Source organism: Phyllobates terribilis, unplaced genomic scaffold (assembly GCF_046119375.1).
Source record: "Phyllobates terribilis strain yellow unplaced genomic scaffold, ASM4611937v1 Scaffold_3__8_contigs__length_932513732, whole genome shotgun sequence".
Lineage (NCBI taxonomy): Eukaryota > Metazoa > Chordata > Amphibia > Anura > Dendrobatidae > Phyllobates > Phyllobates terribilis.
The window spans coordinates 98,049,011-98,121,099 of record NW_027362763.1 but is presented as its reverse complement, the minus strand read 5'-3'; the positions used below and the strand labels follow the sequence as shown (position 1 = coordinate 98,121,099).

General features: G+C 46.9%; 1 protein-coding gene across 2 annotated transcripts; it reads right to left on the bottom strand.

The window, feature by feature from the left end:
* Window positions 1-31,697: 31,697 nt before the first annotated feature.
* LOC141258875 (WD repeat and coiled-coil-containing protein-like) lies at window positions 31,698-62,164 on the bottom strand. 2 transcript variants are annotated; one of them, XM_073674084.1, is made up of 5 exons: window positions 61,985-62,164; window positions 60,840-60,891; window positions 55,694-57,593; window positions 39,603-39,717; window positions 31,698-36,929 (listed from the first exon to the last, which is right to left on the bottom strand). In XM_073674084.1, exons 3-5 carry the CDS (start codon window positions 57,572-57,574, stop codon window positions 36,766-36,768), a joined length of 2,160 nt encoding a protein of 719 aa, XP_073530185.1. In that variant the 5' UTR covers window positions 57,575-57,593; window positions 60,840-60,891; window positions 61,985-62,164; the 3' UTR covers window positions 31,698-36,765. The 2 variants fall into 2 exon arrangements, with proteins under 2 accessions (XP_073530185.1, XP_073530186.1); XM_073674085.1 differs by lacking the exon at window positions 60,840-60,891 and having other exon boundaries at window positions 61,985-62,087.
* Between the last annotated feature and the right edge of the window lie 9,925 nt (window positions 62,165-72,089).

Sequence of the window (72,089 nt, the reverse complement as noted above, 5' to 3'; positions counted from 1 at the left end):
AGTAACTGACCCAACGTGGCAGGAGGACATGCAGAGCGAGGCCAGCAGCACACAGGGTGAGGGAGGCAGAGTACCCCAACAGGCAGGAAGAAGCAGTGTGGTGGCCGCACACAGAAGGCAGGCAACAGTTCCCCGTAACACCAACACGAGGGACGTTGCCAGTACAACCTGTAGGTCTTCCAGAGTCTGGAAATATTTAAAGACTCTGCTGATAACCCCAAAAAGGCCATTTGTACCACCTGCCATGCCAGCATCAGCAGGGGTGACAAAACTACCAGCCTGACCATCACCAGCATGATCAGGCACATGGCAGCAAAGCACCCGACTTTGTGGGGTGAACACCAGGGTCCATGACCAGTGTCAGCGGGTGTCACCACTGCTTCTTCAGCTGTTGTGCGTGCAATAGAACCCCCTTTAGTGTGTGCAAGGCAATCCCCTGTCCATACTGCATGCAAAGATGCCCCCTCCTCTCAGTCTTCACTTGTTATGGCAGTTTCTCAAGAAACAGCATCAACGTCCGCGTCCACGTCCCACCGTAGCGTTCAATTGTCCATATCCCAGACCTTTGAATAAAAGCGAAAATTCGCAGCCAACGCCCCACAGGCCACAGTTCTAAATTCGCACATTTCACGACTGCTTGCATTGGAAATGCTGCCTTTTAGGCTGGTGGAGACGGAATCCTTCCGCAACCTTATGGCGGTGGACGTCCCTCGGTACTCAGTCCCCAGCCGATACTATTTTGCCTGGTGTGCCATCCCCGCACTACACAAGCACGTGTCCCAAAACATCTGCCGTGCCCTCAACAACGCAGTTACTGGGAGAGTCCACCTGACAACGGACACGTGGACAAGTGCTTGTGGCCAGGGACGGTACATCTCCCTGACAGCACACTGGGTAAACATAGTGGAAGCCGGGACCCAGTCAGACCTTGGGACGGAACACATCCTCCCCACACCGAGGATTGCGGGCCCTATGTCAGTCAGAGTTGCCCCCACAGTGTACAGCTCCTGTGCATCATCCTCCTCCTCATGTTCAGCCTCCATCTCAGATATCACCACATCAGTTACAAGCTGGAAGCATGGCAGTACTCATAAGCTTAGGTGAGAAACCTCACACTGCTTGTGAGTTGTGGACAGCTGTGAAAGAGCAGGCAGATCTGTGGCTGAGACCACTGAACCTACATCCAGGCATGGTCATGTGTGACAATGGCCGTAACCTGGTGGCGGCTCTGAGGCGAGATCACACACGTACTATGCCTGGCTCATGTGCTTAACCTCGTGGTTCAGAGGTTTCTTAAATCGTACCCGAGTTGCCAGATCTGCTTGTCAAAGTACGCCGCCTGTCAGCTCATTTTCGCAAGTCGGCTACAGCTTCCGCCACCCTTGCTGTGTTGCAGCAGCGTTTGCAGCTTCCGTCACACCGACTGGTGTGTGATGTCCCCACACGTTGGAACTCTACCCTCCACATGTTGCAAAGGATTTGTGAGCAGAAGAGAGCAGTTGCGGAGTACCAGCTGCAACAAGGCCGTCGATATTCAGGTCAGACTCCACACATAAGACCTCAGGAGTGGACCTGGATGTCTGACATATGTACCATCTTGACAAACTTTAAGGAGTCCACCAAGATGGTGAGTGGCGATGATGCCATCATTAGCGTCGGCATTCCACTTGTCTGTCTTTTGCAACGCTCTCTGCAGAGAATTAAAGAGGAGGCACTGCAGCCAGAGTATGAAGAGATGGATCGAGGAGCCGCAGCGGTCGATTACACACAGTCCAGCCTCTTCTCATCCCAACTTGCATTGGGGGACAATGAGGGAGAGGAGGAGGAGGAGGAAGAACAGGAGCTTGTATCATGCGCTGTAGACGGTAGTACCTGTACAACTGTCATACCATCGGTTCAGCGTGGGAGGCCTGAGGACAGGGGGGGAGGAGGAGAAGGAGAGCATGGTCAGTCGTCATCTTGGTGAGGACACGGAAGTCTTGCCCGTTACCAGTCTGCACGCATGGCTGACTTTATGTTACGCTGCCTTAACCGTGACCCTCGCGTTGTCAAAATGTTGGGTGACAGTCATTGCTGGTTGGTGACACTTTTAGACCCCTGCTACAAGGAGAACTTTCACTCTCATATTCCGGACGTGGAGAGTTCTACAAAAATGGGGCAGTACCAGAAGGTCCTTGGTGCAGAACTGTTAAAAAAATTCCCATCTGAACACGCTAGCGGCAGAGGTCACAGTTCGTTGCCCAACCAAGGCGTACATGCGAGAGAGACGCAACTCCAATCCAGAAGAGGCAGGGGAATACTGTCAACGTTCTGGGACAGTTTTCTCAGACCCTCCCTTCGGACAGGGGGTACTCTCACAAGGAGTGGAAAGTTTCAAAAGATGGTGAGGGAGTACCTTGCCGACCGTACCAGCGTCCTCCGTGATTCCTCTGTGCCTTTTAATTATTGGGTATCCAAGCTGGATACTTGGAATGAACTCGCTCTGTACGCCTTGGAGGTCCTGGCCTGCCCTGCCGCTAGCGTGTTATCGGAGCGTGTTTTTAGTGCCGCTGGAGGAATTATAACTGATAAGCGCACTCGCCTGTCAACTGACAATGCTGACAAGCTGACCCTTATCAAAATGAACAAGGGCTGGATTGGGCCAGACTTCTCATCACCACCAAATGACAGCAGAGTAACATAAAGTCAAATCCACTGTGTTATTTTGGAAGTGTATTCACATGCACCACTTCACACCCACACATGGGTATACGCTTCCTCATTTCGGCTGTTTTATGTTCTTCTCCTTATCCTCAGCTTCCACCACCATGATATCACCAGGGTGACCGTGGTCCGTGTTGCCATTATTGAAAGTTCCTCCGTCCTTATTTTTGTCAGCTTTGGCTTGGAAGGCATAAAAAAAGACTGTGGGAGACCCACTCCCCAATAATGGGAATAATATTTTTAAGATGCTGTACTGTATGGCTCTTGTAAGGAGCATTAAAACCGTCTTGTTAAGCTACTGTGACCTCCACCACTTTTCCAAGGGGCATTAAAACCATCTTGTTAAGCTACTGCGACTTCCACGTCTCTTCCGAGGGGCATTAAAAGCGTCTTGTTAAGCTACTGGGACCTCCACGTCTCTTCCAAGGGGCATTAAAACCGTCTTGTTAAGCTACTGCGACCTCCACGTCTCTTCCGAGGGGCATTAAAACCGTCTTGTTAAGCTACTGGGACCTCCACGTCTCTTTCGAGGGGCATTAAAAGTGTCTTGTTAAACCACTCTGAACTCCACAGCTCTTCCAAAGGGCATTGAAATGTTGTTTTTAATTAACTCTAACCTCCATGACTCTTCGAACGGGCATTGCATTTCCTCCTAATTTTTGGCAGCTTTTGCTTGGAAGGCATAAGCAAAGACTATGGGAGACCCACTCCCCAATAATGGGAATAATGTTTGTAATATGCTGTACTGCATGGCTCTTGTAAGGGGCATTGCAAGTTCCTCCATCCTAATTTTTGGCAGCTTTTGCTTGGAAGGCATAAGCAAAGACTATGGGAGACCCACTCCCCAATAATGGGAATAATGTTTGTAATATGCTGTACTGCATGGCTCTTGTAAGGGGCATTGCAAGTTTCTCCGTCCTAATTTTTGGCAGCTTTTGCTTGGAAGGCATAAGCAAAGACTATGGGAGACCCACTCCCCAATAATGGGAATAATGTTTTTTAGATGCTGTACTGTATGGCTCTTGTAAGGGGCATTAAAACCGTCTTGTTAAGCTACTGCGACCTCCACCACTTTTCCAAGGGGCATTCAAACCGTCTTGTTAAGCTACTGTGACCTCCACCACTTTTCCAAGGGGTACTAAAACCGTCTTGTTAAGCTACTGCGACCTCCACCACTTTTCAAAGGGGTGCTAAAACCGTCTTGTTAAGCTACTGCGACCTACACGTCTCTTCCGAGGGGCATTAAAACCATTTTGTTAAGCTACTGTGACCTCCACCACTTTTCCAAGGGGCATTCAAACCATCTTGTTAAGCTACTGTGACCTCCACCACTTTTCCAAGGGGCATTAAAACCGTCTTGTTAAGTTACTGCGACCTCCACGACTCTTCCAACGGGCATTGCATTTCCTCCTAATTTTAGTCAGCTTTTGCTTTTCAATGCATAGGCGAACACTAAGGGAGACCCACTCCCCAATAATGGGTAGAAGGTTTTTAGTACGCTGTAATCCACGTCTGTTTCAAGGGGCATTGCAGTTCCTCATAATTTTTTGAAAGCCTTCCATTCACTGCTTAGGCCAACAGTGCACAGGAGACCCAGTTGCTATAAATGGAAAAAATGGTTTAGTTAAGGCCCTCTGACCTCCATGTCACTTCCAAGGGGCATTGGAGTGCCTCGAAATTTTTGGTAGGCATTGCACTCACTGTATGCCGTATAACTGTGTAGCCAAACCGCTCCTTTTGGTACAGAAACATATCCTACAAGACATGTGTGGTTGACTGGCCTGATATTGATGTGAATGGTCCCTGTTCCTCCTGCTCTTTCTCCTTTGCCACCACCTCATCCATCATTTATCACCTGAAGCTTTGTTTTAACGGGAGTCATAGAACTGGGATAGTAGCAGGAAAACATCCAGCAATCCTCGGAGGAGGTAGGATATGCGCCAAAATGCTGACCACCTCAGGCCTAGCCACTACTACATACATGCGCTTGCATTCCAAGAAAACAAAGCAGATGCTAACTTCTATCATCATCATCATGCTCCTCACCTTGGCACTCTCAACTCCCCTGACGGGACCATTTATGGACATCCGGCCGCCCCCAGGCGGCTGGGGACCGTGTGTGGACACTCGGCCGTGGGGCGGCTGGGGACCGAGTATGGACACCCGGCCGCCCCGTGGCGGCTGGGGACCGAGTGTGGACACCCGGGCCACCGGGCGGCTGGGGACTGAGTATGGACACCAGGTCGCCGAAGCAGCCATGAGGTATTGGCCAGCTTCGGCCTACTCCAAACTAAATGGCCCCATTTCAAGTGCAAGCTAGCAGTATGGCATTGCAGCCTGGGGGTGGGTGGGTGGCAGGCTGCACACTTACGCTTGCATTAAAAGAAAACAAAGCAGATGCTAACTTCTATCATCATCATCATGCTCCTCACCTTTGCACACTCAACTCCCCTGATGGAGAAGCCAGGGCCCACCGGATGAGTCTGGTTCTCTGGTAGGCTCGTCCAATGCTGCCCTAAAGCAGGCCAGGCTAAGAAAAGTGTGGGGGAAGGTGACAGGAGAAATAGGGGCTGGGGACCGAGTATGGACACCCGGCCGCCCCCTGGTGGCTGGGGACCAAGCGTGGACACCCGGCCGACGGGCGGCTGGGGACTGAGTATGGATACCTCGCTGCCGAAGCAGCCATGAGGTAGTGGCCAGCTTCGGCCTCCTCCAAACTAAAAGGCTCCATTTCAAGTGAAAGCTATCAGTATGATATTGCAGCCTGCAGGTGGGTGGGTGGTTGGCTGCATATTTGCGCTTGCATTGCAAGGAATGGGGGAGGTACAATTGAACACTGCTCTGGGACAAGGACTTGCACGGGGATAGTTGCAAGTCTGCATCTTCTGATGCGGCAAGGATCACTTCTGATGGGCACACTTTTAGGCAGTGACCTGGGAGTCAGAGATCCTTCCAGGGGTCTTCCCCATGCTGCTCCCATGTCTTTTCAGCACTGTATGCATGTGTCACATAGCACATGGTCAGATAAGGTTGTAAAATGTTAAAATTACATTTCCCGGTGAATGCATTTGTCACGGTTGAAAGCAATACAAAAGTGCAAAAACGCATGAAAAATACTAGTTGTGAACATAGCCCAAGGTGTGGAGGAGTATTTTTGTTTTTGGTTATTTATTTTACCTTATACACAAGTCTTTACCCTGGAAAGGAAATTCCTTAACATATTTCACAGGAAAGCAGTTTCAGTTTAGTTTTTGAAAGTTTTATTGTGAGCCCTTAAAAGTGGCTAAATACCTCTGACCACGTTGTTGACAGCAGTGACCTGGGGGTCAGAAATGCTTCCTGGGGCGATGCCCATGCTGCCCCCATGTCTTTTGAGCACTGTCACTATCGTTTTGGGCACTTTTTAGGCTTTCTACAGACTGCCGGGGGTGCCGCCGCAAAAATGCTCGGGTCTCCCATAGACTAACATTGGGCTCGTTGCTCGAGTCGAGCACCCGAGTATCACGGTGAGCTCGGCCCGAGCTTCGAGCACCCGAGCATTTTAGTGCTCGCTCAACACTAGTCCTCACATATCTGAAGCTGAGCCCATGCAGGTTGACAGCCTATTAAGACATGAAAGTGCAGAGAGAAAAGAACAAAGACTTCAGGACTTCTATTGTGGTAAGTCTGACAACTGTCCCATCAATTGTCCTTCTCCACTACATAAAACAGTGGCAATGGTAGCAGATCACAACTTTTCCAATGAACAATCAGTCTTGTCTGAACCAGTGCCTGCAGGGAATGCCGTTATCTATTCAATTTCTTCCATTGTACCCAACATTAAAATAAGGATTTTAATTGCTTAATTTCTATCAAGTTTCACCTTAATTCTCAATGGTTCCGTCAGTATTGTAACACATAGGGTGACTGGTAACACTACCATACCATAACTGTATAATGCCACCATACATAGACTGGATAACACTATCATACAATGACTGGATAACACCAACATACATAAACTCGATAACACAACCATACCATGACTAGATACCACCACCTTACAATGACTGGATAACACAAACATACCATGACTAGATAACACCATCAAACAGTGAGTAGATAAAACCACCATACCATAACTGGATAATACCACCATACAGAGACTGGATAACACTATCATACAATGACTGGATAACACCAACATACAGAGACTCGATAACACAACCATACCATAACTGGATAATACCACCACACAGAGACTGGATAACACCACCATACCATAACTGGATAATACTACCATACAGAGACTGGATAACACCACCATACCATAACTGTATAATACCACCATACAGAGACTGGATAACACCACCATGCCATGACTAGATAACACCACCTTACAGTGACTGGATAACACAACCAGGGTCGGACTGGGGCACGGGGACACCAGAGAATTCTCCGGTGGGCCCGGGTCCTCAGTGGGCTCCTGAGCAGGATGCACGGGGCCCTTGGTTAACATGGCCGCCGGTGCTCTGCACTGCAAGGGCCCGGAGGGTTAGGAGGGCCCTTGCAGTGCGGCTGATGAGGGCAATCTGGTCTGCTTCTCGGACCCTCAGGCTCTGGGGGGCCCATGGCCAGATTGCCCTCATCCTGTGCGGCGGGCAGGTAGCGATCCCTTCAGCTCCGCTGCCGACAGGAGGAAAATGGCAGCAGAGCTGGAGGGATCCGTCCTCACCTCTGCTTCCTGCCCAATGCTTCCTCCCTGACACAGGCTTGCGCTGCTTGGGGACATCATCATGCAGCGTGAGTCTGAGTCAGGGAGAAAGATGCCGGGCAGTAAGCAGAGGACTATGCTGCGGGGTAACATGCTGAGAGGTAAGTGTTTTTTTTTTAACTAATACACTGGACTGGAGATGGGGGAAATGGGGACAGCAATGGTGATGGAGAAGGTGGGGGGAGGTGAGGGAGAGCAATGGTGATGGTGGGGGAGATGAGGGAGAGCAATGGTGATGGTGGGAAAAGATGAGGTAGAGCAATGGTGATGGTGGGAGAAGATGAGGGAAAGCAATGGTGATGGTGGGGGAGATGAGGGAGAGCAATGGTGATGGTGGGAGAAGATGAGGTAGATCAATGGTGATGGTGGGGGGAGATGAAGGAGAGCAATGGTGATGGAGGAGGTGGGGGGTAGAAGAGGGAGAGCAATGGTGATGGAGGAGGTGGGGGGAGATGAGGGAGAGCAATGGTGATGAAGGAGGTGGGGGGAGATGAGAGAGAGCAATGGTGATGGTGGGGGGAGATGAGGGAGAGCAATGGTGATGGTGGGGGAGATGAGGGTGAGCAATGGTGATGGAGGAGGTGGGGGGAGAAGAGGGAGAGCAATGCTGATGGAGAAGGTGGGGGGAGATGAGGGAGAGCCATGGTGATGGAGGAGGTGGGGGGAGATGAGGGACAGCAATGGTGATGGAGGAGGTGAGGGGAGATGAGGGAGAGCAATGGTGATGGAGGAGGTGAGGGGAGGTGAGGAGAGATGAGGGAGAGCAATGGTGATGGAGGAGGTGGGGGGAGATGAGGGAGAGCAATGGTGATGGAGGAGGTGGGGGGAAAAGAGGGAGAGCAATGGTGCTATAGGAGGTGAGGGGAGATGAGGGAGAGCAATGGTGCTGGAGAAGGTGGGGAAAGAAGAGGGAGAGCAATGGTGCTGGAGGAGGTGGGAGGAGAAGAGGGAGAGCAATGGTGATGGAGGAGGTGGGGGGAAAGGGAGACCAATGGTGATGGAGGAGGTGGGGGAGAAGAGGGAGAGCAATGGTGAAGGAGGAGGTGGGGGGAGATGAGGGAGAGCAATGGTGATGGAGGAGGTGGAGGAAGTAGAGGGAGAGCAATGGTGAAGGAGGAGGTGGGGGAGATGAGGGAGAGCAATGGTGCTGGAGAAGGTGGGGAGAGATGAGGGAGAGCAATGGTGATGGAGTAGGTGGGGGAGATATGGCATGGAAATGGGGGGAGATATGGCATGGTGATGGAGGAGGTGGGAGGAGATATGACATGGCAATGGTGATGGAGGAGGTGGGGGGAGATATGGCATGGTGATGGAGAAGGTGGGGGAGATATGGCATGGGAATGATGATGGAGGAGGTGGGGGAAGTTATTGCATGACAATGGGGGAGGTGGGGGGAGATGTGCATGGCATGGTGATGGAGGAGGTGGGGGGAGATATGCATGGCATGGTGATGGAGGAGGTGGGGGGAGATAAGCATGGCATGGTGATGAAGGAGGTGGGGGGAGATATGCATGGCATGGTGATGGAGGAGGTGGGGGGAGATATGCATGGCATGGTGATGGAGGAGGTGGGGGGGAGATATGCATGGCATGGTGATGGAGGAGGTAGGGGGAGATATGCATGGCATGGTGATGGAGGAGGTGGGGGAGATGGCAATGATGATGGAGCAGGTGGGGGATATATGGCAATGATGATGGAGCAGGTGGGGGAGATATGGCAATGATGACGGAGGAGGTAGGGGGAGATATGGCATTGATGACGGAGGAGATAGGGGGAGATATAGCAATGATGATGGAGGAGGTGGTGGGGGAGATATGGCAATGATGATGGAGGAGGTGGGGGAGATATGGCAATGATGAAGGAGATATGACAATGATGGAGGAGGTGGGGGAGATATGACAATGTTGGAGAAGGTGAGTGAGAGCAATGATGGAGGAGGTAGGGGGAGAACAATGATGGGGACAGGGGAGAGCAATGATGGAGGTGGGGAGAGAAATGATGGGGAATTATTTGGACGCTATATGCTGTTAATATCTGGTCTGGTCACGGTGTAGTGGTATTTCTTCCTTGTATGTGGTATTATTTGTTAACTATGTGGTGGTCATATGTGGTCTGGTCATGGTGTGGCAGTATTTCTTCTTTGTATGTGGTACTATTTGTGTTGGTACAGTGGATTGTGTTGTGTATGGCGGTCATTTGCTGATATTAATTAGAAGAAGATTCTTTATTTCCATTAGTGATTAAATACTTGGAACAAGATGCACTTACAGGGGTTCTCCGGGGAAAACAAGTAATCACCTCTCCACAGGATAAGTGATAAATTATTGATTAGTGGGGGTCTGACTGCTGGGACACGCACCGATTGGTAGAATGTGGAGCTATTATCCACATTAGATTGGAGCTCATGTGCGACTTGATCACTGATCCATTCATTCCCTGCGTGGCTGTTCTTGTTTTTTTTCTGGAAGCCCCAAAGAGAATGAATGGAGCTGCGGTCAAAAGTCCCACCTGCTGCTGCATTTTAAAATGGGGATAAGTGTCCTGTCAGGGACAAAACTTCCCCATTCTTCCGATAGGTGCGTTTTCCAATGTCAGATCCAAAAGATCAATAAGGGATCACCGATCCTGTGGATCCCATGGATCAGTGATAACTTATTTTAACCAAAGAACCCCTTTAATGCAAACTACCGTAATTCTACATCCCAGTTATGGTGGTGCACAGTATATGTGCAGGAGCCACCTGTGATTTACAGCAGACGCTCCACTATAACGGGGATATCGGCTAACACTTATTTGCATATTGCTGTAGGGTGGGTCCTGAGGATCAATTCCTCCTGTGAGCCCCAGACACCCCAGTCGGACACTGAACACCACCATACCATAACTGGATAATACCACCATACAGAGACTGGATAACACTACCATACAATGACTGGTGTATGTTGACACCACATGTACCCCACAGAATTTAAAACATTGTGCGGTGAAGAAAGAATAATGACTTTTTTACCACTAAAATGTTGTTTTAGCTCCAAATTTTTAATTTTTATAAGCGCTAATAGGAAAATATACACAGTTTGTTATGCAATTTCTCCTGAGTGTGCCAATACCCTATATGTAATCAGTAAATACTTTTCAGGCACAGTGGAAAGCTCAGAAGGGAAGGCGCGCCATATTATAGTGTAGATTTAATTGTTATGGTTTGTGGGTGCCAAGACCCAATGGAAGAGCCCCTGAGGTTCCAGAGCAGCAGAACCCCCCCATAAGAGACCCTATTCTACAAACTACACCACTTAATGAATCCACCTAGGGGTGCAGTGATCATATTGACACCACAGGTGTGTCATAGAATTTTACACCATTGGGCAGTGAAGAAAAAATAATTACATTTTTATCACCAAAATTTAGTTTTAGCCGCAGATTTGACATTTTTACAAGATGAAATTGGTAAATGGCACCAAAATTTTCCATCTATATTGGGGGCAGCATGAACATTATGGGCTGCAATTTGCATGCTGAATAGGTGTTACTCATCTATCTCAGCTCAACTCCTTTATGCCTGTAGCCCTTTACAATGGTCCATGCCCGGTTTCTCAAGTTGCCTATGACATCATCACCCTAGGCCGAATCAGGCAGCTTTGTGTGTCTGACCTGGCGTGCTTCCATATGATGAACTGCCTGGGTCTATTTAAGGGCTTCTGAGTCACACATCTGGGCCTTGCTATTGAATCTGTGAGTGAATTCCAGTTTGGGTGAACAACAGCCTGGCGGCTACCTGTCCCCGGGTCTCCTGAACCTCTTCTATGTGTCCGCCTGCAGTTTTCAGGACGTTTTCATGGCTGTGTGCGGCTTCCTTGGTTGCTGACTTTCCTGTTACTCCAGAGTGTTATCTGCTGACTGCCTGTGGTTTCCGGCACTCATCCCCCTACCTATGGTTTCCAGTCCCTCTACTGACCAACCTGGTGTACTGATGCCCGTGGCCCATGTTCATACCTAGACTTTGGGCTTAGAGGATCCACTTTTTGTTCAGTTACCATATGCTTTGGAGTTTGCCACAATCCAGTTCTCTCTCTCTCTCTGCTGGAAATCATCTCGTCAGCAAACTCCTGTTTGTTTCTCTACTTTCTGCAACTATTTCTGGGCTCAGATCAGTTGATTAAGCCTTCATCTATTGTAATCATAAAAAAAAAACTCTTCTCTGACATTGTTCACACCACAAACCCTGCAACAAAAGTGTGAATTGTCACTACAAGCAAGTATTTTATTTGCCTGTTCTTCACTGCTGCCTTCATCTCTGCCAAGGACCCTCTGTCTGCTATTAACATATAACTCTGTTTTTAACTATTTGTTTGCTGCAAGTCCCAGACTGACTGTAACTCTACAATTCCTGTGTGTGTCTACATTCCTGGCTCTGTGTCTTCTGGTGTTTCCTGCTCTGCTTGTCTGGCTGCCATCCTGCATATCCTGCTGTCCAGGTCTTCACTGATCCAACACCCATTCGAGAAGCCCTGAAACTTTCCATCACCTTCAGTCCATATTGCTCACCCTGACCTATGGCTTAGAGAACCCACCTAACCAGGTGAGCCCATAACCATAGGACGTACTGCCCTATTTTTCCAGTATTTTTTTGACATATCTGTAAAAGAAATTCCAAAGAGAAACTCAGATGCAAATGTGGACCTAGAGGTTGAGGTCAACCAAGTTGGTTCACCGCTTGCAAATAGGACATCTAAGGCCTTACAGTTGCCTGGAGCTTCAATTTGTGCTGTTGTTTTCAGTAATGCAATAGACCTGGCCCACAGTAATTTTCCATAATTATGCCACTTGGATGGAACACAATGAAGATAATGAAAAACTGATTTGAACAAGGCATTATTCACTTAGTAATTGGGTGTTAAAAACATAGAGAAAATAAATTTTTAGAAAACATTCAGGTTAGCTAAATTCTCGTAGAGGTTTCCAGGACTGCAGTCAGATGTGAAACAGTAGTCAGCAAAGAGGTCCCTAATTCCAGCAGTTCCAGGTCTTCCTCACTCAATCTGAAACCTGAGGAACTACCGATGAAGTCAGATTGGATCTGTCAAAGCCTCAAAAATCCAGAAGTAATTGCGCAGGATTACAAATACCCTTATCATAAACAGGCAAATATCAAGATTCATCTGGATGGCCACCACATTCTCCATGTAGTTCAGTAAAGCAGTCGCACACAAATGCAGCCACCTTTGATTCAAATGTACAGGCCGGGAATTTGTTAAAACGAGGGTCCGGTAAGATTTGCATGTATCTGTAGAGTGGGAACCAGAATAGATATTACTGGTAGTGATGAGCGAGCATACTCGCAAGTACTCGGTACTCGCCCGAGCATCTCCGTACTCGAGATGCTCGGAGCTCGCTGAGTACTTGCGAGATGCTCGGGTCCCCTCCCTGCATGTTTGGCGCTCTTTAGAGCGCCAAACATGCAGGGATTGCCAGCCACTCACTGTAATGCCGCAGCCATGTTGATTGTGGCATTACAGTGATTGGCTGGCAGCACAGCGTCATCAGATCTATATCACACCTGGCACCGCCATGCTCGTCACAGTCACTCCGGATCAGACAGTGTAGGGAGAGGTGCTGCTGAGCTAGGGAGAGATTTGCTTGTTTATTAGGTAGTATAGGTAGAACAGAAGTATATTACACATCTCCATCTCAACAAACAGTCCTTCTGAGTACTAATCCATCTGCAGAGATATCAGGCAGGCAGGGTGTATAGGCAAGCTATATAGCAGACTGCAGTGCATATAGCACAAGAGGCTCCATTCCAGTTTTGTCTGCTGCTGCTGTTAGACATCTCTAGAAATAGGCCCAGGTTTCAGGGGCCAGGAATAATTTTTTTTTGTATCTTAATCCTGATTATTTGCTTAAAAAGCATTCCAAAGAACACCGTTTATCTGTGCCATTTGCTTGTTGGCACTGCAGAATACAGCCAGGTCCTTTCCATATTACAGCGCTAAAAATCCAGCTTTTTAAAACTGTGGTTTGTCCGTCACATGGATCATGCACAATTGCGCTGAAAATATTGCCATTTATGGCCCCCATTTAAATTTTGTTTCAGTGTGTCAGTGAACTGTTTGACACAAGGTCGGCACTGTTAAAAATAGTTACCTACAGGCCAGCTCTTTAAAACACGGATCACATATAATTGCGCTGAAAATATTGCCATTTCTGGGCCCAATTAAAATTTTGTTTCAGTGTGTCAGTGAAGTTAGTGTCACTGGATTGCTGTTAAAAATAGTTACCTACAGGCCAGGTATTTAAAACTGGTTTCTCCGTCACACGGATCACATATTCGTTTTCAGAAAATTCTGCCATTTCTGGCCTCCATTAAAAAAAAAATTCAGTGTCAGCGAAGTTTTTGACACTAGTTTGCTGTTCAAAATAGTTACCTACAGGCCAGGTATTTAAAACTGTGTTTTGTCTTTCACACAGATCACATATAACTTCGCTCAAAATTCAGCCATTTGTAGTGAGCGTGGAAGATATTGTACTCCATTTAAAATGGGCAAGGCACGTGATAAGGGACGGGGAACTGGATGTGATGGTGATGGTACATGCAGAGACCGAGGCCGTGGGCAAGCTGAAATTGTGCCACAACAAACACCCACATATTCTCACCCGACCTTCCTGTCCCAATTTCTAGGGGACTGCAGCACACCACTATTGAACCCAGAGCAGAGTCAAAAGGTTGTTGGTTGGATAGCGGATAATGCTTCCAGTCACTTTGCCACCACCACCACCCTGTCTTCCACACTGTCAAGTCTCATTAACCGTGAGTCTGGACTGCATATTCCTCACCCTGATACTCCTTCCTCTCACCATGCCGAGTGCCTGGAGACAACTGATCCCACACTTGGACACTCTGAAGAGCTGTTCACTTTTCCATTTATAGATTCTGGCCTCTCGCCGGGTCCACTTGAAGCGGAGCAAGAGGACATCGCATGTAGCGATGCCCAAATATTTGAGCCGCCACGGTCACACGAAGGTGACGGTGCTAAAGTGTCACAAGAGGTGGACAATGATGAGACACAATTGCCAGAAAGTCAGGAGATGGACCAGGGTGCGGAAGTGGAAGACGAGGTGGTGGATGATATAGTAACTGATCCAACCTGGCAGAAGGACATGCAGAGCGAGGATAGCAGCACACAGGGGGAGGGAGGGAGGCAGAGCACCCCAACAGGCAGGAAGAAGCAGTGTGGTGGCCGCAGACAGAAGGCAGACAACCATTCCCCGTAACTCCAACCTGAAGGAAGTTGCCAGTACAACTGTTAGGTCTTCCTGAGTCTGGTTGTTTTTTAAAGACTCTGGCGCTAACCAGGGCCGGCGTCAGCACCCGGCATACCCGGGTAAGTGCGGGGGCCCTGGACCATCAGGGGGGCCCACTCGTTATCGGGGCCCGGGCCGCTTCCCCGGCATCTGTGCAGGGCCGCCGGTGCTGTTCAAGCCCTGCTCTGCTACATGCAGCAGCAGTCAGTGTGCGGTCAGTGTGCTGCTGCTCCACCAATCAGGCCTAGTGCTGTCACTTTCCTTTAATTTTGCTTGTGTGTCGCCCCTGCTGCGTCATTACTACCAGACACAGCCGCACAGCGCACAGCGCGCGGCCATGTTTGGAAAGTGACAGCACTGGGCCTGATTGGTGGAGCAGCAGCACACTAACCGCACGCTGACTGCTGCTGCATGTAGCAGAGCAGGGCTTGAACAGCACGGGTGGCCCTGCACAGATGCCGGGGAAGCGGCGGCGCCCTGAGGATGAGTGGGCCCCCCTGATGGTCCAGGGCCATGTGACACGCCTGAGGCCCTGCACTGCCACGTGACTGAGGAGCTGGACGGGACACAGGCCAGGGGGCAGGTGAGCGAGCTTCCCCAATCCTCATATAAAAAATATTTCTAATGTGTGTGTGCATGTATGATGTGAATGTCTGTGTATGTCAGTGTGCAGGACTGTGTATATATATTTATGTCTGTTTTATATGTGTTTTTAAGGATGTGTTCAAATATGTATGTGTATGTATCTGTGCGTGTCTGCGTATTGTGTGTGTATATCTGTGTGCCATGTTTATGTGTGTATGTGTGTGTATGCGCATGTCTGCGTATTGTGTGTGCTTTTGTGTGTCTGCGTATTTGTGTGTGTGTCTGCGTATTGTGTGTGTGTGCGTATGTGTACCATGTTCATGTGTGTGTGTGTGTGTGTGTGTGTGTGTGACGCGCCCCCTGGGCCGTGGGGATACCCGGAGCCGGGCCTTGTAAATACTGGGGGTTGAAGTCACCATGGCGGTGACCCGGTCCGTGACCCAGGGAGGTCAAACCAGGGTAGTCTATGTGTATCTGGTTTAAATACACTGTGTGCAGAATTATTAGGCAAGTTGTATTTTAGAGGATTATTTTATTATTGATCAACAACTATGTTCTCAATCAACCCAAAAGACTCACAAATATCCAAGCTTAATATTTTTGGAAGTTGGAGTGGGTTTTTTTTTAGATTTGGCTATCTTAGGAGGATATCAGTTTGTGCAGATAACTATTACTGTGCAGAATTATTAGGCAACTTAATAAAATCCAAATATAATCCCATCTCACTTGTTTATTTTCACCGGGTAAACAAATATCAGTGCACACAATTTAGAACTAATCATTTTTGGTATGCAAAAACAAAAAAATTAGTGATCAATATAGGCACCTTTCTTTATGATGACACTCAACAGCCTTCCATCCATAGATTCTGTCAGTTGCTTGATCTGTTTTCGATCAACATTGCGTGCAGCAGCCACCACAGCCTCCCAGACACTGCTCCGAGAGGTGTACTGTTTTCCCTCCCTGTACATCTCACATTTTATGATGGACCACAAGTTCTCTATGGGGTTCAGATGAGGCGAACAAGGGGGCCATGTCATTATTTTTTCTTCTTTTAGACCTTTACTGGCCAGCCACGCTGTGGAGTAGTTGGATGCATGTGATGGAGCATTGTCCTGCATGAAAATCACGTTTTTCTTGAATGATACCGACTTCTTCCTGTACCACTGCTTGAAGAAGTTGTCTTCCAGAAACTGGCAGTAGGTCTGGGAGTTGAGCTTCACTCCATCCTCAACCCGAAAAGGTCCCACAAGTTCATCTTTGATGATACCAGCCCATACCAGAACCCCACCTCCACCTTGCTGGCGTCTGAGTCGGAGTGGAGCTCTCTGACCTTTACTAATCCAGCCTCTGGCCCATCCATCTGGCCCATCAAGAGTCACTCTCATTTCATCAGTCCATAAAACCTTTGAAAAATCAGTCTTAAGATATTTCTTGGCCCATTCTTGACGTTTTATTTTATGTTTCTTGTTCAAAGGTGGTCGTTTTTCAGCCTTCCTTACCTTGGCCATGTCCCTGAGTATCGCACACCTTGTGCTTTTTGATACTCCAGTAACGTTGCAGCTCTGAAATATGGCAAAACTGGTGGCGAATGGCATCTTAGCAGCTTCACGCTTGATTTTCCTCAATTCATGGGCAGTTATTTTGCGCCTTTTTTGGCCAACACGCTTCTTGCGACCATGTTGGCTATTTGCCATGAAACGCTTGATTGTTCGGTGATCAAGCTTCAAAAGTTTGGAAATTTCAAGACTGCTGCATCCCTCTGCAAGACATCTCACAATTTTGGACTTTTCAGAGCCCGTCAAATCTCTCTTCTGACCCATTTTGCCAAAGGAAAGGAAGTTGCCTAATAATTAAGCACACCTTATATAGGGTGTTGATGTCATTAGTCAACACCCCTCCTCATTACACAGATGCACATCACCAGATTTACTTAATTGGTAGTTGGCTATCAAGCCTATGCAGCTTGGAGTAGGACAACATGTATAAAAAGTATCATGTGATCTCTGAAATGACCACATCATTCACAAGCTGGAAGCACAGCAGCACTGCCTCGGCAAAGCGGCAACAGGCTGTGCTGAAACTAATCTGCTTAGGTGACAAACAGCACAATTATGGACAGCTCTGAAAGAGCAGGCAGATCTGTGGCTCACACCACTGAAGCTACAGCTAGGCATGGTCATGTGTGACAATGGCCGGAACCTGGTGGCGGCTCTGAGGCGAGCTCACACACGTACCATGCCTGGCCGCCTGTGTGCCCATTTTAGAAAGTCACCTACAGCTTCCGCCGCCCTTGCCGAGCTTCAGCAGCGTTTGCAACTTCCGGCTCACAGACTGGTGTGTGATGTCCCCACGCGTTGGAACTCTACGCTGCAGATGTTAGGAAGGATTTGTAAGCAGAAAAGGGCAGTTGTTGAGTACAAGCATCAACAAGGCAGTCGGTATTCAGTTCAGACTCCACACATAAGACCTCAGGAGTGGATATGGATGTCAGACATTTGTACCATCCTCCAAATCTTTGAGGACTCCACCAAGATGGTGAGCGGTAATGACGCCATAATTAGCATCACTATCCCCCTTCTCTGTCTTCTGAAACGCTCTCTGTTTACAATCAAAGAGGATGCATTGCAGGCGGAGCATAATGAGATGGAGCAAGGAACCATACAGGGTGATTACACACAGCCCAGCCTCATCTCATCCCAACGTGGATTGGGTGACAATGAGGAAGAGGAGGAAGAACAGGAGCTATTTTCATGCGCTATAGCCGGTACTACCTGCACAACTGTCATACCGTCTGTTCAGCGTGGATGAACAGAGAGGAGGAGGAGAGCATGGTCAGTCGTTCTCTTGGTGAGAACACGAAAGTCTCGCCTGTTAGCAGTCTGGCATGCATGGCTGAGTTTATGTTACGCTGCCTTTCCCATGACCCTTGCGTTCACAAAATTTTGTGTGATAGTCATTACTGGTTGGTGGCACTTCTAAACCCACTCTACAAGGAGAACTTTCTATCTCTTATTCCTGAGGCGGACAGGTCTACAAAAATGGGGCAGTACCAGAAGGCCCTTGTTGCGGAACTATTAAAAAAAATTCCCATCTGAATACGCTGGCGGCAGAGGTCACAGTTTGTTGGACAACCAAGGACTACAGGCGAGAGAGACATAACTCCAATCCAGCAGAGGCAGGGGAACACTGTCAAAGTTCTGGGAGTTTTCTCAGCCCCTCCCATCGCACAGGCTCTGAGGTGCGGGGTACTCTCACAAGGAGTGCAAAGTTTGGTAAGATGCTGAGGGAGTACCTTGCCGACGGTAACAACATCCTCCGTGATTCCTCTGTGCCTTATAATTATTGCTGGATATGTGGAATGAACTGTCTCTCTACACCTTGGAGGTCCTGGCCTGCCTTGCCACTAGGGTTTTGTCAGAGCGGGTTTTTAGTGCCGTTTTTTAGGCGCATCCGCCTGTCAACTGAAAATGCTGACAGGCTGACTCTTATAAAAATGAACAAGGGCTGTAATTGGGACAGACTTCTCAACACCACCGAATGATAGCAGCGTAACATAAACTCAAATCCAGTGTCTTTTCTTGGGAGGTGTATTCCCATGCACCTCTTCACACCCACACATGGGTATAGGCTTCCTGATTTTGGCTATTTGCTCTTTTTCTTCTCCTTCTCCTCATCCACCACCACCATATCACCAGGGTGACCGTGGTCCGTGATGCAACACCCACATAATTTTTTTAAACGGTGTTTATGATGCCAGTAAAAAAAAAAAAATGTATACAGTATGTTCATGTATACCCCCCAGGGGTAAATGTTTGTCAGACCATACACTTGTGCATGGGCATTGCAAGTATAGGAGACCCGCTCTTTTCTAATGGGAACATTTTTTTTCAGGAGGCCCTCCTCTACGTCTCTTCCAAGGTGCATTGTAGTAGGTCCAAATTTTTGGCAGCCCTTGCATTCACTGCATAGGCCAACACTATGGGAGACCCACTTCCTAATTATGGGAACATGGTTTTCAGGAGGCCCTCTAAGTCTCTTCAAAAGGGTATTGGGGTGCATCCAAATTTTTGGCAGCGCTGCCACTCACTGCATACATAATAACAGTATAGGAGACCCAATCTTTAGTAATGGGAACAACAAAGCATAGCCGGCTGATGGCTCTCAGAATAGTGAGGGCCGACTGCTGGCCCTTTAAGAATAGTAAAGGCTGCTTGATGGCCCTATAAGGTTGTAAAATGTTAAAATGACATTTCCCGGTGAATGCATTTGTCACGGGTGAAAGCAATTCAAAAGTGCAAAAGCCCATAAAAAACGCTACGTGTGAACATAGCCCAAGGTGTGGAGGAGCATTTTTGTTTTTGGTTATTTATTTTGCCTTATATACAAGTCATTACCCTGGAAAGGATGTTCCTTAACATATTTCCCAGGAAAATCCATTTTGGTTTTGTTTTTGTATGCTTTATTGGGAGTCCGTAAAAGTGGCATAATACTCTGACCATGTTGCTGACAGCAGTGATCTAGGAGTCAGAGATGCTTCCAGGGGTCTTCCCCATGCTGTTCCCATGTCATTTGAGCACTGTTCCCATCGATTTGGGCAATTTTTAGGCCCTCTGCAGACCGCCGGGGGGAGCCACCTGAAAAATGCTCGAGTTTCTCATAGACTTACATTGGGCTCGTTGCTCGGGTCGAGCACTTGAGTATTCCAATGTGCTCGACTCGAGCACTCAAGCATTTTAGTGCTCGCCCATCACTAATTACTGGTGGAACTTTTGAACTCAATTGTGACATTGTGGAGACCAAGCTTTGGAATGAGAACCAAATAAAAATTCTCTTTACTTAAAATAAGGAAAATCTCATTGTGACCAGAAGGTGGCCCCAGAAGAAGCTGTGTGAAACACAGCTTAGGCGTTTCTTCACCTATGTGTTGGTATCTGTCTTCATGTCTCTTGGTGTTATGTACTGTTTAGGTCCCATCTTAGATCATTTTTGTATTATGCCACTTTAGTTTTGCACGCTGACGTTCATGCCAGGTATTTGTAAGCCAAAACCAGGAGTGGGTGAAAAATGCAAAATTGGTGCACGTTTTTCAATTATACTTTTCCTCTGATTGATCCACTCCTAATTTTGACTTACAAATACTGAACGTGTCCTTAGCGTAAGACTCATCATTTTGGGTTTGGGACTGTATACTACAGAGGTGGGAAATATATCTATTTACTAGTAGAATTACCCGTCTTCAATCTATTTGGTTTAACTGCTGGCTCTTTGTGTTTGCTACTGATATGAAGTCAATATATCTGAATTATGCGCAAAAAAAATTACGACTCTCCAGTGAAGTCCCGAAAAGATTTAACTTACTGAATCCTAGTGTAAAACCCTCTGAAGGGCCTGATTTACCAACATGTCAAATTTGGTGCAGATTAACCAAGTCGTTTGGTGGTAAATAAATGTTGGTGTTGTTTTTTTTTTAGCAGATATCTTGAGAATAGCAGGCTCTACAGAGCTGAAAGTCGGTCTAAAACCGGGACCTATATTAAAGAATTGCAATGTATCTGTAAAAATTGGAGGCTATACGGATGTTCCATATAAGATCCAATTATTTTTGCGCACACAGAGTTGAATGGGTGAGGCTTATCCAACACACGAGTGCATGATGCAACTTTTTTACGCGCAAATTCGGTCTGCGTAAAAAGATCGCTCATCTGCACTGCCCCATTGACTAACATTGGTCTGAGTTGTGTCCGGAGGATGTCGTCTGTTTTTTTTCACGGATAGCACTTGGCCCGAAAATACGGTTGTGTGAACTTGGCCCAAGAGTCATTAATTAACTTAAAGCTGTCATAACTTCCTCCACTCCTCTAGATAACCTTTACTAATGCCCCCATCACATGTCCGTGTAAACCACATGGAGACATGTCCGTTTTCTACCGACAGCACAGATAACAGGGGACAATACAAGTCTATGGGTCCGTGTAAAACATGTACAGCACACAGATGGCATCAGTGTACAGTCAGTGTGCCATGTGTGTTGTACGTGTTTAACACTGCAAAGTATAGGAGAAGCTTTGAAATTTCTTTTTTTTTTGCCGTAGCCGAAAAACACTGATGGAACGCTGATCCAAAAACACTGATGGAACGCTGATCCAAAAACACTGATGGAACGCTGATCCAAAAACACTGATGGAACGCTGATCCAAAAACACTGATGGAACGCTGATCCAAAAACACTGATGGAACGCTGATCCAAAAACACTGATGGCACGCTCATTCAAAAAACACTGATGGCACGCTCATTCAAAAAACACTGATGGCACGCTGATCGAGAAACACTGATTGAAAAACAGATTAGGGTGTGTTCACATGAAATTTGATGGATATTTTGGAGCGAATCCGCTTCAAAATCCACTTCAGGGTATATGCACACGCCATCTTTAAGACACTGATGGACTAGACAAGGTTTTACTGAACGAAGCCACTTCAGGAAAAAAAAAAAAAGACTACCGGCTCCGTCAGCGGTTTTTGTGGGCAGCTTTTTTCTATGCTTTAAGCTATAACTAGTGAGTGACTTTCTGGCAGAAGCCTCCCTAAAAATGAACATGCAAAGTCTTTTAACTGCTTCACAGTTTCCGAATCCTGTAAGAAAAGGCGGATCATGTACACAGTAGAATCATCATGACATTGCTGTGCATTTTGTTCATTTGTTGCAGTTCTTTTTCAGGCAGGTTCCAGGTAGATTCCACCTGAAAAAGACATGGAGGGCACATACCCTCAGGGAGTATTCAAAGCAATTGTTTGGTGTGGACTTTATAGCAGAATCTGCTCCAAAATCTACATAGAAACTCAGAGTAAACCTAACCGAAAAGAGAATCCAAAGTCTGTCCTGAGGCCGTATGGGAGAGACATTAAAGGGAACCTGTCACCCTCCCCAGGGCCTACAAATCACCACGTCTTTATTGATCCCTTTATATACTTCCTAACAAGCCCCTTTCCATTCTTAAGATAGCGCACTAATGGGATCTCACCGGTCTCCTAACTCAAATCCAATAGTACAAAAAGAGAGAATGAAGAGGCCGATCCACAAAGAAAAGAAAGAGCAGAGAGTGTGATATCCTCCATGTACGTCCTCCTTTTAGTGAAAAAGGAATAAAAATAATGTAAAAAAATATTATGTACGGTGTTTGTGGTTACAGCATTGTGAAAAGGCTGCCATCTTCTCTGGAGAAAGACGGATTTTGGTAAGACCTTACCTGTAAAATCCTTTTCAGCGAAGGAAGGAAGGGAGACACAGATCCATTACTAGTGGGTAGGCGGAGCCCCATAGGATAGTCACCTCAGATTAGAAAAAGTGACGACCGGCCCCTCCAGCTTAGCCTCCTCCTACTCCCATGTTCTCCAGTCCGTACACAAGCTAAGGAAGAGCAGACAACACAAGCGGAACAACACATCCCCTTCCGAAAATTCAGAAATGCGAGAGAACAGGTTATGCATATAACAGAAAGAACACACAGTCCCAGGCACTACTCACTGGACCTGACAACTGCGATGAGCTGGCAATGCTGGAACAGAGCCCTAGCGCGCCGACCCCAGTCCCGATGACCGCCATCAGAGAGGAGTCGAGCCGCATCTGGAAAACAATAATACACTTCTGCCATGGGAGGGTGCTGTGTCTCCCTTCCTTCCTTCGCTGAAAAGGATTTTACAGGTAAGGTCTTACCAAAATCCGTCTTTCAGCAGCAGAAGGGAAGGAAGGGAGACACAGATCCATTACTACTGGGACGTCCCAAAGCAGTCCAGAACTCAAGGGTGGGAAACGGTGGCAGAATCGCCAACACCCCAACAACTTAGTCAAGCGCGCAACAAGCGCCAAAAACGAGATAAAGACATAACCTAAACCACCGACGCCTGCAGGACCCTGCGTCCCAAGGCTGCATCGGCGGAAGCACTCATGTCCACTTTATAAAATTTAGTAAAAGTGTGAACGGAGCGCCAGGTAGCCGCCCAGCAGAGCTGCGCTGCCGAGGCCCCCTGACGAAAAGCCCACGACGAACCAACAGCCCTCGTGGAATGTGCTCGAACCTTAACCGGACAAGGCTCGCCCTTGAGCCGGTACGCTTCCAGGATAGCCAAAAGTATCCACCGAGCTATAGTGTCCTTGGAGGCCCGCTGACCACGCCGACGACCAGCAGGAATCACAAAAAGAGAGTCCGACTTCCGAAACCCTTGCATGATTGAAAGATAGAACTTCAATGCCCATACCAAATCCAACGAGTGCAAGGCTCGCTCCTTTGGACTTTTCTGATTCGGACAGAGGGAGGGCAACACAATGTCCTGATTGACGTGGAAACGCGACACCACTTTAGGCAGAAAATCGCCCCAGGTAAGAAGCACCACACGATCCGAGTGGAACTCCAGAAAAGGGGGCGAGCAAGACAGTGCCGCCAACTCAGAAACCCTTCTCAAAGAGGTGACCGCCACCAGGAAGGCCACCTTCCAAGAAAGTAAGTAAAGCGTAGCTGAATCCATAGGCTCAAACGGCCCATGCTGAAGAGCCTCCAAGACTAGATTGAGCCGCCAAGGAGTCACAAACGCCCTCCGAGGCGGAAACTGACGTGCAACCCCGCGAAAAAACGAGCGCACATCCCTGCGCGAGGCAATAGCCTTCCGAAAAAGCACGGATAGTGCAGATACCTGACCCCGCAAGGCACCAACCACGAGACCCTTGGCCAAACCACATTGCAGAAAAGCCAATAAGTTGGGAATGGAAAAAACCCTCGGGTTCCATGACGATCCAGAACACCATGAATAGAAGGCCTCCCAAGTTCTGTGATAAATCCTAGTCGTAGCTGGACCTCTGGCCGCCCACAAGGTGGCAATGACCTCGGCCGAAAACCCACGACGGGTCAAGATCTCGGTCTCAAGTGCCACGCCGTCAAACGAAGCGACATCAGGTCCGGATGACGAATGGGCCCTTGGGTTAACAGGTCCGGGCAAAGAGGCAGTGGAAACGGAGGCGCCGCCAGAAGAGACACCAGCGTTGAATACCACGCCCTCCGCGGCCAATCCAGCGCCACCAAAATTGCCGGAATTCATTCGAGTTTGATCCGCCGGATGACCAGAGGAAGCAAGGATACTGGCGGAAACACGTAGATCAGCTCGAACTGGTCCCACGGGGCCACTAGAGCATCTACTGCCACAGCCTCCGGGTCCCTGTACCTGGACATGAATGTCGGAACCCTGGCGTTCAGCCTGGATGCCATCAAGTCCACTTGGGGAGTCCCCCAACAGGAGCACAGCAGTGTAAAAACTTCCGGATGAAGACTCCATTCTCCGGGATCCACCTGCTCGCGACTGAGGAAGTCCGCAGTGATATTCAGCACACTTGGGATGTGAATCGCGGAGATGGCTGGGACCCTGGACTTGGCCCATACCAGGATCCGAGAGACCTCCATCATGAGTCTGGAACTCCTCGTCCCGCCCTGATGGTTGATATACGCGACCGCTGTCGCATTGTCCGTTTGAATCCGGACCGGCAGACCGCTCAAGGGGACCGTCCAATGTCGGAGGCAGAGAAATATCGCTCTCAACTCCAGGATGTTGATCGGCAGAGACGACTCCTCTGACGACCAGACCCCCTGAACCCAGAGATCGTTCCAAACCCCCCCCCCCAGCCAGTCAGGCTGGCATCGGTGGTAATGACCGACCACCGTGGGAGGAGGAAGGATTTCCCCAGGGATAAAGCCTCCGGACGTAACTACCATCCAAGAAACTCTCGCACCCTGCGGGAGATACCGACACAGTGATCTAGCGAAGCCGGCGATCGGTTCCAACGGGTTAGAATAAGATTTTGGAGACCCCGGGAATGAAATTGTGCAAACGGTACCGCTTCCATTGCTGCCACCATCAGACCCAGAAGGCGCATACACTTCCGAAGGGACATCGCCATCACCGATCTCATATCCTGGACATGGTGACGAAGGTTCGCTTGTTTGTCCGGAGGCAGGGACACCACTGCTCGAACCGTGTCGAAAAGCATCCCCAAGAACAGGATTGACTGCGACGGCTCCAAAGACGACTTCTTCCAATTGACCAGCCACCCGAAGACCTCCAGGTGCTGAAGGGAGAGATTGCGAGCTGTCACCGCCTCCTCCGCTGTGGATGACACAATTAACAGGTCGTCCAGGTAGGGGAGAATCGTAACTCCTTGCCTTCGAAGGAGCGCTATGAGCGGCACCAGAATTTTTGTAAAAACCCTGGGCGCCGAGGCCAACCCGAATGGTAGGGTCACAAACTGGTAATGGGCCTGACCTATGGCGAAACGCAGGAAGCACTGGTGAGCCCTGCCGATAGGGACATGCAAATAGGCGTCGCGGATGTCGATCAACACCAAGAAATCGTACTGCGACAGGGCCGCCACGACAGAGCGAAGAGACTCCATACGGAATTTCCAGGTCCGGACATGAACATTCAATTCTTTGAGGTCCAGGATGGGGCGAAACTTGTCCTCCTTTTTGGGGACCACAAAAAGGTTGGAGTAAAACCCCCTTCCCTGGTCCTCCGGCGGAACCGGAACCACCACCCCCTGCTGCAGAAGAGTCGACCTCCCGCAGCAGTGCGGCAGCCAGCTTGGGCTCGGACGGGATGCGTGACTGACGAAATCTGTCCGGGGGTCGAGAATGAAACTCTATGAAATAGCCTGCCGACATAACCCGCGTCACCCAGGCATCCGATACGCTGGACGCCCAAATCGACCCGAATTGAAGCAGACGACCTCCCACCAGAGAGCCCTCGAGGGGGTTCCTGGCGTCAGTCCGCCTTAGCGGGCTGTTTGTCAACCTCCCGTTTGTCCTGACGGAAATGTAGTTTCCAGGGTGTACGGGATTTCTGGGTGGTCTTCTTTCCGGAAGACGAGGGACGACCCGATCTCCAAGAGGGCTGACCGAACCGTCCCCTGGGCCGAAAGGACCGACGACCACTACCGGCACTTGACTTGCCAGACGTAGAAGCCGCTGCTTTCCGCTGCGGCAAAGCCGAATCCTTGGCCTTGGCCATCAGCTCCGTGAGGTCCGAACCAAAAAGCTGACCGACCTTGTACGCCAGACTCAGCAAACCTTGTTTGGATACCGTGTCTCCAGTCCACTGTTTAAGCCACAGTGCTCTCCTGACTGAGACGGCCGAGGATTGAGCCCTGGACAGAACCGAAGTAGCATCCAGCACTGCGTCCCTGCCATATCGGGCCGCCTCTTCCAACAGCTGGAAGAGCCTTTCCACCTCAGACAGCGGAGTCCCATCTTGCCACGCCGTCCGCAGCTGATCCAACCACCGCAGAGAAGCCTCACTAGCCCACATGGCCCCCAAGGCCGCTCGGAATCCATGACCCGCGGCCTCGTAGATGGACTTCGCCGCTAACTCCGTCCTTCTATCTAGCGGGTCCTGTAGACTCGCCTTCCCTTTAACAGGAAGCAAAGAGGATTTGCACAGCTGAGACAATGGCACGTCCACTTCAGGAGAGGAGACCCAATTAGCGATAGTCTCCGTGGAGCAGGGATACAGGGCATCAAAAAACCGCATCCCCTGGAAGCGTTTATCCGGACACAGGCGTTCTTTCTCCACCGCCTCATTAAGTTCATCGTGCGCCGGCAGCGTCGAAGGAGCCCGACGCGACTCCTGATACAGCCAGGCCGACTTGCCAGGGCGCCTCGTCACCTCTTCAGACAGCTGTAACGCTTCCCGCATAGCCCCAATAAAAGCGTCCACGCGGCCCGAAAGCGAAGCAGAGCGACCCTGCCGATCGTCTTCATCAGAATCGGAGATCTCACCAGCAGAGTCTGTCGGTGATTCCGAAGCCTCTGACGCACTGCGCGGAGGAGACAGCGCCACCACAGGCCTGTGGCGCTTCTTGCCTCGTGACGTCGGTTGGGACTTAGCTGATACCCAATGACCCAGGAGGTCAGACAGACTGTCAATGGAGCGAGTGAGCGCTTCCATTTTAACATCACTGAGACCCCCGACCAGTGTCAAACCTGACGCCGTCGAAGACCCCGGCATATCAGATACGCGTGACCAATCCTTAAGTGGACCGGGAGAGAGGTCCGCGCCCCCTGGTCCCTGATCCGACATGCCCCCACACAGTTGCGAGCGTCGTGGATAAGGCGGTAACAACCCCTTACAATGGGTACGGGAACCGAGGATGTGGGATTCTGCTACCACAGCCTATTCCTACACACACAACCCCCAAACACTGAAGGGTTAAAGCTCCTCCTTAAAGGGAGAAGAGCTACCCCAGCCGCCTGCAGAGCAAAAGTTAACCTAACAGACTAGGGTCCAGAAAGGGTTAACTGCCCTGGTGAGGCCAGACCCCTCAGAAGGGGTTAATGCTGCTGACCACGCAATACGCCTTTGCCTTAGAAGGATAGCGGTGTGCGAGTCCCACCGCGGGGAAGTAGCAGCGCTGTATATAGCACACCCTGTCTGCCTTAAGAGGCCAGCAGTAAGGTGCTCTGCGCTGCAATAGTGTGAGAAAGGAATCTTCTGCCTTAAAAACAGAAGTGACTCACCAGCTGGCCGGGGTGACTGCTCTTCCTTACACAGTGCTCGGTGTCTGGTGTAGAGAGCGGGGAGCAGGGAGCAGGAGGTAGCACGAGGTAATGGCCGGAAGAAGAAGAGGGGGCTGGGACAGCTCCAGCGCGCGCTTTCCTGGCACTTCCTGTCTGAGCTATGATGACAGGCAGCAGAGAGGCGCGAAGCCACGCCCCCCGCCGCCGCTACCAACGGAGCCCGCGCTCCTCCGTCCCTGCTCCCCTGCCGATAACACAAACGCCTGCAGCGGAGATATCCTCCTGCAGGGACAAAACAAGCAGTCACCACTTGAAAACAGTAACAGCAGAAGCTGAAGCACTCAGACCACAGAGAGCACTTACCCAGCTGAGTGCCACAGGGACCCCCAGGGATGTGTGGCGCCGTGGCCCTTTGCTCCCCCCCCACGGCGGAGCGCGCAGGGACCCCACAGAAGCGGTGTGCGTCTCCGCCAGGGAGCGCCCTGTATCCCCCGGGGCCGGCAGGCTTCTGCGGGGACCTCCTTAGGGGGTACACAGATCTGCCAGGGGAGGGTCAGGGGTCCCAGCAGCGCCGAGACCCCCTGAGACCTCTAGACCACGGGAGGTCCAGGTCTCCGGAGTAAAATAAAAAAATTCTTCTGAGGAGCTGCAAAAGCAGCGACTATCCTCTGCGACCTCAAATTTTAGACTGAAGGACATGGGAGTAGGAGGAGCCTAAGCTGGAGGGGCCGGTCGCCACTTTTTCTAATCTGAGGTGAACTATCCTGTGGGGCTCCGCCTACCCACTAGCAATGGATCTGTGTCTCCCTTCCTTCCCTTCTGCTGCTGAAATACTGGGGACACTGCCTTATGGAGGCTGATGATCCAATGGTGTCGCCTGCTTTTTTTGTTTTCTTAAATGCATGTAGTTTGGGGGGGGGGGGGGAATTGTAAATGGGTTCCATTAAAAGTTTTACACAATTTGACTTTTACAGGCTCTTTGCTTTCCGGCATATTGCTATTGGAGAATGAATTAACTGTTTATCTGTCAGTGAGCTTGCTTTGACAGGGAGTTTGTAACTATTTTGCCATGTTTTTTTTAATACTCTGTGCTGATTTGTGACCACAGACCACACTGAAGTTATTCTGAACTTTGATGTGGTCATACACCAACAGACAGTTCAGAAAATGCCAGATAAGAGCTATAAACTCAAGAGTAAGCTCACTGACAGATTCTAGGTTAACTCGCTGTTTTTTTAATCCAGTGCTGATTTGTGACCACAGACCACATTGAAGTTATGCTGAACTTTGATGTGGTCATACACCTGCAGAGAGGAGCTCACAAAATGCCAGATAAGAGCTATAAACTCTCAGAGCAAGCTCACTGACAGATTGTAGGTTAGCTCATTCTGCAGTCACCAAAGTGCAGTCAGTGAAAGCCAAACTGTGCAAAGCTTTCAATGAAATACCAATTGCAAAATACATTTTAGCCCAAAATACTCCAATTCCCAAAAAGTTGGAATGCTATGTAAAATGCAAAGAAAACACGAACACAATTTGGTAGTTTCTTATAACTATGTTTTATTCACAACACAACATAGAACACAGATCAGAAGAAGTTGAATGTTGGACATTTTTCCATTTCATTTGAAAAACAAAGAATTCATTTAGAAATTGGTGGCAGCGACACATTTCAGAAAAGGTGGAACAGGGTTAACAGGAGGCTGAAAACGTAACTGGTGTTAATGAAAAACAGCTGGAGGGTTGAATTGCGACTAAGTCACATGACTTGAAAAAAAAAAGAGAACACAGAGAGGCAGAGTCTCTTAGAAGCAAAGAAGGTCAGAATTCAGCACTCTGAACAGCTGCATATAACAATTGTGAAGTAATTTCAGAAAAATGTTCCTCAATGTAAAATTGCAAATACATTGAATATCCCACCATCTACAGAACATAATATAAAACGATTCAGAGATTCTAGAAAAATCGATGTACACAAGAGACAAAGCTGAGGGTAAATATTGGGTGCTCGTGATTTAAGGACCTCAGGTGCCACTGCATTCAAGTAGGCAGGATTCAGTAATGCAAATCACTGCATGGGCTCAGGAATACTTCCAGAAATCTTTGGAATTCTTTATGGAAACCACGGACACCATGTTTTGCAGACTCAGGAGGAAAGGGACCACCCAGCTCGTTATCGAGGAGAGGGACCACCCAGCTCGTTATCGAGGAGAGGGACCACCCAGCTTGTTACCATCACAGAGTTCCTGCATCTCTGATGGTATGGGGCTGCATTATATGGAGGTTTTAGAGAAACATATGGTCCATCCAGACATCTATTTCAGGGAAGTTCTTCCATGTTTCAGCAGGGCAATGCTAAATCACATACTGCATCCATCACAGCAGCACAGCTTCACAGATGAAAAAGTTTAACCCCTTCAAGACATACAAATAAGTCACTTGTCGTGACTCCCCCTTTGATGCCCCATTCAAAATATAATAAAAAAAAAATAAAAAAAATACACAAATTTGGTATCGCTGCGTTCAGAAACGCCCAATCTATCAAAATATAAAATTAATTAATCCGATCGGTAAACAGCGCAACAAAAAAATAAAAAAAAAAAAATCGAAATTTCAGAATTGGGGGGTTTTGGTCGCCGCAACATTGCATTAAAATGCAGTCAAAAGATCGTATCTACCCCAAAACGGTATCAATAAAAATATCAGCTCGGAGCACAAATAAGAAAATCAGCCCTCACCCAGCCCCAGATCCTGTAAAATAGAGACACTACGAGTCTCGGAAAATGGCAACATATTTTTTTTTTTTTTTTTTTTTTACAAACTTTGGATTTTTTTTTTTTTTCACTTAAATAAAAAAGAACCTATACATGTTTGGTATCTACTAACTCGTAATGACCTGGAGGATCATAATGGCAGGTCAATCGTAGCATTTAGTGAACATGGTAAATAAACCCCCTCTCCCCCCCCCAAAAAAATGCACTTTTTTTGCAATTTCACCACACTTGGAATTTTTTTTCCCGTTTTCCAGTACATTAAGTTGGAAAATCAATAGTGTAGTTCAAAAGTACAACTCGTCCTGCAAAAAACAAGCCCTAACATGGCCATACTGGCGGAAAAATAAAAATTATGACTCTGGGAAGAAGGGGAGCAAAAGACAAGAGCGCAAAAACAGAAAATGGCCCTTGGGTTAAGGGATGAACCGTCCGCCTGCAGTCCAGAACTTTCACCAATAAAAAACATTTGGCGCATTATTAAAATTAAAAATCTGTCAAAGTCCCTGTGAGAATCCGACATCAGACAAGAATGGGACAACAAGAAGTCTCCCAAAACCCTCCCAATGTCTCTTCACTTCCCAGAAGTTTACAGACTGTTGTGAAAGGAAGAAGAGATGCTACACAATGGTGGACATTGCATCCTCAAACTTTTTTTAGATGTTTCTCTGCCATCAATTTCTAAATTAGTTAATTTTTTCAAAAATGTCTAATGTTCAACTTCTGATCCGTTTCCTATGTTCTAATGTGACTAAAATATGACTATAAGAGATTTCCAAATCATTGCATTCCGGTTTTCTTTACATTTTACACAGCTTCCCAACTTTTTGAAAAATGGGATTATACATACATTTAAGTAAAAAAATTAAAAAAAAACAACCCAAAAATGTCCATATCCTTTGATTGAAAACAGAAAATTATTTGCATCTCCATTATCAGTGTTGGTAAAACTTGGCACCATGTTATTTTTCCATCTTTTGCAGGGGTTATTGCACTGGCGTCAAGGGTAATAATGACAATATGGCATTAAGATTTGCCCCATTTTAGGGTATTTATTTCTTGGACAAGTTCAGGGGTGAGGAGATATGTTACAATGGAAGACAAGAAATACACAACTGTAAGAGCGTCAAACGACTGCTACATTCACTGACATTCTTATACACAGTTTCTGACCCAAGAATAAAGTTTACATTCGGGTTCTACTGCTGGACACGGACAGAACAGACAGGCAATGCAGATTTTCTTCCCTTCCCTCCAAGTAATAAACCTTAACAACCAGAAGTAGACATATTACTGTAGATGTGAGAGGCCCACCGGCAGTTTTGGTGCACCGAGTCCTCGACATATTACTGTAGATGTGAGAAGACCATCAGCCGTTTCGGTGCACAGAGTCCTCGACATATTACTGTAGATGTGAAAGGCCGACCGGCAGTTTTGGTGCACAGAGTTCTCGACATATTACTGTAGATGTGAGAAGCCCATCGGCCGTTTTGGTGCACAGAGTCCTCGATATATTACTGTAGATGTGAAAGGCCGACCAGCAGTTTTGGTGCACCGAGTCCTCGACATATTACTGTAGATGTGAGAAGCCCATCGGCCGTTTTGGTGCACCGAGTCCTCGACATATTACTGTAGATGTGAGAAGCCCATCGGCCGTTTTGGTGCACAGAGTCCTCGACATATTACTGTAGATGTGAAAGGCCGACCGGCAGTTTTGGTGCACCGAGTCCTCGACATATTACAGTAGATGTGAGAAGCCCATCGGCAGTTTTGGTGCACCAAGACCTCGACATATTACAGTAGATGTGAGAAGCCCATCGGCAGTTTTGGTGCACCAAGACCTCGACATATTACAGTAGATGTGAGAGGCCCACCGGCAGTTTTGGTGCACCAAGACCTCGACATAATACTGTAGACGTGGGAAGCCCATCGGCAGTTTTGGTGCACCAAGACCTAAACATATTACTGTAGATGTGAGACACCCATCGGCCGTTTTGGTGCACAGAGTCCTCGACATATTACAGTAGATGTGAAAAGCCCACCAGCAGTTTTGGTGCACCAAGACCTCGACATAATACTGTAGACGTGGGAAGCCCATCGGCAGTTTTGGTGCACAGAGTCCTCGCTTGATGATGTGAGTCCGTCTCCGCTTATGATCATCTTTCAGACTGGCTGGTAAATCTGTACTTCCGTATCCAGCATTACAATCAATGTCGTAATCCCAGTCCTGGCGGTGACTGCTGCTGATAAAACCTCTGCAGCTGAGTGACCATTAAGAGGACAAAAAGTTTGTCCATTACATTCAGCAAGATAACCCTCTCCTGGAAGAAAATACAACTCTCTCGCTAGTGCCACCTAGTAGTGGTGTCTTCTCAGTAAGTCACTGTCTTACGCTAGATGACACAAAGAAAAATTGTATTTCCTTCCAGGAGGGAGCTAATTTGCAATTTTTTTTCTGTGGAGCATGGTCATACTTCAATAATCTCCCTAAGGACAGCCAGATTTCCCTCATCAAACCCTGATGAGGGTCAAGCACCCCAGAATATGTCAGTAGCTGGCTTCTTTCCTTAGCCATGTTGCGAATCTCTATGAAGGGTCATTGACTTACACGGTAGCCACATCTAGAGATTTTTATTCCCGGTGAGCGCTTATTTGCATATTTTTCCTATGAAGCATTGAGACTAAAACTCCACCACCCCGAAGCTCATTTACATCCAGTAACTGTCGGTCAAAAGACTTTTTGGCAGGAAGAAGAAAAAAGAAGCCAAATACCAAAATTTGATTGTTTGAATGGAATTAGTGAGCAAAATTTTGCTATGTAATCTGAGAACACCATAATGTAGGGACTGAGACCCCAATTCCAGTGATGTGTTACTTACTAGACTGTGTTTTGCTGTTCCAATACAATCAGTGTTTTATCATCAGGAGATTATCACTACAGAACTAGGTGTTTCATGCCTTCTAGTCCAACCACGCCCCCAACACTCATTGGCAGCTGTGTATACTGCATAATGACAGAATGCAACCAATCAATGGTGTGGGCGGGGTTATACACAGCTCAGCATTGAGATGTGCAGCAGAGAAAACTGTGATTCTATCACAACTGCTGCACCCAGTAAACTAAGTGACACATAGCTGGAATCAGGGTCTCCGTTCCTATCTCATGCTGCTCTCAGATTACATAGCAAAACCCAGCTGCTACCCTTTATAAAGAAGAGGGAGAATTGAGAAACTGCCAGATCCTTCAGACACCGCAGATCTCAGTTGTGGGGGGAGCACTTTACAGAATAAGTCCAACCTGTTGGTTCTTCATGACATAAAACCCATAAAGTCCTCATACACCATTGCTGGTGGATCTACATGGCAGGACTATAGCACCTAATAAGGGAGATGAAGGTACCAGGGCCCCTGCAATCATCAAGTCCATTCATGCTTCCATCAAGGAACGTTATCAGGTTTGGACAATAGCCTCAACCTAAAAGCTGATCACTAGGTATAGGGCTGCTAAACCCCAATCATCTGATATCTACTGGGGAACCATTCAGCAAGTGCATAATTCCCATGCAGCGCCACCGCTGGTGAAATGAGGCATAACAAGTAACGATAATAGGTCATCCATGTAATGCACAATTTAGTCAGGTCCTCCAGAGCGAGAAATGATCTTTCTAGCTATTATCCTATACGGACAATAGTTGGGGACTCCAAATGTGTCTTCGACAACCCCTCCAATGCACGGCCATCCTATTACTGTCCATACTATTCTACGAGTCACGTTTCTGGACTATTCTGGAGGTCTACCTGTTCTAAAACCCGCAATTTTGTAGACTAACAATATACACAACACTGCACCCTACTAATCTATGTCGTCAGCAGAAAGGTCCTCGTTCCAAAAACATACATAGAGGGAGATGGGGTGGAAGAAGCAATGCCGGGATGAGATAAAGTCGACATTAATAAACATACATTTTATCTTGGGGCCGATGGGTGGTTTTATTGATGTATTTAAAGGGGTTGTCCACTACTTTAGCAATCAAGTCAATGTCTGATCGGTCGTGGTCCAACACCCGGCACCCCAACCAATCAGCTGTTATCGGTGTCCGCCGGCTAGAAATGCTGAATAGCAGGGGTGCTGGGTCCCGAATCCCCACCCATCAGCCAACTATCCGGCTATGTTAACATCCTGAACAACTCCTTTAAACCATTCTGCAGCCAGCAATAGATACGCAGGTAAATAAAGTAGCCTATAAAAAAAAAGCTAACCGTGCAAAATTATTTTTAGCCCCCATAACATGTAATTAAATAGTAGAAAAAAATAAATTCTAAAATTGTTCCCGAAGGTGTCCATATCCTTTAAGAATCTCATTCCTCTCATTGCCTATGGGTAGGTGACAAGATGACAGCGTTCATATGATTTACCCAAGTGACCTCCTCCCTGACTGCATCCTCCTCCCTGACTGCATCCTCCTCTGTGCAGGAGATTCCGGCTACCCATAAACCCAGAGGGGATAAAATTTTCACTTTTTTTCTCCTTTCCTCAATGTACATTAGGTTATAATATAAGAACGGCACAAAGAAAAGAAATCGGAACAGAATAGTCGAAAAATTAGCGCAACCCTGTTACAATTTTTTATACATCCCTTTGTTTCCTTTTCACTTTATTCCCCCACTTCCTCCCATTCTTTTCCTACCTGCCTTTTTCATTTTCCTATTCTCCCTTAAATTTTTTGTTAAAACCAATAAAAATATTGAAAAAAAATAAATAAATGAAGAAAAAGCGCATCAGCTGGACACTTCTGTGCCGCTGATCTTTGAGGGGAAAACCCATGGAATCGACATTAAAAAAAAAAAAAACCTTTAAAGTTTTTATCCTCAATAGATTTCAATCATTATATTATACAGCACTGTGAACGTACAATTGCTCATTTTGCCTTTCTACCCAGCTAATTCTCCTCTTTTCCATTAAGTCTGACATCACTAGATTAAACACAGCTGATTCCTTCTAAACTCTATGTAGAAAAAGGAGGTCAATTTTCTCTGCACGAGTCATGAGTCCCGGTAATAGTCCCGGGCAGGTGAAGGAAGGAGCAGCTGGGGCAGGTGTTGAAGAGGGGATGATAAATGCAGGGACAAGAGACTTCCTGTTTCTACATACAGCAGAGAAAAGAGGAGAATTAGCTGGGTAGAAAAGCAAAATGAGCAATTGTAAGCACACAGTGATGACTGCAATATATTAAGAAGGTTAAATACTTCTTTAATTTAAATTTCACCCTAACATTGACCAAAAAATACATTAGATCACTGACTAAAGGCGAGATCCGCCAACAGCAATCCGATATGTAAGGGTGACAAAGATATTTATACAAAAATCCAGGTAGTGAAAAATAATGGTTACCAGGGCCATGGAGTTTGACCGCAGCGTTGTGACGACAGGAAGCTGACAGAAAGCAGCCACGTTGTGTCATTTCCCATCTTAGTCTGTATTATTAATCAGAATAAAAAAAATAAATCAAATAAATTATATTTTTAGGTGTTGACTATCTACATCAACGCAAATAAAACGCACAACTGTCATCACACCCTTATTATATAGCACCGCCTGCCTGCGCCTACACGATGGCGGCCTCCGCTTTATACAGACCATCCCCCGCTTGTATCTAATATGCCGCACACACACTATAGATACGACCAGAGCCGGAACATGCATTAACAAAATATACATTCCTCATGCATGTCGACCAGGACTTCGACACCTGTCGACACGAATGCTGCAAATACTGACGGGCGCCGGTACAATCACCAGAGACACAATTCACTATGAGAATACAGAAGTCCCTCTTCCCATGCCAGCGTCTTCTCCTGAACGTCCATGCCTCCTTATGGACCTGATGCTGGGCGCCCTTGTTTGAGTGATGGGAGCCCCAGATTTAGGGCGTGTATTGCACAAAATACCAGGATATTCCCCTGACAGCACCGGAGATGGGTAAGGAATCCTTACAACAGTCTGATTGGAAATGATCGTTATGGAAAGAGAGTGAAGGAGCATCAACCCCAGTGCATACGGTAAAGCTGAAGAGCGAAATGGCTCCGCTGCGCATTATGTGATGCTACTGGGAGGCTCTGCTGGACAATAGCTAGCGGAGCTCATCGGGGATGCTGGTGGTCCCCTGGCGTCTCTGATGAACAGTTCCTGATTGGCTGAAAATGTTAAAGGGATAAAGCCTTCGTTATCCGCTGTCAGAGTAATCCAACAAGAGGAGCCTGGAAAGAAGAGACAGGGTTACAGAGTTAGGATTATAACGGAGTGTCAGATACAATATTCAGCGTTTATGACCAATACATGATACGCAAGGTACCGCCGGCCGGTTATGGAAGGAAGCATCAGCCAGCTAATGTGTATGAAGGTTTCTTGGCTTTACCCGGAGTATGCTCAATACCCATACTACTAGCCCAGCTCTGAAAAAAATCTTATCCTCCATGTACATAAGACACAATATGGAAGCAGCTATGCGATCTATTAACGCTATGACTTTCCGGGTATTCGGCATTTTGATGCAGTAACTGCGTCTACCGCTACACAGATACAGGGAGGTGAAGCATCAGTACCTGCACTGAACAGACCAAAGTGGCAGAAGTCAGGAACAGGAATAAATCACTTGACTGCCGCCCATCTTGCATGCTATGAGCATGTTGGATGCCAGTCTTCACTGATTACCAGCTTCAAGACCGCCCGTTGACTTTGAGGCTAAGTGTCCAAGATGCAGAAATGCTGCATATTTTTTCCGCATCTCCCTGGCAGGAAAAACGCATGCGGATTTTACATGCGTTTTTCCCACCAGGTAGAAGTGTTTGTCAAGCGTTCTTCACATGCATTTCTGCATGCGGGTTATCAAGCGCTTTTCCAAGCGATTTTAGCATCACTTGGAAAGTGCTTGACAACTTTGTCACACTATATAAAGCTAAGCAACCGGCATGGATTTATATAGTGTGACCAAGTAATAGTTAAAAAAAAAGAATAAAAATGGTAAAAAATAAGGATTATACTTACCTTCTGATGGCCCCCGGTCTTTTCTCCGTTGCGTCCGGTGTCTTTGGCGGCTGGCGGTGGTGTGAAAGGACCTTTCATGACGTCATTTAGTCATGTGACAGGCGATCGCGTGACCTGTCACATGACATCATGGAAGGTCCTTTTAGACCATCGCGAGCTGTACAAGAGACCAGACTATCGCTGAGGAGACCGGGGGACATCAGAAGGTAAGTATAATCTTTATTTTTTATTTTAAATTCTTTTTTTCACAGGTACCATAGTACCCGGGTCTGGATGAGAGTCTCCTCTTCTCCAGACTCAGGTACCATCCGTGCATTGAATCGCATAATATCCGCATGTGCCCATGTAGTCATACGGATATTAAGCGATTCAATGCAAGTCAATGGCGGCAATTACACTGCGTGTCCGCAAAAATAATGGACATGCTGCGTATTTTTCCGCAATGATAATCCACAGCGGAAACTTCCGCAGCATGTGCACAGCACATGCGGTTTATCATTGGGGACCATGGGGCACGTATTACCAAGAGTTTTTTAAGCGTTTTTTGCTGCGGAAATTCCACGCCAAAAACGCCTGAAAAACGCATAGTGGGCACGCAGCCTAAATGTTTGGACCGTCTGCAAAAATGTTTTAAAATGTTAGGATCGTGCAGCTACTGGAGCAGGAAGCCATTGTCAGACACAGCCGGACTCCCCATGGAAAAGGCGGAGATGGTTTATTACAATTTCTGCCTTCCTGATCGCTGTATGCACAGTGCTGAACAGGCACGACATATACAGATTATTAAGCATTAACAGCACTTCCTCCTCCGTCCTAGCGATTGTGTGAGCACTGCGTGCTGGAAGGAAGCAAGAGCTGCTAGGTCTTTGGAGACCCAGATCAACTCAGCAGTGCAGGCAGGAGGCTCAATTTTCCCTGTAACTAGGGCCCATATGCCGGCACCAGTTACAATGGAAATCAGAAATTAAAGGGGTTATCCACTACTATGACAACCCCTTCTCATTCCCCATGTTTGCCGCTGTTAAAATAAAAACACATATACTCACCTCCCATGCCGGCGCCGTTCTAGCGGTGTTGGCACTCGCGTTCTCAGTGCTCACGTGAGGTTGTTACATCCTGTGGGCCCTGCGCCAAATCGGCACCGGCGTCAGTGTCCTCATCTTCATATAAGAAATCGCGAGGAAGTGGGTGGCCAGCCGCAGCTCTCCCATGAGTGCCGACACCGCTGGAACGGCGCCGAGACGGGAGGCGAGTGTAGGTGTTTTTAACTTTAACGGAGGCAAACAAGGGGAATGAGAAGTGGTTGTCCGCGTGGTGGACAACCCCTTTAAAAACATATATATTTAAATGTTCTAATACCTTCCAAAAGGTCTTATATGGGGAGCACAATGTGCGAAACAAATGAAAGAGGAAATATAAAAAAAACAATTAAAAAAACAATGAGCAAATACCATTCTTTAAGTAAATAAGATGTAATGGTACATGTAAGTAACACTAGAGTTAGGGACCGTCCCGATGGGTTCACCTTGTCGTGGTGGGATGGTATTTATGCTTTCTTGATCAAAAAATAGTGTCAACTAAGCACCCTAGGTTATTACATACAGGGTATTTGCTCATTGTTTTTAATCCCAGTTTTGTCTTTTACTGGCCACAGTGTGAATGTGCACCTACACACTGCACTTATATCAACAGGTGTGACGGAACATTTGCCTTTTTGTTTTGCTTTTTAATGTAAAGAATAATTGTTACAAAATGAGGAACACATAACCCTATACATCAAGAAAAAAAATTTAAGAGCACTTAAAATGGTGTCTATGAAAAAAAAAACCCCGTCAGGGACGCCAAAGACCCCACTACTGATAACAGACGGCTGAATCCTAACTCACCCAGCAGCATTTCCACCAGTGACAGACAGAACAGCTCCTGGACGGTGCCGAGACGCAGCTTGTTATCACACAGCAAAACAGACTTCTTCACCGGTAGACTGTCCGAGTGATTCCTCTGCAGACAGGAGGAGAGAATTTATAGAGAATATTAAGACCGGCAGGTAAACTAATGTGAGGAAGGACAAAGCAAGAGGGAAAACCAGCAACGCAAGTATCTGACTGACCTATCATCTCAGACTCCCATTGTGCAAAGGCAGCAACAGCTGAACAGCATTCAGAGACATGTACCCAGCCGTACAGACCTCACAACCCTGTAGACTCATTCATCTGTGCAGAAATCATTGGGGAGGAGGAGGTGAGCTGTGACATCACCTATTGTGAATGGTGGATCCTGTGTTATCTACTGTATATAGAGGTGTTATCAGTCATTGTACAGGAGGAGGAGGAGGAGGTGAGCTGTGATATCACCTATTGTGAATGGTGGATCCTGTGTTATCTACTGTATATAGAGGTGTTATCAGTCATTGTACAGGAGAGGGAGGAGGTGAGCTGTGATATCACCTATTGTGAATGGTGGATCCTGTGTTATCTACTGTATATAGAGGTATTAGCCATCATTACAAATCTTCTTTGAGATAATAATAAGGCTGAAATGTCATCTTTATAGAACAGGAAGTAAAAGTCTAAGATGAGGCCTGCTGGCCAGAGTGAAGATTGCAAGATTTAAGGATTTTTTTTTTTTTATTAAATATATATCAAAAGGAATAAAAAAAGAAATTTAACATAAAAACCTGATTTAAACAATAGTTTTCTGACACATTTTCTTTAAGAAGCACAACCATACACCTAAGGTTAGGTATATATAGAAGTTTCTAAAAAGAAAAAAAATTATACATATATATAAAAAAAAAAAATTTGAAATAAAAAAGGAAATCTCCTAGGTGTTGCTTGGCCAAAACGCTGTAACCTACAGAGCACCTCCCCTCTGTATTTCTCTGACTCGTCATCGAGGTCCCATCGAGCTGCAACTGAACCTTTATCAGTGTCAGTGACATATTGGCCTGAGCGGCCAAATCCAATTACTGCAGGAACAGATCAATACTCGGCCGGGCGGCGCTGCGCCTTCTTTCCCTGTGATGGTGGGCACAGCTTCGTTACCCTCAGGTCTTCGAATGTCTCTGGTCGTTTCAGAGCTGGAGCGATAATTGGATGACTTCTGTCTAATATATGTGCTCAGCAGGGACAGAGCCGCGCACATCAAAAAGGAAGGGAAAAAATGTCGAGATTATATTAAAAGGACGCCTATAGCACAGACGGCAGCGGAGAACAACCCACAGTACCAGCCATATCTGCGACAATCCACCCCATTACTGGAAACAATATTAGGGCTGATAGACAAGCAAAACGTGCATTTTCTAGGACACAGAACTTAGTTCTATATCTGCCGATACCTCGCTGGGGTCCAGAGATCAGCATTTGGGAAGTTGTCACTTTTTAGCCACTAAAAACTTGCAGGGTCCCAAAATGCAGCACTTCTCGCATGGGCGAGCGACCAGCGCTGTGTGAAGGAGGCTGGCTGACTGCTCATTTCTCACAGCCCCTTTTTCTGTCCACAAAGTGTCACGGGTGTGTCGCCACGAAGATCCTCACGATTACACAGCCTGACTTCTCGCAGCTGACTTTTTGGTGCTTTGTGTTTTTCGGCAGTGAGGGAGTTAATTCTCTCTCTCTCTGTGCTAGACGAGGTCCAGCCTCGCCCAGCTGCAATCAATGCTGCTGTAGTGAGACTCCTTCAAATGCCTGCTGGTCTGTTAGGGAAGTGTCGGTGAAAGCATTTCATGCAGACTAACAGAGCGGATCGTGGTATTTGGAGTTTCAGAGCTAAGTGCATTTGGAGTGTTTTTTCCCTTCATCGCTTTATCATTTATCTCCTTTCCCGTTGGTGTTCCCTCTGTTGTAGTTGTGTAGTTTTTGTATGCAAGGTGGTTTTGGTTTTTCCCTTGTACTGTCTCGTTCGTCTAAGTACTGTGTGTGGGCATATTATTACTTGTCCCCTTTTGTTGTGATTGGGGTCCTTCTCAGGACTAGATTACTTAGGTGCAGGGATCCTCAGGAGGTAGGGGTTACGCTGGCGGCCTGGACCTCTGTACCTTTAACAGTACCTCCAGGTTGAGGGATTAGTCAGGGCCCCAGCTTAGGGTCAGCTTAGGCCCCCTACCTCCAGTATACAGAGACAGCGTGACATTTTCACCGACCACTTAGTTTTTCTCCAGCTACCATGGATCCAGTAGCCGGTCTAGCTCGGCAGTTGCAGAGTTTGTCCATGGAGCTGGCGGACGTTAGGTCCAAGATTTTGTATCCTCAGGAGCAAGCCGGACCAGAACCTAAAGTAGCTCTCCCTGACAGGTTCACTGAGGGGCGGGACAAGTTTTTTGTTTTCCGGGAGGCATGCAAGTTGTACTTTCGGCTGCGGCCTCGGTCATCGGGGAGTGAAGAACAAAGGGTGGGAATTGTCATCTCGCTCCTACAAGGGGACCCACAATCTTGGGCGTTCTCTCTTCCCCCGGGCTCCCCGGCTCTCCAGTCAGTGGATAGGTTTTTCGCTGCTCTGGGACTCGTATATGATGACCCAGATCGGATCTCCCTTGCTGAGTCTAAGTTACGTAGGATCCAGCAGGGAGATCGTCCGGCGGAGGAATTCTGTTCGGAGTTCCGTAGGTGGGCCACGGACACCCAGTGGAATGACCCGGCTCTTAGGAGCCAGTTTTGTCAAGGTTTATCCGACAAATTACAGGATGTGTTGGCACAGTATGACTCTCCCGCGTCACTGGAAGCCGCTATGGCCCTTGCTATTCGCGTTGACAGACGGCTTCGGGAGAGGTGCGGGATAACTCTACCCCCTGTGATGACTCCACCTCCTACAAGGTCCCCTCATATGGTGGTTCCCCTGGTCAGTCCAGAGGAGCCTATGCAATTAGGAGGGACATCATTTCGGTGGTGCGCCATAAGACAGAAAGGTGTTTCTTCTGCGGGAGAAAGGGACATTTTATTGGGGGGTGTCCATCCCGTCCCTTGCAGAGTGAAGAGTCATCGGAAAACTGTTGATCCCAGGTTGTGTGGTGGACGGCAATCTGGGAGTAGGTATTTCGTCCCTAGGTTCGTCTCAGTTTCTCGTACCGGCGGAGGTGGTGGTGGGTACGAGAACTGAGAGGATATCTGTTCTTCTGGATAGTGGGGCCGGGGCTAATCTGGTTGATGCTCGGTTTGCCCGGGTTCAAGGTATGCGATTGAGTGAGTTGGCTAAACCCATCCCCATATTCTCGATCGATGCCAGGCCTCTCGGTCAGGGAAGTTTTTTGCAAGCTGTGCATGACGTAAAACTTCAAGTGGGGGCGATACATAAAGAACTGTTGTCTTGCTACGTGTTGGAGGGTCTTCCCACTCCTATAGTGTTGGGCCTTCCTTGGTTAACTAAGCATAACCCGGTTATTAATTGGCAAACCAGAGAGATAAGCCAATGGAGTAAATTCTGTAATAAAAACTGCATGAACACGGTCATCGGTGCGGTTACTCCTTGGGTCTTACCTCCATTTCTGGCGGACTTTGAGGATGTATTCTCGGAGAAAGGGTGTCAGGAACTACCTCCTCATCGCGAGTATGACTGTTCTGTAAAACTGCTCCCTGAGGCCAAGTTACCTAAAGCTAGGTTGTATAACCTTTCTGGTCCTGAGAGGCAGGCCATGAAGGATTATATTTCAGAAAGTCTGGCTAAGGGGCATATTAGACCTTCATCTTCACCGGTGGCTGCAGGGTTCTTCTTTGTTAAGAAAGATGGAGGCCTACGCCCTTGCCTGGATTTCCGTGAACTTAATCGGATTACGGTCCGAGATCCGTATCCGCTCCCACTTATTCCCGATCTCTTTAATCAGATCGTGGGCGCCAAATGGTTCTCTAAGTTGGATCTCAGGGGGGCGTACAATCTGATTAGGATGAAGGAGGGGGATGAGTGGAAGACGGCGTTTAACACTCCGGAGGGGCATTATGAGAACCTTGTCATGCCATTCGGTCTGACTAATGCCCCGGCGGTGTTCCAACACTTTGTTAATGACATTTTTCGCCGCCTGGTGGGACAGTTTGTTGTCATATATCTGGATGATATCTTAATTTACTCGCCGGATCTGGTGTCTCATCAGGAGCACGTTAGGCAGGTGTTACAGATCTTGCGGGATAATAAACTGTATGCCAAATGGGAAAAGTGTGTGTTCGCCGTACAGGAACTCCAGTTTTTAGGCTTCCTGGTTTCAGCGTCCGGTTTTCGTATGGACCCTGGGAAAGTGCGGGCAGTTCTTGAGTGGGATCGGCCAGAGAATCTTAAGGCACTACAACGTTTCCTGGGGTTTGCTAATTATTACCGGAAGTTCATTCGTAATTTCTCATCCATGGTTAAGCCTCTCACAGACATGACTAAAAAGGGGACGGATTTTTCTAGGTGGTCTGACAAGGCTTGTCAAGCATTCTCCTCCTTGAAAAAATGTTTTGCCTCGGCACCCATACTCATTCAACCGGATGCGTCACAGCCATTCATTGTAGAGGTAGACGCTTCCGAGGTAGGGGTGGGAGCAGTATTGTCACAAGGTTCGTCCCCTGGTAAGTGGCAACCGTGCGCCTTTTTCTCTAAAAAATTGTCGTCCGCTGAGAGGAATTACGATGTCGGCAATAGGGAACTCTTGGCCATTAAGTTAGCTTTTGAGGAGTGGCGCCATTTTTTGGAGGGGGCAGTCCATCCGGTCACCGTCATCACCGATCACAAGAACCTGCTATATCTGGAGTCCGCGAAACGTCTGAATCCCAGACAAGCTAGGTGGTCATTGTTTTTTACCAGGTTTAATTTTGTCGTTACATATCGTCCTGGGTCAAAAAATGTAAAGGCGGATGCCTTATCTCGTAGTTTCCCTGGGGCCGGGAATACGGACGACCCGATTCCTATCCTTCAGGAGGGGGTGGTGGTTTCGGCAGTATGCTCTGAGCTGGAGGAGGAGGTATTGGAGGCTCAGGGGGATGCCCCTGTTGGACCTCCGGGGAGACTGTTTGTTCCAGATCAGTGGCGACAAAAGGTGATCGAGGCACACCATAACTCAGTTTTTGCAGGACACCCGGGGAGTAGAGCAACTGTGGATCTCCTCTCGCGTCGGTTTTGGTGGCCTAACTTACATAAGGAGGTGGTAACTTTTGTCGCATCCTGTGGGGTTTGTGCGCGCTCTAAGACCTCACATACCCGTCCGTCTGGGGCCCTCTTACCTTTGAAGATCCCGGAGCGTCCTTGGACTCATCTGTCTATGGACTTTATTACGGACCTCCCTCCGTCTTCGGGTAAAACGGTCATACTCGTTGTAGTGGACAGGTTCAGCAAGATGGCACATTTTATCGCTCTTCCGGCTCTCCCTAATGCTAAAACTCTTGCGCAGGTGTTCATTGGGGAGATTGTGAGGCTTCACGGGGTACCCTCCGAGGTGGTGTCTGATCGGGGGTCTCAGTTTGTGTCCAAGTTCTGGAAGGCGTTTTGTGCACGGCGGGGTATGCATTTGTCGTTCTCATCGGCTTTTCATCCTCAGACCAATGGTCAGACGGAACGTATGAACCAGAGCTTGGAGACATATCTCCGGTGTTTTGTGTCAGAGAACCAGGAGGACTGGGCTTCTTTCTTACCTCTGGCAGAGTTTGCTCTTAATAATAGGCGGAGCGAGTCCACTGGTAAGTCCCCGTTTTTTGGGGCATATGGTTTTCACCCCCAGTTTTGTACTTTTAGTAGGGGGGGGCTCTTCGGGGGTTCCTGAGGAGGAACGATTTTCCTCATCACTCGCTTCAGTATGGAGAGGGGTGCTGAAGAATCTGAATACTATGGGGAACCGATACAAACGTATGGCTGATAGGAGGAGAGTGTCTGGTCCGGACCTAAGTGTGAACGATCGGGTATGGTTGTCTACCAGGAATATAAAACTTAAGGTTCCCTCCTGGAAACTGGGTCCCAGGTTCATCGGGCCGTACAGAATCAGTTCTATTATTAATCCGGTGGCATTCCGTCTTGACCTCCCCCCTACGTTTAAAATTCACAACGTGTTCCACAGATCGTTGCTTAAGAGGTATGTGGCGCCGGTGGTACCGTCACCTTTACCTCCCCCTCCAGTGGTGGTCAAGGGTAACTTGGAGTTCCAGGTATCGAGGGTCATCGATTCACGCTTTAATCGCCGGTCCCTTCAGTACCTGGTTCATTGGAAAGGGTATGGTCCTGAGGAGAGGATGTGGGTTCCTGCGTCGGATATTAATGCAGACCGATTAGTTCGGGCCTTCCACACGACTCACCCGGATAAACCTGGCCCTGAGGGTCCGGAGGCCCCTCGTAGAAGGGGGGGTACTGTCACGGGTGTGTCGCCACGAAGATCCTCACGATTACACAGCCTGACTTCTCGCAGCTGACTTTTTGGTGCTTTGTGTTTTTCGGCAGTGAGGGAGTTAATTCTCTCTCTCTCTGTGCTAGACGAGGTCCAGCCTCGCCCAGCTGCAATCAATGCTGCTGTAGTGAGACTCCTTCAAATGTCTGCTGGTCTGTTAGGGAAGTGTCGGTGAAAGCATTTCATGCAGACTAACAGAGCGGATCGTGGTATTTGGAGTTTCAGAGCTAAGTGCATTTGGAGTGTTTTTTCCCTTCATCGCTTTATCATTTATCTCCTTTCCCATTGGTGTTCCCTCTGTTGTAGTTGTGTAGTTTTTGTATGCAAGGTGGTTTTGGTTTTTCCCTTGTACTGTCTCGTTCGTCTAAGTACTGTGTGTGGGCATATTATTACTTGTCCCCTTTTGTTGTGATTGGGGTCCTTCTCAGGACTAGATTACTTAGGTGCAGGGATCCTCAGGAGGTAGGGGTTACGCTGGCGGCCTGGACCTCTGTACCTTTAACAGTACCTCCAGGTTGAGGGATTAGTCAGGGCCCCAGCTTAGGGTCAGCTTAGGCCCCCTACCTCCAGTATACAGAGACAGCGTGACACAAAGTGGCTGTATATCTAGTTATATTGTCTCAACACCTAAAATCTCCCTCTTGTTAGTTGGAAGTACAGTCAATTGTTGCCCATTAGGCATTTTAGACCATGGAGAGGACGACTGTTGTCTTGACAGGACGGCCAGAGAAATCCTCGTCCCCATAATTATTACTTTATTTCCCGAATCTCCAGCTGCAAAAACCTCCAAAAATACCTTTGGGTATGAGGACGAGCTGTATTTGTCACAGAGTGCCTTCATTTCTTTATTGCCAGTCCATGCCAACTACAAAGCACCATCCTGAGACTGCTACAGTCTCAAGATGGATTAAATGCTACCCACACAGTTTGTCCTTCCTAACATTCCTCCCACTTAGGTGTGCGTTGTGCTGACACACTCCTGCAGTCAGTAATGTTACAGGTGCTGACCCTGGCACCACACACAGGACCAGTATACTGTAGGGGGCAGACCTGTTATGTATTAAATTATTATGTAAATGTAATCTGGCACTCTGGAATGCCCAGCACGAAGCCCTCTAGTCAATCACAAGCTACTTGTTCTGTGTGGACGCTGTTCTAACTTCCTGTGCACATCCCCAGTTACTGTAAACTTGTGGACAATCACAGACCACACCCTCTACATCAGCGCTCCCCACAGAGATGCTGGCTGACCCTGACAAATCACAGACAGCAAATTTCTACTCTGTGCTTTAAATGACCTGTAGAAGTAAGAAGTTAGAGTTCTGTCTTCCTCGGGGAGGGTATTGGTCTAAACTTTTGCTAGCCCGTGAAGCCTACTGGATCTTACCTATGGAGATATGAGCTCCAGTGCGTCTAAATTACAGAACAAATTAATTATACTATTATTAAAGTCAAATATAAGGAGTAGATTATGTAAATTCATACGATTTTGTGATGTACAGAGATGGGGATTGGTTAAAAAAAAATGGGTTGCATTATGGGCAGTAACTATGTACATCCTACACCAACATACCTAGTGGCGTAACTAGGAGTTCAATGGGCACCTGTGCGCTGCCCTGCAATACACTTCAGCTGAGTTTGAGTCCGTGGACGCACATCCAGTTGAAGATTGCGCTGCAGTCCGTGGGCCCCTCACCCGCACGGGCCTGGTCGCGACCTCTGTGACCGCAATAGTTAAGCCCCTGCACATACCCATTTAAAGAGGTGCTACGATTGAAAGCCTTAGGGCTCGAAACGCGTAGGCAGATTGTTTCTATTTTGACCCTCCCTTTCTTCTAATCTTAAAGATCGAAATCAATAAGTGAAGTTTTAAATAACATAATTCTCATCGCGGTTGCTGGAACCTGTTGTTCTACACATTTGTTCTTAACTGGGAACCGGCCCATAGTCTCTGTCCGCGCGCCGTGTCCAGCAAGATTACCCAAATATCTGGGTCGGATTTTAATTTTGTTTCTAGAAATAATTGTTTTAGCCTTCAAATGATATTTGCTTGTCTCGTACCTTTATAAACTGATAACTTTAAGGCTGTGTGCCCACGATGCGTTTTTTAAGCGTTTCCGCAGCAGCAAAAACGCTGCAGAAACGCTTAAAAAACGCTTGGTAGAAGGCCTGCCATGTTCCCCAATGATAATCCGCATCTGCTGTGCACATGCTGTGGAAATTTCCGCTGCGGATTATCATTGCAGAAAAAAAAGCAGCACTACCAATTATTTTGCGGAAGCGCTGCGTTTTTGCCGCCATTGACTTGCATTAAAACGCGCCAATTCTGCATCTGCACTTGCGTAATTGGCGCGTTCTAATGTGCGGATGGTACCCGGGTGTAGAGGAGAGGAGACTCTCCTCCACACCCAGGTACCATTAAAAAAAAGCTGTAAAAAAAAAAGAATAAAAAATAAATATATACTTACCTTCTGGCGGCCCGCGCTGCGCTCCTCCTTGCTTCCCGGCACTTCTAGATGGAATGAAGGACCTGCGCTGACGTCAGAGTCATGTGACGGGTCACGCGACGCTGATGTCGGCAGGTCCTTCACTCTACCGCTGCCGGCAGCCGGGACCATTCTTTCGGTCACACTATATAAATGTATGCCGGCTGCATGGATTTATATAGTGTGACCAAGTTGTCACAAGCACTTTCCAAGTGATGATAAAATCTCTTGGAAAGCGCTTGTCAACCCGCATGCGGAAATGCAAGTGAAGAACGCTTCACATCCGCATGTCCCTGGCAGGAAAAACGCATGGACAATCCGCATGGACAATCCGCACGTACAATCCGCATGTCCCTGGCAGGAAAAACGCATGTACAATCCGCATGTAAAATCCGCATACGTTTTTTTCTGCCAGGGAGATGCAGAAACGCTCAGGAAAAAATCCGGAGCATTTCTGCATCGTGGGCACATAACCTAAAGGAATGATTAACTTGTAATTTTTGCGGGAATAGATATCATTTTTTTAATAATTTATTCTGACTTTAGATTTTTCAGTCTATGTTCTGTGTGTAATTATGTGGGAGGACATCCATCCTGAGATTCAATTGAAATCATTCAGCGATATGATTTACAGCTGTCATATGGGCCATATAAATCATTAGTCTGGAGGTGACCGACTTCTACTGGAGAGCGCTGTGTGGGTATGCTCGGTGACCTGTGCAGAGGTCATTGTGAAGGGAGGTGTAGCAGGTGAGCTATGACATCACCTATTGTGAATGGTGGATCCTGTCTTATCTGCTGTATATAGAGGTGTTATCAGTCATTGTACAGGAGGAGGAGGAGGTGAGCTGTGACATCACCTATTGTGAATGGTAGATCCTGTGTTATCTGCTGTATATAGAGGTGTTATCAGTCATTGTACAGGAGGAGGAGGTGAGCTGTGACATCACCTATTGTGAATAGTGGATCCTGTGTTATCTACTGTATATAGAGGAGTTATCAGTCATTGTACAGGAGGAGGAGGTGAGCTGTGACCAGGGCTATGGAGTCGGAGTCCAGTTGGAGTCGGTATAAAAATGGACCAACTCCGACTCCTAAAATATATATAATAAATTGGATACAGTAGTTCAATGCAGGATGTGCTGGAAATGTTTCCATAAGAATTTGGGAAAGTTATGAAATGTCCTATAAATGTCTGTCCTATTCCTGATCTAAGGGTCTAGACTTTTAGCTGAGATGAATCTGTGCTACAGTAAATTTATCACTTAAACATGAGCCATGTATGAGGGAGTCGGAGGCATGGAAATTGCGGAGTCGAAGAGTACCGGCTCCACAGCTCTGGCTGTGACATCACCTATTGTGAATGATGGATCCTGTATTGTCTACTGTATATAGAGGTGTTACCAGTCATTGTACAGGAGGAGGAGGTGAGCTGTGACATCACCTATTGTGAATGGTGGATCCTGTGTTATCTACTGTATATAGAGGTGTTATCAGTCATTGTACAGGAGGAGGAGGAGGAGGAGGTGAGCTGTGACAGTCCCTATTGTGAATGGTGGATCCTGTGTTATCTGCTGTATATAGAGGTGTTACCAGTCATTGTACAGGAGGGGGAGGAGGTGAGCTGTGACATCACCTATTGTAAATTGTGGATCCTGTGTTATCTGCCACCATAGTCTTCTCTGTGATAATAAAGAGACTGCTGAAAAGTCTTCTGTACAGAACAGGAAGGGTCAGTATTATAAGGTTCAGTGGTCAGAGAGAAAACTGCAAAATTTCAAGATTATTTAACTATATGTAAGTAAAATTAAAAAAATAAAAATCACAAAAAATTCTTAAAAAACAAGTTTACGAAACAATTTGATAATTTGTACCAAAACGTTCACTTTAAAAGGAGTGCCCTGTGAACGCTAGCATCTTGGTAATTGCAGAGATAATGGAGCAGTCTCAGGTAATCTTGTTAGTCAGTAATCTGTGCAGGAAGCTGCAGCCTCCAGTGAATCAGCCGTTACCTTCTCTGAACTGTTCCCAGCCTTCGTAAAGAGCACTTATCCTAAAACTTTTACTTGTAGGATATTGAGGACAGAAGAACTGGAATTGGAGTTTACAGGGATACCCAATTTGGGACTAGAAGCGCGATCTCCTCACTTTAAGGCCACGTTCACACGCTCAGTATTTGGTCAGTATTTTACATCAGTATTTGTAAGCCAAAACCAGGAGTGGGTGATAAATCCAGAAGTGGTGACGTGTTTCTAACTCCTTCTCCCCCCAGACTGTTTTCACCTTTCTGACTGGGCCAATTTTTACAATTCTGACCACTGTCACTTTATGAGGTAATTACTCTGGAACGCTTCCACGGATCCCCCTGATTCTGAGATTGTTTTTTTCGTGACATATTGTACTTCATGATAGTGGTAAAATTTCTTCGATATCAATTGCGTCTATTTGTGAGGGACCTCATCACATTGTAAGTGACTCTGAGGGAACTATATGACAGAAAATACCCAAAAATGAGACCATTCTAAAAACTGCACCCCTCAAGGTGCTCAAAACCACATTCAAGAAGTTTATTAACCCTTCTTCTGCTTCACAGGAATTAATGCAATGTGGTAGGAAAATATGAACATTTAACTTTTTTCACACAAATTTAAATAGACCCAATTTTCTTTTTTTACAAGTTGTACTTTTGTTGTGCAATTTCTCCTGAGTACACAGATACCCCATATGTGGGGGAAAACTACTGTTTGGGCGCACTGCAGGGCTCGGAAGGGAAGGAGCACCGTTTGACTTTTTGAATGAAAAAATGTTGGAATCGAGAGCGGACACTATGTCGCGTTTGGAGAGGCCCTGACGTGCCTAAACAGCCGATGTACTTATCAAACTGGACGTATGGATATGTCTAAGGTCGTGAACGGGTTAAAAAGTTTGGAGAAAGACATGGTTGACAACGTAATTCATTTCTTATCGGAACAAGTTGTAGTTTTAATTTACCGTTCAATGTACTGGAAAAACACAAAAACGCAATTCCGAAAATTTTGGTGGGGGGGGGGGGTTGTTTTTATTTCATTCATTGTATGGTAAAAATTAAATGGGAACATGATTCTCCAGGCCGGTACATTCGCGGAGATACCTTTTTTTTTTCTTCCCCACATTTACGTGGTGAAAAAAATCTGAAGACAGCATAAGGTAGGGGTTAAAACACAGATTTCAACGATGTCTCGCTTATTAAGCTCTGTGTTGGTGTTTACTTGCAAGGATTGTTTTAGCACCAGGAGCTTATTATTGCTGGACACAGCACCAAGTGCCTCCTGGTCCGGCTCCACCTCCCCTCTATGATAGGTAGCTCAGGGTCTATGGACATTGTATACACAGAGCCTGGAGTGGGCGAGGCTAGCTTGCTCAGCTCTGCTTCATGCTAAATCTAAAAACTCTGTCAGAACTGCTGAACCCAGTAATCTAAGTGATACATAATTGGATTCAGGGTCTCTTTGCCTACATCATGCAGCTCTCAGAAGAGGTAGCAAAAATCTGCTGACAGATTCCCTTTAACCCTATTTTTTGCTCTTTCGTTTTTCCTCACCTTCTTCCAAGAGCTATAACCTTTTTAGCATCCTGTCTACATAGTCGAACAAGAGCTTTTTTTTTTTTTTTTTTTTTTTTCAGATGACGACTCGCCATTCATTTTACCATCTTATGTACTGAAAAACGGGATGCAGATTCCAAGTGGGGTAAAATCGTAAAAAAAACAAAACCAAAATTCCACCATTGTTTTTGGGGCTTTGTTTTAACCCCTTAAGGACGGAGCCAATTATGTCCTTAATGACCAAGCCAAATTTTACAATTCTGACCACTGTCACTTTAAGAGGTGATAGCTCTGGAACGCTTTAATGGATCCCACTGATTTGGAGATTGTTTTTTCGTGACATATTGTACTTCATGGTAGTGTTAAAATTTATTCGATATCACTTGCGTTTATTTGTGGGGGGGGGGGGGACAAAAAAAAACAAAAAAAAAACGGAAATTTGGAGAAAATTTCGCAATTTTCAAAACTTGAATTTTCATGCCCTTAAATCAGAGAGATATGTCACACAAAATGGTTAATAAATAACATTTCCCACATGTCTACTTTACATCAGCACAATTTTGGAACCAAAATTTTTGTAAGGAAGTTATAAGGGTTAAAAGTTGACCAGCGATTTCTCATTTTTCCAACAAAATTTACAAAACCATATCACATTTGAAGTGGCTTTGAGGAGCCAGAAAACACCCAAACATGACACCATTCTAAAAACTGCACCCCTCAAGTGCTCAAAACCACATTCAAGAAGTTTATTAACCCTTCAGGTGCTTCACAGGAATTTTTGGAATGTGGAAGAAAACAATGAAGATTTTACTTTAGACCCAATTTTTTTTTAATTTTCCCAAAGGTAACAGAAAAAAATGGACCCCAAAATTTGTTGTGTAATTCCTCCTGAGCACGCAGATACCCCATATGGGGGGAAACCCACTGTTTGGGCGCACGGCAGGGCTTGGAAGGGAAGGAGCGCCATTTGACTTTTCGATTGTAAAATTTGCTTGAATAATTAGCGGACGTCGTGTTGCATTTGGGGAGCCCCTGATGTTCCTAAACAGTGGAAACCCCCTAAAAGTGTCCCCATTTTGGAAACTAGACCCCTCAGGGAACCTATCTAGATGTGTGGTGAGCACCTTGAACCCCCATGTGCTTCACAGAAGTTTATAACATGGAGCCGTGAAAATAAAAAAAATAAAAAATGTAACTTTTGCCACAAAAATGATCTTTTAGCCCCAAATTTTTTATTTTCACAAGAGTAAGAGGAAAAAAATGGACCCCAAAAACGGTTGTGTAATTTCTCCTGAGTACGCAGATACCCCATATGTGGGGAAAATACAGTGTTTGGGCGCACGGCAGGGTTCAGAAGGGAAGGAGCACTGTGTGACTTTTTGAACGCAAAATCGTCTGGAATCGAGAGCGGACGCCATGTCGCGTTTGGAGACCCCCTGATGTGCCTAAACAGTGGAAACCCCCCACATGTGACCCCATTTTGGAAACTAGGCCTCTCAAGGATTTTATCAAAGGGTACAGTGAACACTTTGAACCCAGAGGTACGACACAGAATTTGATAACATTAGGTCATTATATTGAATAAGTTGTCATTAGTCTTGAGCGCAAGTGCTCGCTTCTTGAGTTTGCATCGGGTACTCAGATATGCACCATGTATCACGGGTGCTCAAGTGACATGCTCTAGTCCCTGCAAGCATGTTTCGCGGTTATCAGACACCCAAAAAAAAACATGCGGGGATCGCTCGTGCATGGCAGGCAATCCCCGCGAGTTTTTCTGGCCGCGAAGCATATGGGGAGGAGACTTGAGCACCTGCAATACTCAGTGCATACCCGAGCACCCGATGCAAACTCAAGTAGCGAGCACTTGCGCTCAACACTAGTCTCCATAATTTTTTTTTTTTTCTATACTTTTGAAAAAAATCCTGACCCCAACACAACCCTAACACCCACCCTAACTGCAAAGAATGGAAAAAAAAATTATTTTATATTTTTTATCTAACTAAGGGGGCGACAAAGGGGGGGGGGGGGGTGTTTGATTTATTTATTTCTTTTTTTTTTTGATCACTGTGATAAACCCTATCACAGTGATCAAAAGGAACCAATAGGGAAAATTCCCTGTTGTTGCCGGGTACCGGTCGGCAGGGCAGGTCTCGGCGGGCACATGCGCCTGCCATTTTTTTGTCTGCAGCAAGATGCCGGCGGAGGTACCGGGTGAGCTCGGGGGGCTTCATTTCTCTCTCCTCTGACATGTATATCATGTCAGAAGAGAGAGAAATGATTGTAACCGCGGGCACTTTTTTTTTTTTTTGTGAATAACGGCGATCACGTGATCGGAGACCGGAAAAAACAGACCTGATCTTATTCTCCAGGGTCTCAGCTACCCCCAGTAGCTGAGACCCCGGAGAATTTTCCGACTCTGGGGGGGGGGGCGCTACAGCCTTATTCCTCAGTGATGCATTTTCACGGTGCTGAGGAATAAGTACCCTTAACTGCCGCCGTAAAAATGCATTACAGTTCATTGTGTGGTAAAAATTTGACTTGGCAACAGGATTCTCCAGAGCAATACGATTGTGATGTCGCCAAATTTGTATAACTTATTCACAAATTTGTAAAAAATAAATAAATCATGTTTCTGACGCCATTTTCTGAGACCCATAACTTTTTTACTTTTCTACCGATGGAGCGGTGTGATTTTTGCAGAAGTTTGGCAAATTAAATTCTGGCGTTTCTATTCTTTGTCCTTTACGGGGTTTACGCTACGGGTTAAATTATTTTAGATTTTGATAGATCGGACTTATACGGATGCTACTGAATATTTTTATTTTTTTAAATGTTTATATATTTAAAGAGGTTGTCCCCTACTTTTACACTGATGACCTATCCTTAGGATAGGTCATCAAGGTCTGATAGGTCTAGGTCCGACACCCCCCACTCTTCTCAATGCCAGCGGCTGGAAATGCTCAATTGCAGAGCTGCTCCATCTTCTGATAGTGGCCGCGGCTGGGTACTGCACATCCGCCTCCTATTCAAATCAATAGGAGGCTTATGTGCAGTACCCTGTGGCGGCCACTATCAGAAGACGGAGCAGCTCTGCAATTGATTGAGCATTTCCAGCCGGCGACCGCTGACACCGATAGCAGCTGATCGGCAGGGTGCCGTGTGTTGGATACTGATGACCTATCCCAAGGATAGGTCATCAATGATAAAGTAATACACTAGCTCTTAATGGCGGTGGGGAAACTGGATTTGAATTTGTAGACTTTTCTTTTTTTATATATATATTTTTAAGAGCTCCTTTTTTCTAAGTCATTTGAGGTTACTTGAACCTGCGATCAGTTCTACATACTGTACGGTACATAGTTAAAATGATTGTCTCCTATGAAGGCCAGCCTGTAAGGCTTCAAAAGAATACCAACATGGCTGCCACACGGGGCCATCAGAAGGCCATCGGGTGCCATGCCAACCCTTCGGCACCTCGGGATTGGATTGTGGAAGGGTGGGGGACAATGTTGGTCATTTAAGTTTTGGATGGAACCAAATCTTTAGAACCCATGAGTAAGACAATGGAAATACCTGGCATATGATGGTAACAAACGGAGCCTCTCTAGAGGATGGGTAGGACAGATAGGACTTCCTTCCGTTCTGCGCCAGGTCCGTCAGATCTGATAGGCGTTGCTGGAGATTAGACATGTTGCAGCAAAGTCGCTCCAGATTGCGGGACACATGTAGAATATCATGGTCAGGGACTGCGGTGGCGTTCTTCGTTAGGTTTTTGCACATTTGGGATTGCAGTTTTGGAGATGCCGGTCTGCTGGAAGGTTTCCGATGAGTCTCTAAACCTAGCATTACAGACCGATTTTTTGGCTCGGTGTCTAAGTTGTGCAAAGTGATAGTGGTCTTTTTATCCTCAAAGTCGCTGGCGCTGGATGACGGGCTTTGATCGCAGTTGTAACCACGAATCTCTTCTATGAGTTGCTTTTTACTTATAGACTGACGTCCGGAGGAACTTCCAGGGATCAAAAGCTCACGGCAAGTGGGAGACTGCTCATCTTTGTATAAACAGTCCACATACTTCTTCCTTCCGTGTAATAAAGCTGAGGAGTCAAAGCTCGAGTGTGCGCTCGGGATCTCGGAGTCGTCGTCAAACATAACCTCCTTCACCATCAGACGGATGATATACTTATCGGAGCTGGAAGACGGAAGGAACGCCGGGTCGCAGGTCTTCTGCCTCCCCACCAGCACTAACAGCATCTTATCAGTCAAGAAGTACAAGCCTTTAGGCCGCTCGCTCTTCTCTAGTTGGATTTGCTGGATGTTGGGCATGTTAGTAGACGTCAATGAGTAGACTAGAACATGGCTACATGTGTTTGAAGCAACAGCTACAATATGTGCACCAGGATCGAATGCCAAGATGTCTGGGACAAGAATACCAGGGATGCTGACCTTCCGTGTGGACGTCACTTTCTTCTCGAAGTTTACAAGGATCAGATGTGAGGAGTCTTGTCCGCTTCCAGTTATATAATCCTTACGTTTCAAATTAAGAAGCGGACTCAGGTCAGATTTTGAGTGGTTGATCAAGATATGGGTTAGGTCCACAGTCCCGGGTGAAGTAACCGGCGAATCTGTGGATAGGGAAGTCCCAGAATCGGTTGATTTTCGCCCCACGTCTAAGGAGAACTCTTCGTCCATGAGCAGCAGGGCTGGTTGGGCAGAGGAAGTTATTTCGGAGGTGGCGGGCATGTCGAATGCAATGCCAGAATTTAAAGCACATAACCTATCAAGTGGAAGCTCGGTAGCAACAGCCACCTGAGAGTCAACTGTAGATTCAATGGCGCAAATGTACCCGCCGACATCGAATATGGGGCAAAAATTGCAGGGATTTAACATTTTGTGCTTGCCGTCCCAAATATAAGAGTAGAGTGCGCTACTGATGGCGACAACCAAACGGCTTCCATCTTTAGTCCAGCAAGCGCAATGAACAACCCCCGTGCTTTTGATGTCCGCCTTAACGCTAGCATTTTCAGAGCGTGCGGAATACAAGACAGAAACGTCCCGCTTGGTTAAAATAACCAAGATGTCTTTGCTTGGGTGCCACACGCAGCCCTGCGGGAGAACAGGCAGGGGGTCCCCGACTTCACAGGTCTGAGAAACAACCAACTTGTTCTTTTCTGAATTATTGTAATACAGCTGCCAGACGGTCACGTGTTTCTTGTGTTGAACGGCCAGGAGAGCGGGTATGTCGTTGGCATGAGCTGGACCCCAGTAGAGGCCGTGGACATGTTCAAATTGTCCGATTACCACGGAGCTGCCAAACTTGGGGTCTTCATTGTGAAGGTGCAAGGCGGTTAGAATGACTTGTTTGCCATCTGTCCAGGCTAAGCCGTGCACCGGATGTATGGCCTGGTACAAGGCATTGAGGCCGCTTCTCAGGAGTTTACCCTTTCCTAACTCCATTGCTTTTCATGCAAAACATCTGTAGATACAAATAAGAAGAGACACAGAATATCCTGGTTAGAACATGATGCATTCGATGCATGGAATAAGTGGAAGATAATTCCTGATACGCAGCTCAGCTGAATGACAGCCATACGAGCCAAGACTATCTGCCATGGTCTTGTGACGTGGCGTCACTATGCAGTAGATCCTTCCTGACATCTGCCATACTTCTACAGCGCATTTCGGCTGTGCATATATGGAGCGGTCTCAGTAGTACGGCCTGCTCCATACACGATGGGTGCGCCAGATGTGTTACACAGCCAGCACCAGCCTCTAACATCTAGCCCTGATCGCTGCTGTTTAACTCTTTTCCAGCACCCTGACATACATCACCGCTCAAGAGCTGCGCCCGCTCCACTGTGGGTGCCAGGCGGCATATAAATGGTTCCAATGAATGTCGCAACACCCATCAACCCCTCCGACAACGCAATCGCTTGGTGCCGATGGGGCTGCCATGGTAGTCGGGGGGCTTCTGAAAGCCCCTTTCTCCGCTTTCTTTGTACTCTCCTGAAGCTTAGTCTATGGCTGGGCTTCAAAGAAGACCAGTAATTTACCTATATACAGCAATACAGACCTGGGCAAAGTGCGGCCCACATCCGGCCCTCCGGCTGTTCCAGCTCCTGCTCCTACCCACATTACGTAAGGATATGTCACGTGATCCCTGTGGCCAATCAGCGACCGCTTCACTCTCCTAGCCTTTGGACGAATCTTATACATCCGGAGGAAGCGAGACCTGCAGCGGCTCTGACTTCTCCTGGATGTACGTGAATTGTCTGAAGGAGAGGAGAGTGAAGCGGCCGCTGATTGGCCGCAGGGATTGCGTGACATAATGTACCGTAATCCCCGGGAGAGCCGGTGCTGACACCGCTGGAACAGCGCCGTCACTGTATGTAATTATAAGTGTTATTAGACCACTGGGAGAGGGGGTACGTGAGGATTCAGAGAAGATTGTGTGAGTAGTGGACAACCCCTTTAAAACTGAAACACATGCAGCTGGTTTATAGAACGTTTCTGATTAATATAAGGCATATGTGCCAGAATTCTGCTGTATTAAAAAAAAAAAACTATTTAACGCCTCAAGGACAAGGTCTAATTTGGCATCAATATCCACACATTTTAGGGGAGGGGGGGCATTTTTTCATGGTCACATTCCATTTTTATTTTTTTGTCGACATAGCGTTTTTTTATTTGCTGGGATGAGTTGTATTTGCCAGTGGCATCATTTAGGGGTACACACAGCCTACTCTCTAACTTTAAGTACTGTAACTATTCATGTGAAGAAATAGATTAAAAAAAAAAAAATACAGCAATTCTGTTGTTTTTTGACATTTTACATTTTTTACGCTTTTTTTTATGATTTGTTTGTGCAGCAAATACTTTCCTCTGAGAGTCCGCACCATTGTGGTTATACCAAATTTATGTAGTTTTATTAATTTCATACAAAAAAATATACTCTGGGGGAAAAAACATTTGCTTTTACGTCGCCATATTCTGAGAGCCAAAAATGTAACATTTCTCCGTCTGTGCGAGGCCTTATTTTTTCAGTATCAAGATTTGATTACATTGGTGCCATTTTGGCGTATAATATATAAAAGTAAATCAAAGTCATAATATCATACTTTTTTTATTATTAGTTTTATATATTATGCTCCAAAATGGTACCAATAAAAAAAAAAAAAACTATCTTGTTACTGAAAAAATAATTCCTCGCACAGACGACTTATAATTATATATGATATATATTTATTATGACTTTTTGATTATTTTTTATTATTACTCTTGGAGCTGAAATGAGCTTAAAGAAAAAAACAACAGTAATATTGGAAATATATTTTTACCATTTAATAGAATTAACATGCTATGTTGTTTTGCTAAAAAAAAAACGAAAACAACTTTTCACCTTTTTTTGGGGTCACCATTTTCTTAGACGCATAACTTTTTTTTTATTTTTCCATTCACATAGTTGTGAGCGGCTTATTTGACTTTCTGATCACTTTTTATATACAGGGATAATGGGTGGAGGAGAGGGATGAACAAAAAAAACTATTTTTTCTTAGATAAATACAGATACAGTTTTTATAGTTCGTGTCGATATGATCAATGATGCCCAATTTATGACCTTTTTATGTTTTACCACTTTTGCACAAGAAAGTAACTTTCAAATAAGACACATCTTTCTGATTTTTTTTTATTATTTCATTTGAACAAAAGTGGCAATTTTGGCATAATTTTTTATTATTTGGCATTCACTGTTGCAGGATAAATAATGACTTTTAATTACCGTACTTTTAATCTAATTTTTTTTGTTTTTTTATTGGATTAAATTGACTTTGTGAAAAAAATATATATATTTTTTTATCTGTAAAAAAAACTATATATATATATATATATATATATATATATATATATATATATATATATATATATTTATTTATTTATTTATTTATTTATTTAAAACATAATACAATATTTACTAGCCCCACAAGGGGACTTGGACATGCAATCCTTTGAGCGCATAGGTAATACCCTACACTATCTCTATAGTGCAGTGAATTCTTATTGTGCAGTTTTATAATGCCAGGCTGCCTAATAGGTCATGCATCTTGCAGAATCTCCTACACTTTGAACTATGGCAGACTCAAAGACCATTGTTTGGCCTAGAGTTGCCATAACAACCATCAGCTCCCTGTGATCGCGCAGCGGGGAGGTGACGAAGTGACAGAGGGAGAGATCTCACTCTGTCAAACTCCTTGCATGCAGCATTCGCTATAGACCGTGGCATGTAAGGAGTTAATTGTGCAGCTGAAAATACTGACAGCACTCATTCCTCTCTGCTTACAGTGGGAAATGAGCGCTGTTAGACAGAGGGAGTCCCAGGATAACAGTGGCTTTTCACATCCTAGTGGAAAGTAGCATGTCAATTAGGATGACAAAAGCTAATACTGTGACTATGTGGTTAATGACCTCCACCATATTTATTATGTGTTTTAAACATTTTCTTTGTCGGACAAGGGGGTGTGGCGTCTATTCATGCGACAGTGTATGGCAAAATTTTGGACTACTACTACCACTACCACTACTACTACTACTACTACTACTACGCAGTTGCCAGGCACAGGCTGCTGCCCCCCCACCCAGCACAGTAGCCGGGGGTCTGAGCACCCTCCTACTATCACAGCACGCTCCTCATGTTCACAGGGCAGAGGTGCTGGCCACCACTTACCTATCACCTAGGACTGTGGCCGGTGTCGGGGAGCGCTGTCGTCTGCCGGCTCCTGCAGAGAGGGATGCAGGTGGGTTATCATGGCCGGCGATAAGTCTGCTTTGATTATCACCCTACCAGGAGAATGCACTAAGCTCTTTAAGCCATCTGTGGATTTTCCTCTCGGGGAGGGGAGATGAGGAGAACAATACTGGCACCAGGGGCACGTGGCCGCTGCTGTGTAACATTCTTATAGGCATCTAGGACAAACTTACCACCCTGGAAGAAAGATAGGAAGGGGGGGGACTGGCTAGCCCAGGGGGGCTGCAAATAAAGGGGGGGGGGGGACTGGTTGCCCCGGAAGGTGTGTAAATAGGGGGGACGGGACTGGCTGCCCCAGGGGGTCTACAAATAAGGGGGGAGGACTGACTGCCCCAGGGGGTCTGAAAATAAGGGGGGAGGACTGACTGCCCCAGGGGGTCTGAAAATAAGGGGGGGGGGACTGGCTGCCTCAGGGGGTCTGCAAATAAAGGGGGGGGGGGACTGGTTGCCCCGGAAGGTGTGTAAATAAGGGTAGGGGGGGGGGGGACTGGCTGCCCCAGCGGGTCTGCAAATAAGGGGGAGGACTGACTGCCCCAGGGGGTCTAAAAATAAGGGGGGGGGGACTGGCTGCACCAGAAGGTGTGCAAGTAGCGGGGGGGACTGGCTGCCACAGGGGGTCTGCAAATAGGAAGGGGGGGACTGGCTACCCCTGGGGGGTCTGCAATCAATGCTGCATCACCTGGCCAGGGGGGGTCTGCTAAGAAGGAGGTGGACCGTGAGGGAGCCAAGTGCCTGGGGGGGGGGGGTCTACAAGAAGCGGGTCCACCGACCCCTCGGATCTAGAGTGACATCACAGGATAAGGTGGCGTCATGTCCAGCTGTGACATCATCACATCCTCTGGAGGCCGGGGCCAGTGATGTGTGATCAGGGGACACTCCTGTATATACATACACACAGATCACAGCTCCCCAACAGAAGCAGCAGGCGGGTTATCTCCATCTAGCCAGACCGATAGAAGGCATGCTGAGGGTTGTAGTACTACCGTCACCACCACCACCACCACCACAGATTGTGTCACCTCCCTACACATCAAGGCAAATGAAGCCACAAGCGCCCACCTCACCTGCTCTCCGGACACCGCCACCGTCCGTACAACTGCTTCCCGGGCAGTGACGTCACCAGGTCCAGGAAGCATCCTGATTGGCTCGTTGGACCGTCGCCCACTCATCTTCCGTACAGAGGCGTCCTCAACCCTGCGTCCTAGCAACGGGCGACGTCTTCACTCAACTTTATTGCGACCCGTTGTGAAGTTGACAAACAGCGGCCGAGCTCGATGGCGGGGAGGGAAAGATCGCAGAGCCGGGTGTGCGGCTGCACCTGCTCCTAGAGCCGCGGATTAACCTCATCATGCCCGGGGGCTCAGGGAAAAACCAGGGCCCAGATAGAGCAAATAATTCACCGTGTATGTCCGCTTCAACCTGTAAATATGGTGTCATACAGATTACACAGTCCTCTGTGACCTCCGCTGTACCCCCATAATACTGACCTCCGCTGTACCCCCATAATACTGACCTCCACTGTACCCCCATAATATTGACCTCCACTGTACCCCAATAATAGTGACCTCCACTGTACCCCAATAATAGTGACCTCCACTGTACCCCCATAATAGTGACCTCCACTGTACCCCCATAATAGCGACCTCCACTGTACCCCCATAATATTGACCTCCACTGTACCCCCATAATAGCGACCTCCACTGTACCCCCATAATAGCGACCTCCACTGTACCCCCATAATAGTGACCTCCACTGTACCCTCATAATAGTGACCTCCACTATACCCCCATAATAGTGACCTCCACTGTACCCATAATATTGACCTCCACTGTACCCCATAATAGTGACCTCCACTGTACCCCCATAATAGCGACCTCCACTGTACCCCCATAATAGTGACCTCCACTGTACCCATAATATTGACCTCCGCTGTACCCCCATAATAGTGACCTCCACTGTACCCCCATAATAGCGACCTCCACTGTACCCTCATAATAGTGACCTCCACTGTACCCATAATATTGACCTCCACTGTACCCCCATAATAGTGACCTCCACTGTACCCCCATAATAGTGACCTCCACTGTACCCCCATAATAATGACCTCCACTATACCCCCATAATAGTGACCTCCACTGTACCCCCATAATAGCGACCTCCACTGTACCCCCATAATAGTGACCTCCACTGTACCCCCATAATAGCGACCTCCACTGTACCCCCATAATATTGACCTCCACTGTACCCCCATAATACTGACCTCCACTGTACCCATAATATTGACCTCCACTGTACCCCCATAATAGTGACCTCCACTGTACCCCCATAATAGCGACCTCCACTGTACCCCCATAATAGTGACCTCCACTGTACCCATAATATTGACCTCCACTGTACCCCCATAATAGTGACCTCCACTGTACCCCCATAATAGTGACCTCCACTGTACCCCCATAATAATGACCTCCACTATACCCCAATAATAGTGACCTCCACTGTACCCCCATAATAGCGACCTCCACTGTACCCCCATAATAGTGACCTCCACTGTACCCCCATAATAGTGACCTCCACTGTAGCCCAACAAAAATGACCTCCACTATACCCCCATAATAGTGACAGTCACTGTACCCCCATAATAGTGACCTCCACTGTACCCCCATAATAGTGACAGTCACTGTACCCCCATAATAGTGACCTCCACTGTACCCCCATAATAGTGACCTCCACTGTACCCCCATAATAGTGACAGTCACTGTACCCCCATAATAGTGACCTCCACTGTACCCCCATAATAGTGATCTCCACTGTACCCCCATAATAGTGACCTCTGCTGTACCCCCATAATAGTGACAGTCACTGTACCCCCCATAAGTGACATCCACTGTACCCTCATAATAGTGACCACAACTGTACCCCCATAATAGTGATCTCCACTGTACCCCCATAATAGTGACAGTTACTGTACCCCCCATAAGTGACATCCACTGTACCCCCATAATAGTGACCTCCACTGTACCCCCATAATAGTGACCGCCACTGTACCCCCATAATAGTGACCTCCACTGTACCCCCATAATAGTGACCTCCACTGTACCCCCATAATAGTGACCGCCACTGTACCTCCATAATAGTGACCTCCACTGTACCCCATAATAGTGACCTCCACTGTACCCCCATAATAGTGACAGTTACTGTACCCCCCATAAGTGACATCCACTGTACCCCCATAATAGTGACCTCCACTGTACCCCCATAATAGTGACCTCCACTGTACCCTCATAATAGTGACCTCCACTATACCCCCATAATAGTGACCGCCACTGTACCCCCATAATAGTGACCTCCACTGTACCCCCATAATAGTGACCTCCACTGTACCCCCATAATAGTGACAGTTACTGTACCCCCCATAAGTGACATCCACTGTACCCCCATAATAGTGACCTCCACTGTACCCCCATAATAGTGACCGCCACTGTACCCCCATAATAGTGAAAGTCACTGTACCTCCATAATAGTGAGCTCCACTGTACCCCCATAATAGTGACCTCCACTGTGCCCCCATAATAGTGACCGCCATGGTTCACCCATAATATTGACAATCACAGTACCCTCATAATAGCGACAGAAACAGTCCCCCCATATCAGTTTCCCCAAAACAGTGACTATCCCAGCACCCCCATTATAGAAATAGCCACAGTCTCCCCAAAACAGTGACAGCGACAGTTTCCTCATAATAGTGTCAATCGCAATAACCTCATAACAGTGACAGCCAGTCTCCACATAACCATAAATACTATAGTACTCCATAATTGTGCTAGTCAAAGAACTGATGGCATAGTGCCCCCAAATACTAACACCCAATATCCCCCATTACAGTGACAACCACAGTGTTCCTATATGAATGACAGCCTCGCAGTGACATCCTGTGTCCCCGTAACATTATTACTCACTGATCAGTACAGTAGAATGGCCGGCCCCCGCGTTTTGTTTTGTGCTAACGATGTGCCATAAGATGGGAAAACTTGAAGGCAAAGAGAGAAATTGACTTTTCGTACGTGCTCAGGTCACACCATTAAGGGGTGAAGTAATTCCATATAAGCGCGGCTCCTACCTCGTGTCACGGGAACTTTCTTAGCAAAGTGCTACAATTATTAACCATTATTTCAGTTGAGGTTATAATTCATCGTTAAGAAGTAGGACGAGCCCCGTGTTCCCGCTATCTGCAGTTTTATGTTCCCTTAGTATCATTTATTCCTGCCTTCTGTAAGATGCCCCCCGCTGAGCTTAATTTGCTGTTTTCAAGTGTTAATTGAAGCATTAAAACATCGCCTTTTAGAAGTCAAACCCTCGAATTGTCACATTTTATGGACTTTCCTAGTCAGACAAGGCTCAAACCTCCAACATCAAAAAATTATGCGCTGAGAAAATCAGCAATCTGACGTTCTACTTTATTCATGGCTTCGAAGCTCAAGAACAATTTTGACATTTGTATGTGTACAAAAATGTGCTAAAAAGTAAGTTATAGAAGTTTCTAATATACTTCAATTATGCACGGTACACCAATCAGCAGGTAGCTCCACTTACTTCAGGCTATGTATTACATGCACAGCCATTCAACTCAATGATGTCCATTGAGTACTACATTTGTGAAAACCAAGGAGCACATCAGACAGGTCAGAGATAAAGTTGTGGAGAATAGTAAAGCAGGGTTAGGTTATAAAAAAATAGCCCAAGCTCTGAACATCCCATGGAGCGCTGTTCAATGCATCATCCAAATATGGAAGGAGTATGGCACAACTGCAAACCTACCAATACATGGCCATTCATCTAAACTGACATCCCAAGCAAGGAGAGCACTAGAGAATCAGCCAAGAGGCCTATGGTCACTCTGGAGGAGCTGCAGAGAGCCACAACTCAGGAGAATCTGTCCACTGGACAATTTCTATTCGCATACTGTCAAGCCAGGAATGGGGAGAACCCAGTGTATAATGATGTGAAAAGGGGAGGGAGCCCTACAACTAGGGAAAGGGGGAGTGGAGACCCCTAAACAGATCTAACAAACCCTGACTCACCTATAGACCCTAAATAAGTTCTGCACCTATCGCCGAAGAGGAAACCTAAGGCTAGGCCCTAGGTAGGGAGGGGTGAGCACTAAGTCAGCTCCACTACAAATGAAAGTACACACTGGGGAAACAATCGGGAATACACTTACAGTGGTGGCCAAAAGTATTGGCACCCCTGCAATTCTGTCAGATAATACTCAGTTTCTTCCTGAAAATGATTGCAATCACAAATTCTTTGGTATTATTATCTTCATTTAATTTGTCTTCAATGAAAAAACACAAAAAGAATTGCCCTAAAGCCAAATTGGATATAATTCCACACAACCAACCTAAAAAAGGGGGTGGACAAAAGTATTGGCACTGTTTGAAAAATCATGTGATGCTTCTCTAATTCGTGTAATTAACAGCACCTGTAACTTACCTGTGGCACCTAACAGGTGTTGGCAATAACTATATCACACTTGCAGCCGGTTAACATGGATTAAAGTTGACTCAACCTCTGTCCTGTGTCCTTGTGTGTACCACATTGAGCATGGAGAAAAGAAAGACCAAAGAACTGTCTGAGGACTTGAGAAACGAAATTGTGAGGAAGCATGAGCAATCTCAAGGCTACAAGTCCATCTCCAAAGACCTGAATGTTCCTGTGTCTTCCGTGCGCAGTGTCATCAAGAAGTTTAAAGCCCATGGCACTGTGGCTAACCTCCCTAGATGTGGACGGAAAAGAAAAATTGATGAGAGATTTCAACGCAAGATTGTGCGGATGGTGGATAAAGAACCTCGACTAACATCCAAACAAGTTCAAGCTACCCTGCAGTCCGAGGGTACAACAGTGTCAACCCGTACTATCCGTCGGCGTCTGAATGAAAAGGGACTGTATGGTAGGATACCCAGGAAGACCCCACTTCTTACCCAAGACATAAAAAAGCCAGGCTGGAGTTTGCCAAAACTTACCTGAGAAAGCCTAAAACGTTTTGGAAGAATGTTCTCTGGTCAGATGAGACAAAAGTAGAGCTTTTTGGGAAAAAGCATCAACATAGAGTGTACAGGGGGAAAAAAAGAGGCATTCAAAGAAAAGAACACGGTCCCTACAGTCAAACATGGCAGAGATTCCCTGATGTTTGACCGTGTGCATGACCGTGTGCATGGCATTATGAAGTCTGAAGACTACTAACAAATTTTGCAGCATAATGTAGGGCCCAGTGTGAGAAAGCTGGGTCTCCCTCAGAGGTCATGGGTCTTCCAGCAGGACAATGACCCAAAACACACTTCCAAAAGCACTATAAAATGGTTTGAGAGAAAGCACTGGAGACTTCTAAGGTGGCCAGCAATGAGTCCAGACCTGAATCCCATAAAACACCTGTTGGGAGATCTCAAAATGGCTGTTTGGAGAAGGCACCCTTCAAATAGGGACCTGGAGCAGTTTGCCAAAGAAGAATGGTCTACAATTCCAGCAGAACATTGTAAGAAACTCATTGATGATTACCGGAAGTGGTTGTTCGCAGTTATTTTGGCTAAAGGTTGTGCAACCAAGTACTAGGCTGAGGGTGCCAATACTTTTGTCTGGCCCATTTTTGGAGTTTTGTGTGAAATGATCAATGATTTGATTTTTGCTTCTTTCTCTTTTGTGTTTTTTCCTTGCAGGCAAATTAAATGAAGAGAATAATACCAAAGAATTTGTGATTGCAATCATTTTCAGGAAGAAACTGAGTATTATCTGACAGAATTGCAGGGGTGCCAATACTTTTGGCCACCACTGTAGCTCCAAGATGACACCGGAGAAAGCATGGCAACAATCCACGAAGGAACTCCAAGGTAATTCTAGTCCACGACTAGAATCCCAGGCCTGAATAGGTATAACACGCTATCACCAGCAACTCTCTGAGGATCTGAGTGTATTTAAGGACACAGCAAGGAAGTCCTGATTAACAGCAGAAAGGTGAGGATACCTCAGTGTCCTAAAGGGAAAGGTGTAATCCCCAAGCAAGGTGAGGATCACTGCTGGGTCCGAAAGAGAGAGGAATCATAAAAGGATCAGGGAGATGTTTGTAAAGCTAAACACCGTATGACTGTCTGACACACCCATGACAGTACTCCCCTCCTTTTACGAGTGGTCTCAGGACCAGGTTTATCTGGATGAGAGGCATGGAATGAACGCACCAAGCTAGGGGAATACACCTCCGATGTTGAAACCAACATCCTTTCCTCTGGACCGTAACCCCTCCAGTGCACCTAGTACTGAAGGGAACGACGCTGAAGACAAGAATCCACAATCTTCGATATTTGGAACTCTAAATTGCCATCAACCATGATTGGGGGCGGCTGCAAGAGGGAGGAATCAAGAGGTACCACATACTTCTTGAGCAGAGACCTGTGATACACATTGTGAATCCTAAGAGCCTGAGGGAACTCCAAACGAAACGCTGCTGGGTTAATGACGGCGGTTATTTTATGGGGACCAATAAGCCTAGGTCTCAACTTCCAGGAAGGAACCTTCAACTTGATATTCCTGGTAGACAACCACATAAAGTCATTTACACTTAGGTCCGAACCTTGCAAGCATTTCCTGTCAGCCATGCATTTGTATCTGTCTCCCATTGGTTTCAAATGATTCTGAATCCCCTGCCACACAGAAGAGAGCGATGAAGCAAAACGCTCCTCAGGAACTCCCGAAGCCCCTCCACCACTAAAGGTACCAAACTGCGGATGAAAACCGTATGCACCAAAGAAAGGTGACCTGCCCGTAGACTCCTGGTGACGAATGTATATAGCGAACTCGGACAACGGTAGGTAAGATGCCCAATCCTCCTGGTTCTCGGAGACAAAATACCTGAGGTAAGTCTCCAAATTTTGATTTATGCACTCAGTCTGTCCATTCGACTGAGGATGGAAGGCAAAAGAAAAAGATAACTGCACCCCTAGTCGAGCACAAAAAGCTTTTCAGAATATAGAAACGAACTGGGTCCCTCGATCTGACATCACATCGGAAGGAACCCCGTTAAGCTTCACGATCTCATTAGTGAATACCTGAGCCAGAGTCTTGGCATTCGGAAGTGCCGGTAATGCGATGAAATGTACCATCTTACTGAACCTATCCACAACCAACAAAACCACAGTCATGCCTGCAGATATTGGTAGGTCAGTAATAAAATCCATGGACAAGTGTGTCCATGGTCTGCTAGGGATAGGCAGCGGCAGGAGAGAACCAGACGGACGAGTATGCGATACTTTAAAATGCGCGCAAATACTGCAAGCTGACACATGGTCAATCACATCCTAGGGACAGGGTTCTCATGGTCGCTACCACCAGCTAATCTCCGGGACAACGCATCTGTCTTGATGTTTTTAGCCCCTGGACGGAAAGTGACAACAAAATTGAACCTAGTAAAAAACAAAGACCATCTAGCCTGCCTAGGGTTGAGACGCTTAGCAGACTGGAGCTATGACAGGTTCTTATGGTCCGTGATAACAGTAACTGGATGGACTGCCACCTCCAACCAATGTCGCCATTCCTCGAAAGCTAATTTAATCGCCAAAAGCTCCCTATTACCCACATCATAATTTCTCTCAGCCGAAGACAGCTTCTTGGAAAAGAAAGCGCATGGACACCATTTACCAGGGAACGGACCCCGAGACAACACAGCCCCAACCCCCACCTCCAATGCATCAACTTCAACAATGAAAGGTTGAGAAACATCGAGTTGACTGAGTATAGGTGCTGTGGCAAAACATCTCTTTAAAGAGGAAAAAGTCTGCAGGGTGGCATTTGACCAATTAGAAAAATCCGACCCCTTTTTTTGTCATGTCAGTTATTAATTTTGGATAGATTTCCAGTAAAAATTAGTAAACCCCAGAAAGCACTGCAATGCCTTCAAGTTCTCAGGTCGATCCCAAGCAAGTATTGCACGATCTCCGGATCCATCCGAAAACCTGATGTTGACAACAGGTACCGCAAAAATTGCACCTCATGGACAGCGAAAACACATTTCTCCAGTTTTGCATAAAGTTTGTTATCTCTTAAAATCCGTAGTACCTGTTTAACATAACCCTGATGTGTCTCTAAATCAGGTAAGTAAATCAAAATATCATCCAAACAGACCACCACAAACCTGCCCACTAAATGGTGGAAAATATCATTTATGAAATGCTGGAAAACCGCTGGTGCATTGGTCAAACCAAAAGGCATAACCAGACTTTCGAAATGCCCCTCAGGGGTATTGAAAGCCGTTTTCCATTTATCCCTTTCTCTGATTCTAACCAGATTGTAGGCTCCCCTTAAATCCAACTTGGAGAACACTTTAGCTCCCACAATCTGGTCGAATAAATCCAGAATCAGAGGAAAGGGATACGGATCTCGGACGGTAATTTGATTAAATTCCTGGAAATCTAAACAGGGACCGAGACCCCCATCTTTCTTCTTAACGAAGAACCCTGCCGCCACGGAAGAAGAGGAGGGTCTGATGTGTCCCTTCTCCAGACTCTCAGCAATTAAATCCTTCATGGCTTGTCTCTCAGGACCAGAAAGATTATACAGTTTGGACTTGGGTAGTTTAGCTCCGGGAATCAGGTTAATGGGACAGCCATACACACGATGAGCAGGCAGATCCTGACATGCCTTCTCAGAAAATACATCCTGTAGGGATTTGTACTCAGCCATGTTAGAGGTACGCACAGGTTCACACAGTGATGCAGTCCACAGGTTCAAACAAACTGGTGGTTCATTTAGTGTCCATAAACCAGTCAGGAAACAAAATATAACTGCCTCTTCTCGGCACAGAAAAAGAAAAAAAAACTCAAAATAAGCAGTCCATATGCAGCACGGCCTCGGCCGTTTAAACTAAAGTGCCTTTCTCTGCCTCCAGCAGAGTCAGCAGCACATGCAAGGCTTGCTCACCTTGCACAACAAACAGCCCCACAGAGACAGGCGCAGCGGTCTTAAATCAGCCCTTCCAAGATCTGAACTGGAGGTAAGTGAGCAGCCAATCCCACCCATCTCTTTCAACTGCTCGTAAAACCCACCCTGTAATCCGGGCCCATAGAACACCTCTCAGTACTATGTGTGCTGGAACCTGCTTTCCTGAGTCCTACATCACCAAGGCTTGGCACCTTTGGGACACATACCTCCCGTCCACAACCTGTCCGGCTGCAACCGTACAGTCCTCAAAACCAGACAAATGCTGGTAAGGTCTCCATAGAGATTGCAGAAAAGGAAGTGTTTAAGCAGTTTTCATGACAGTAATCTCCCCATTCCACAATTTCCCTGGATTGCTAATCCACTATGTTTCATCTGTGACACCCCAGGGGTCTGGTTGCCACAGTGATAGAGATATTACGTCTGAGAGCAGGTGGGAGGTCTTTTGGTCAGGGATCCTGTGCATGCCACACCTCCTGCCCAGTCTTGGGAGGGGAAGAACTTCCCCTATATAAACCCGGGGCTGAAGCAGGGTTAGCAGTCAAGGAGAGTAGAGACAAGAAACAGTCACAGGAAGAAACAGCAGAAGCTCAGTGGGAGCAATACTACTACAAGTCAGGGGCTGGCAGCTGCAGAGCTCGCCCTGACTGAGAAGATTTCTTACCGGACCCGGAGTCCGAGGCTGTGGGGACTAACTCCTACCCAGCAGCAGAATCCGTCAGGCAGGGGATTTCAGTTCCTCTGGCCAAGAAGCCCGAAGGCACGGTCACACGCGTGGGACCAGCACTGCCATCGTGGAGCGGAAGCCATTAGAAGGCCCCGAGTCACCGGCCATACGGGTGAGCACCACACGGTACACTCAGGGACGTGGGCTACTTATACCCGCTTCTAGCAAGGTAGCCAGAAGAGTACAGTCAGTTTGGGAGGCCTACAACTCCACCTGGCCAGGGGAGATCCCATCTGCTCAAGGACTGACCAGGCCCCAATCGCTAGCCAGTACTCCGGGAGGGTCTATCATTGTCACCAGTAAAGACCCTGAACTACACAGTACCGTCTCCGAGTGGTTCCTGCTACCCCCATCATCCACATCTGCTGCCCTGAGGCCATACCCCTCCCGTTGGGGGTTATACCATCTACGCTGCACCATCCATCCACCGGCCTCAGCGGACTGTCCTGCAGCGGCAGCTCCAT

Coding starts and splice junctions, on each gene's coding strand:
- LOC141258875 (XM_073674084.1), bottom strand. CDS start 57,574: ATGGAGTTAGGAAAGGGTAAACTCCTGAGAAGCGGCCTCAATGCCTTG. Junction 39,718..55,693: donor TTGTTACCATCATATGCCAG/GTATTTCCATTG, acceptor TCCTGTCTGCAG/AGGAATCACTCGGACAGTCT. Junction 36,930..39,602: donor ACTGGTGGAAATGCTGCTGG/GTGAGTTAGGAT, acceptor TCTTCTTTCCAG/GCTCCTCTTGTTGGATTACT.